The following is a 68895-nucleotide window of genomic DNA, read 5'->3' as shown; positions in this document are numbered from 1 at the left end:
GACAAAATACTTGTTTTCTGGTCTCTCCGGAATTTTGTTTTATCTACCGAAGCTGCTCTGTCCTTGATTACACCCAGAGCAGTGTTGTTTGTAACAACAGGCACTAAATCTTTTAATTGCTCTGTGGATGAGTTTCTTTGACACTGACAGGGAGCAACTAAATTGAATTTGATTTCAGGGCCTGTGGGAGGCCCCCGAGGGCCTTGCTTGTCCCTTGATCTGCACTCACTGGTCCAATACTGTGTTTTTGTTGTTGTTGCTTTGCCACACCTTCTGCATACCCCAGAGGGTTGGGATCTTCTTTTTGAATCATTTCTAGAAAAAAAAAAAAAAAAAAACAAAACATTGTTCCTGGTGACATCTTGCCTACAATCCCTTTTCAAATGACATGGTTTACCACAAATTAAAACATCTGCCATTTTGATTTTTCTTAAAACTTTTAGAAATTACTGCTTCTATCAGATGTGAGACCCATTATCAGCTGTATCTCTAATCTGAAAGATCCCCGGAGGGTATCTTCCGTCAGAGAGACCCCCTCCCAAAGAACAACGAGTCCATTCGGATGCAAACAGCAAGAGGCTTTTATTTTGATACACGAGTACTCGGGGCAGCAAGGTCACTCAGGAGGACCCTGCGCGCCTCCTTGGGGAAAAACTGGGGTTTTTATAGGGTTTTAGAGCAGAAGCACTGGTACAGAAGCGACAGGCATGGTTACGGGGGGCTGATTGGTACGTTTACACGAGACCACAATTTGCGTCAAAGTTTGGCAGGGGCACCAAGATTCCAGGAACTGGGTGGTCAAGGGGGCTATAATGACCCCTTGACGTGGCCCGCCACCTGTTATTTTGTTTTTCTCTATCTTAACTGAAACAGTCTCACAGATATCTATGAGGGTGATTAACACAAACTGTTTTTAGTATGACTGGGGCAGCCTGACCACAGATATCCCAAGTGGGTGACACAGCTAGGATTTCTCAGTAATTTTCCAGTTTCTCATCTGGCCTTCAGAGTTTTACAAAACAGTGGTGGTGTCTCACAAAATGGTGTTAGCTATGTTTAACTTAGGGTGAGGCTGGGGTCTTTCAAATCCAGTCATCTGTTGGTGCTAACCTAGCCTTGAAAGGTCTAATCACCCCTTTGCATTCTGAGTTAGTGTTTCAAAAGCAAAAGGTTCAAATTATATTTGTGTGACTTTTGTATCTGATACTATTCTATTTACAGCTGAAGTTGATCTTTGTTAAAAAATCAGTGAAGGCTTCTTTTGGACCTTATATAACTTTAGTAAGTGACTCAGACCTCTTTCCTGATTCTTCAACCTTATCCCCAGCATTTAAAGCTGCTAAATGACATAGTGCCAGGGTATGGTCACCAAATTCAAGCTGGCTTTGCAACTCAGCATATTGACCTTCACCTAGCAACTGATCCTGAAAAATATTAATACCTCTAGCCCTATTCCATTGCTCTATGGCCCTAGCTTCCTCTTTCCACCATTATTTGCCACTGTTAACAGAACACCAACTTTCAGTATTGCTGTTGCCAAATCTTTCCAGTCTTGTGGGATAATTCTATTCTGAGTTGCTCGTGAATTTAATGTCTGCTTCACATAGGGTAAATGCATACCATCTAAAATGACCTTTCCCTTAAATCTCTTCAAAACTAGTATGTCTATAGAGTTTCTCTTAACTTCATAACCTCGAGGGTATAGTCTGTAGTCTCCTGCTATATCTTGTATAGTAACTGGATAAACTAAGGCTGACTTTCTAACAACCTTGGGCCACTTCCCTTTCAATTTCATTATGCGGTGGGATAGTAGGTTCTTGTCTAAATTCCTTGTCTATGTCTGAGTATTTTTCTCACTTTTATTTATAAGTTTCTCTAATTTTTTTTTTCTTTTAAGGTTTGTATCTTATCAATCTACTTTTCATACCTTTCTTTTTCTTGTATATCTAAAGCTTTTTTCTTTGAGAGGGTACAGAAAGCCACTGTGGCTATTAAGAATAAAGTATTAATTACTACACTGACAGTAATTATAATCGGTATTATGTCAATCTCAGTTAAGTCATTTATCTTTTCATTTTCTGCTTCTATTTTCAAGCCATCTAAAGTAGCACTGTACAGGGTCTTAATGCCTTGTATTATGGTATTTTTCATCCTAAATGCTTTCCTTGAGGACTTCCCAGGTGAAGTTCCCAAATGTCATGGCTTATCAGTTTTTCCACAGCTAAAATGAGTTCTCTGTTTGTCATAGGAGGAGTTGGAGTGCCAAATGTTGTTTTTCACAAAATCTTATCATTTGATTGTTGAGGTTTGTGAATAGCCAAACACCAACCACTTTGACACCAGACTCAGATAGATGGAAGTTTACTGAACATTTAGCAAAGTTTGACTGGTCAGGGACACAGAGTCTGAATTTGGGAACCATGACTGTGATGCTAAGCCATTCTCAGAGTGAGTTTTTAAAGGGAAAAATAAACAAGCAGGAAGAATCAATTCTATTCCAAGTACATCATATCTAGGTAGCTGTACTGGCTGGTTGGGATTTAGGTTAGGGGAACTTTTGGGGACTTTCCAGTTTTCTGGAAGAAAGGAACATAGCAGGGTATTTAGGTTTAACTCCAACAGAACATACATCTACTTTTAACTCAAGCAGAATGTGCATTTATCATCTACTGTTTTATTCTAACCAGCAAGTACTGAATTACTGAATTGTAAGTAAATGCTGTTCTTGTGTCAGACAGGCAGAGCCTGCGAACTTGAACTCAGTTTCGCCTTTTGATCAAAATGGAGACTAAAGATAAAATGGCTTCAGTTATGGTAAAGATGAAAGCAGGTGTTAAAGGGAGTTACTGGTATGCTAAAAACAGAAGGTCTCAACAGAGGGGCTATAGTTATGCAAACAGTTAAAGCAGGCCTCAACACAAGGTTCACAGCGTGATCAAATATCCTGCAACAAGGAGGGTTCTCGGGCACCTAATGTGTGTACCTGGTGTTTGCTACTTTATGGGTTCTTCTTTCTTCTACCCTTTCAACTTCCTAACACTACATAGGAGAGAAAAAAAAAATGATAGAGAGGAAAGGAAAGAGATCCCTCAATAAAGTCAGGGGTCTGAAAGGGGGCATCATTATCTTTAGGTTACTTCTGGCTGATTAGGGTCATAGAGAGCCAGTTTGATCTTCAGCACCAGAATATATAATTTCTTCTCTTGTTGTTTCTTCTTGAAAGACTACTCAGCAAACTGTGACTAACAACCCACCCACTGGAGCTCTAGCATTTATGTACCCTCTGAGAAGTCCCCAGAATTCCAAATGTTACACTGTCGCAGAAACTATTTGCAGCTGGCAAAACCATGGCTCTGCTATGAGCACGAGGCAAACCATAGTCAGCTGCTGTGGACGGTCTGAAGCAGTGCCACGTCCCACACCTGGGATTAAACCAAAAACACATTCTGTAGTATTTCTGCATTTTTAAAGGAAACCAAAATTCCAAAATCCTCCGCACACCCAGCCACACCAAGCCCTGCCCCAGGCTTCTCACACAGGCGTCATGAAATGTCATCCCCTTGACATTATTCTCACATTCCTCTGCAAAAGGCACCGCAGGTTCAAGGCTCCTCTCCGGTCAGTGGGCAGAAGACCGCTGCGGGCACAGGGCTGGCCATGCGAACGGGCCATTCGAACGTGAACCAACACAAAAATCCCAGCATGTGGGATGTGGCAACTCACGCCTTTTATCCTAGCCCTAGAGAGGCAGACACAGGCAGGTAGATATCTGTAAATCCAAGAATTCCTGCTTTACACAGGAAGTCGCAGGCTAGCCAGGACCACAGGGTGAGACCTTGTGGTGTGGACATGGGGACTGCAGAGCTAGCTCAATAGGTTTTTGTTTGGTTTTTGTTGTTGTTTGTTTGGTTGGTTTGGTTTCTCTGCTAGCCTTGGCTGTCCTGGACTCTTTGTAGGCCAGGCTAGCTTCAAACTCACAGAGATCCACCTGCCTCTGCCTCTGCCGCTGCCGCTGCCGCTGCCGCTGCCGCTGCCGCTGCCTCTGCCTCTGCCTCTGCCTCTGCGTGCTATGGTGCCCAGCTGAGATAACAGCTGATAGCACTCATCCATATAGAGGTCCTGGGTCTGACTCCCAGCTCCCATGCATTGTCTCACAAACATCCATAACTTTAGTTCCAGGGGATCTGATGGCCCCTTCTCATCTCTGTGGGCACCAGGCATTCGTGTAGTGCACAGACATGCATTCATGCACATAAAATAAAACACGCGGATCTAACATGAAGGCAAATAATACATTCTGCCATGCCCCTCACAGTGGACTCCGTCATGAAGGCTCTACAGCCCCAGGGAGCAAACATGGTCATTGTGCAGAGTCTAGTGAGGCAGGTGGGCCACCAGCTGAGCGTCTCCTCGAGACTCCAGTCCTGACCGGTCCCTCATTAGAGCCACTACAGAGTCCAGCTGTGCACACCTATTCTGGACGCCTAACCCAGGAGCACAGTCATACCGTGAGGACGCGATGTTCAAGGCAACTTGTTACACAGCTGTAGCTAACTGATACACGTTGGCTAACACAGCCAGCCCAGGCCATTCTTACAGCCATCTACTGTGTATGTCCTGAATATGATATGTTATTTATCCGTTTATTTGTTTTGCTTTATTTAATTAAGACTATGTAGCCCTGGCTGCTCTGGAATGCACTATGTAGACCAGGCTAGCCTAGAACTTACAGAGTCATGCCTGCTTCTGCCTCCTAAACACTTGTGCCACAAAGATGTACCACCATGTCCACTTATCAACATTTATTTTGTTCTGATTTTGAAGATTTCTGTGACCCAGGCCTGTACCTTCATGCCCAATTCCGCATGTGTTTAACTGTGTTGCTTGTGTATAACTCAGGGTCTCACATGTGCTAGCCAAGTCAGTTACTCTGCCACTGAGCTACCCCCCCCCCCCACGTAGCTGGCCTCAGACCTGATCTTCTGTCTCAGCCTCCTGACAGGCCCCTGAATCATCTCCCCGTTTCTGGATTGCACTGTTCGAGGCATTTCCCATCATGGAGCCCCACACCGTGCAGCCTTTTGTGTCCTCGCCCTCCCTCCGTGTTCAGCCTGTGTCACAGTCTCTCTTCAGGGCTGAGTAGTGCTCCAGTGTGTATGGACCACCGTGGTGTGTGAACCTGGGGCTCCCCCACCCCTGGCCGTTGTGACTCACTCTCCACTTTACTTATTTTTTTACTGTGAAGTCATCACTGTAAGGTTGAATATGTAGCTCCATGGCAAAACTCTTGCCCAACACACTTGAGGACCCAGGTTCTATCCCCAGCACCAAAACTACAACACCATCTTCTCATATACAAACACGACACTTCGTGGTGTTTATGTAAACTCCTTTAAAACTCTTCTGAGAGTTACTGAGGGGACATTTTTTTTTTATTTTGTTTTCTGAGATACGGTTTCTCTGTGTAGCCTTTCTGGGTAGACCACTGTAATGGAAGTTTTGGTTTCTTTGTATGTTATGTAAATATGCTTTTGTTTTAATCCCAAGTGTGAGATTTTAGTTGGGCTATAGTTTGTCCACAGCTGATAATTGTCTTGTGCGGGGTGTGGCTTTTGCCAGCTGGTAATAACCTTCCCCATGCCACAAAGAGAGGAGCGTGGTCTAGGACTCCGAGAGTATAAATATGAGAGCCCAGAAAAGGAGGGGGGCATTTGCTGTTGCCGTGTGGCCTGGAGCAGCGGTTGATGGGGATTGGTGTAGAGCCCTAAAGAACCCCTTGACCCTAACTAGTCAGGAGAAGTAAAGGGTCTGCGCCATCTCTCCCTGCTAACCTTTTCTCTCTCCTACTTAAAGCTGAGGGGTTGATGGAAGGGAAGTAGAGGCCTAAACACCCCAAATAAAGGAGAGATTTTTTTTTTTTAAAGACCGCTACAGGTGGCTTTCGCTACAGGTTAGGCTGGCCTCGAACTCACAGAGATCTGCTTGCCTCTGCCTCCGGAGTGCTGGGATTGAAAGTCTGGGCCACCTTACCCAGTGAGATGATGTTCGTTTTAAAGATGATCAATGCAGCCAGGGCATGGTGGCTCACACCTTTAATCCCAGTACTCCGGAGGCAGAGGCTGGTGGATCTCTGTGAGTTTGAGGCCAGCCTGGTTTACAAAGTGAGTCCAGGACAGCCAAGGCTACACAGAGAAACCCTGTCTAGAAAAACAAATAAACAAACAAACACACACACACACAAATATGGTCAATGCAGTGAGCAGGTTCCGAGCCTTCCTGGGGCCAGACAGCACTGAATGGAAGAGCTGCAATATAAACCCTGGAGGTCACAACCCCTGTGGGTGTTAGCCTGTCCTCCATCCTTGCCGGAGCTGGGTGTGAGGTGGTCCGTAGTGGCCAGTACACACCCGTGACCAGTCCCAAGCCCCCCCAGACCTGCTGGATGTACAGTCTCTGTGTCCCAGGCAGGGGTAGCTGAGCTGGCCCAGGCTGGATTCCATGCCCTTCTCCAAAGGTCGTCTGGTCCTGCTAGGATGGGGAGTGAGTCACCCCCTTCCTGGAATCTCCCTTGGGCTGGGTGGTGACTCCCAGGTGAAGGTCCTGGAATCCCCGGAGCAGGTGAAGTCACTGCTCAGGGCTCGCTTTGTGTCACTGCTTAGGACCAAGTGAGTGTGCTGTGGCCTTGGCCTCTCCAGGAACCTATGGCCAGTGTCCAGAGAGTCTGCAGTTCCCTCCTCTTGCCTGCTGAGGGTCTCAGTGCGGTCCCAGGGGCCTGGCCTCAGGTGGTCCACCGCCCTGGTTATCCTCCAGGGTAACCCTCTGTGACTCCCAACCGCTCAGGAGTGGACCAGAGCTCTACACCCAGAGGCCCTCAGAGCCGTCATGGTTTTGCACTGGACTGGGAGCTCAGTGTGGAGTAAGGGGACCCCCAGGGGCCCCGCTGCCCCAGTGTGTTACACATAGCTGCCTACGGGTGCTGGGTGACAGAGCATCTGAAACTGGACTCCTTTCTCCTGTCTAGGTCCGTCACTAGCCGAGGCTTTGGGTTTTCCTGTGCGTGGGTTTGTTAGTGTCTGTACATGCATGTGGGCACCCACGCATGTATGTGTACGTGTCTGTGTGCACGTACATAGATGTGCATATGTATGTGTATGTGTGTTTGTATGTGTGCACATGTGTGTGTGTCTTTGTGGCCCCGGGCTTTCAGCCCCTTACTGGGGAACTCCAAGCATTAGCCCCACATGCAAGCCAGGTTTCAGAGCCTCTTTTTTTTTTTTAAAGATTTATTTATTATTTATACAGGATTCTGCCTAAACACCAGAAGAGGGCACCAGATCTCACTATAGATGGTTGTGAGCTTCTGCGTGGTGGCTGGGAATTGAACTCAGGACCTTTCGAAGAGCAGCGAGTGCTTCTAATCTCTGAGCCATCTCTCCAGCTCCAGAGCTCCTCTTTTTACTTAAAACTTTTATGTATATGAGTATTTTGCCTGCGTGTCTGTCTGTACACCGTGCAGTGCCTAATCACACCAGAAGAGGGCTGGATTCCTTGGGACTGGAGTTCCAGGCCGCTGTGAGCCACCATGTGGTCACTGGGAACTGAACCTGGGTCCTCTGCAAGAGCAGCCAGTGCTCTTAACCGCCAGGTCATCTCTTTCCCCCTCTTTTTACTTTTTGAAACCAGATCTCGTTAAACTGTTTAGGCTGGCTTTGAACTCACAATGTCTCTGCGTCATCTCTGGTGTCCCAGGATAACACACTACTACATCACCATGCCTAGCTCCAACTGTCTGTTTTGGCCCTGGCTGTACATACCCCTGCTCTATAACCCTTCGAGGCTCCTTGTTGCCTCCAGGCTGTGTTAAGCTGTTGTGCCAGTTCCCCAAAGACCGCCATGATCTAGCCCTGGACCTTCCCCTGGTCCACAGGCTCTTGTTTCACTCCTCTTGATACTATTTTCACTGCTCGTCCAGCACCGTCCAGCCTTTAGCTCCCCAACCTCAGGACCCACTTGGGACAAAGTGGAGGTGTGCGGATGAACAAAGTCGCAGTGGGTGTCCCAGGCGTCCCGGCCTCACCCTGTAGAGGAGGAAGGCCTGGCCTGGGTGGATCTCAGACCTGTCAAGCAGGTTTCTTCTTCCCTGAAGCCTTGCCACAGACTGTGGCCCTAACAGGGGCCTGGCAGGATCTGGCTGTGCGCCCCGGGGCTGAGATAGAGAAGCCCAGGTCCTGGGACAGTGGCTTGCAGACACCTGGGGACACCGAGAAGCCAGGTGGCAGGTGGGTAGAGCACAGCAGGAGGGCTGGTGTCTGTGCTGGGCAGAGCTGGCTCTTGGGAGGGGTGGCTGTGTGGGGAGAGAAGGGGGAGGGAAGATGAAGCGGAGGGGCAAAGAGAGCCTTCTGTAACTGCTCCTGCCTCAGTGTCCTCTTTTGCATTAAGCTAGACCAGCTAGAGCTTGAGAGAGGGAGATAGAAGGGTGTCGGAGGTGGAGAGGGGGAAGACATGCTGCCAGACTGGGGGCCCACCAGGGGAAGTGGGTATAGAAAACAGAAGTGGCCAGGGGGCCACGAGGGAGGAGAGGCTTCGGTGGCAGCCTGGGAACACCGGGACTTTCCAGACTGTGGGGAAACAGGAAGTGGATCCCTGTCTCCCTGCCCCCTGGGCCAGGCGGGCTCACCTGCTCCTGAGTACCTGCCCAGGGCTGGGAATCTGCTGGGGAGTTAGCTGGCTGCTGGGTCAGAGAGGAGCAAATCTCAGCAGGGAAGCTGGGGCTGGGGCTGTGCTCTGACATGAGAAGCTGAGGGCTCAAGTTTGCCCTAAGCAACAACTGTAGGGCTTTCTGTCCTTTGAAGTAATGAAATGGGCTGAGCACAGCTCCTCACACTGCTTAGTCCTGGGCTTCTTCGTCCCTACAATTCTGGCCACCACCACCCCAACCCCCAAACCATGCCCCCCAACACACAAATTCTAAACATAAAACAGGGCGCTGGCTGTTAGAATACACAGTATGCACAAAGCTCTGAGCACCACCCCCAGCACCACATAAACCAGACATGGCAGCACATGCCTGTCACCCCCAGCCCTTGGAAGGCGGAGGCAGGAGGATCAGGAGTTCAAGTTCACCTTTGGCCACATTTTGAATTTGGGGCTGGCCTGAGTGCGTGAGACCTTTCTCAAAAGGAAAGAATCAACACTTTCGTCGATGTAGTCATTTGGGCTGTTATCTGCTCCTTAGTTTAAAGGTTAGGAGAGAAAGGCTCAGAGGAGTCGGCTCACGTTCCTAGGGTCACACAGCAGTTCATGGTCCTGCCTCCAAAACTGGGCCATGAACTTCGAGCCAGGTCCCTGTCGCTCTCCGATGCTGACTCCTGTGATTCCTTGGAAATCCCCAAATCTGACTAATTCCCTAGCCATCCCCAGTTTGGCGGATTCCTTCAGGCTGACAGGGCTGGATACACCCTGGCCTGGGCGAACTGCCCCCATTCGAGACAGGATTATCTATAGTGACCTCCTGGCTTCCTGTGGTGGACGTGCAGAGGTCACTTCCATGCTGTTTCTTAGGTGACCTGGACAGTCCTCTGCCTCCATTTCTTCCCCTGGGGAAGGCAGGTGACACTCATCCCGGAGGACTAAGGTGAGAGGGGGCTGTGGGACTCAGGCCTCCTGTGGCTCCCACACTTGTGTGACTGAAACTCTTTATTCTGTGTGTGTGTGTGTGTGTGTGTGTAGGTCGAGTGTGTGTAGGAACCACCTGGACTGTATTCTGAGACATGGTCCCTCACTGGCTTGGAGTGTGTCCACTGGGCTAGGCTTCTGGCCAGAGGGCTCTTGGGGCCGTCCTGTCTCTACCTCCCCAGCGCTGGGATTTTATTATAAGCATGTGCCAGCACACCCGGGATTTTACACGAGTGCTGGGGATTGAGCTCAAGTCCCCATGCTTACAAAGCATCCCAACATGCTCTACCAGGATGCTGTTGTTGTTTAGTTTTCGAGACAGGGTCTCTCTGTATAGCCCTGACTGTCCTGGAACTCACTCTGTAGACCAGGCTGGCCTCAAACTCACAAAGGTCCACTTGCCCTGCCTCCAGAGTGCTGGGATTAAAGGCCTGTGCCACCACTGCCCAGCTTCTTTTACCTAGGCTATCCTTCCTTTTGGTCTATGTGACAAACTCCTACTTAAAATTAACCCCCCCCCCAAAAAAAAGCCCCAACAAACCAACAACAAACAAACAAAATTAAAGCCCAAATTTCTATAGCCTTAGGCACCATGAGATCCCCAGGACAGCCTTACCCCTGCCTGGGTCTCCTTCTCTGAGGGCCTGTTGTAAGGATGTGGAGTCCTGGTTTTCTGCCTCCCAGGCAGGCCTTTCCTAGGGCCGAAATAAAGAGCCACTGTCTCATTCTGGGATGGTGCTACACGCCCTTAATCCCAGCACTCAGGGAGGCAGAGGCAGGAGGATCTCCAAGTTCAATGCCAGTCTGGTTTACAGAGCCAGTTCCTAGATGGCCAGGCTATTTGGAGATAAAGCAGCAGCCTAGAGTTCGTTGAATTATTTATTCCAGGCAAATCTAATCTCAGGGTTGCAGGACACAGGAGGCTTCTGGATGGTGGTAGCTCTGGGTGTGAATTCATGATACCCAGCTGTGAAAAGGGATGGTGGCTGAACTGGCTTTACCCCAAAGGAGACACATGGATGAAATCTGTGGTGGGGTTGAGCAAGGACTGAACCAGGCATGATGGTTTATGCTTTTAACATCAGCACTTGTGCTTGGGGTTGCACGCCGGTAATCCCGGTAATCCCAGCACTCAGGAGGCAGAGGCAGGTGGCTCTCTGAGTTCCAGGCCAGTCTGGTCTACAGAGTGAGTCCGGGACAGCCAAGGCTACACAGAGAAACCAAACCAAACCAAACCAAAAAATCATCACTTGTGTCATAGGGACTGGAGGATCTTTCTGAGTTCTAGGCCAGGCAAGGTTACAATAGTGAGACTTTATCTAAAAAAGATAAAGGAAAGGACTTCTAGATGGTTCTAAGGGAGCTGGAGATTGCAAGGGTGCAAGAGGTTGCCGGGGTCTGAGGTCTCAAGGGTGCCAGGCCAGAGCTCCTGGGCATGTGCAAAGCCCTGAAGGAGAAGCTGATGATCATACAGCCCAGAGCAGGGTCAAGTTCATTTGCTGAGGCAGAAGAGACAGTGAAGGGGTTCGGTTCCCTGCAGTGTTCAGGTCCCGCCCCAGCCCCAAGAAGCCCCGCCCCCTCGCAAGAGCGGAAGTGCGCGCCGCCGCCAAGATGGCGCCCAGAACCCGGAAGTGAGCGGCGGCCACTGTGAGGCTCCGGGAAACTGAGGCGCCGTGGGCTCCGCGACCAGGTCTAAGGTGAGGCGCCGGCCCGAGACTCCGCCGTGACCCATCCACGAGCCCCACGAGACACATGCGGTCAGGCCCGGGTTCTGGAGTTCTCGCGGTCGTTCTGGGGCTGCAGGGCGGGAGCGAGCGCGGAGGAGAGGGCGGCACCGCGACCTCTGACCCCCCACGACCCCCTGACCCCGCCCCCAGTCGCGACCCTGTTCGCCCCCTTTCTCTCTCTGAACTTTGACCCAGCCCACCGCGTCAACCTCAGACTGTGTTGTTCCACGAGTTCTGACCCAGGTCCAGCTGCGACCCCTGACCCCGCCCTCTGCCACGACCCCTGACCCCGCCCCCGCCGTCGAGCACCTTGGCAGTTCTCTGTGCGATCCTTAACTCTGCCATCCCTGTGGATCTCTTACTCCCTCATTGACCCTTCTCCCTGGGAATCCTAAACTCCTGTTGCGACCCCCCATTGTCCTTTGACATTGACCCTAATTTCCTGTGATCCACGTCCTTTGGGCGGACGTGGATTCCCGCCTCTGGTGATGAGAACACTTCCTGCTCTGGGAATCTTGACCACAGCCTGTCACTGCTGGCCTTAACCCTGGTCTTGGGTCCTGGGAGGTGCCCCTTACTCCTTCCTGCACCTCGGACCCCTGACAGTCTGCTTTGAACCTTGATCCCAGCCTCCTGCTACCTTCTGTCTACAATTGAACCTTAACCTCACACGGGGGACCCCATTCTAGTGAATCCAGGTCCTGCCCTCCACTGAGACTCTGGTTGTTCCCTAGGAACCTGGACCATTGCCTTCCCCATGCCTCCTGTCCTTGACCCTGTCCTGGGAGGGAACCCCAACCCCCACCCTATGCCATGATCTCTTGACCCCAGCCTCAGTCATGACCTCCAACCTTTCTTTTCAGTTGTTTTCTATCAGGCCCTGTCCTGTGTGTTTTTTGTTTTCTTTTGACCCCTTTCTTTTTCTGGTGACCTTTGACCCCAGAGCCCCCTGGGGTATCTTTGCCACTTCCTACCCCACTTGTTGGCCTTAGCCCTGGGTTTCCCAAGACCCCTGGCCTCCTCACTGGGTTCCCTGGGTGAATGGCAATCACCACCGACCCCAGCCACATCGCTCATGCCCTGCTCTTCTTGTTTGGGTTGGGGGAAGTGTGCTGAAAGTGATGTTGAAACCGAGAATCCAGGGAGCTAAGGGAGGCAAGAGGGTGCCACCACCTCAAGTACTAGAAATGGCACCAGAGGGAGACAGCTGGACTAGCCTGGTGCGCACTCTACCAGGCAGGGATCTCAAGGTGTCTCCCTAGATGTCGTGATTAACACTTTGAAAAGTTAAAAAAAAAAAAAAAAAAAAAAAGGCATGAGTGTGTCAAGTGGCTGGGACATCCCCCGGCTCCGCTTCCCGGAATGCCTGTGAGTCCCGCCTGCTGGGGAGCGGCCTTCCTGCCCTGGCTGTCTGGTGCCAGCTACTGTACCCTGTGAGCGCTGAGCAAGTGGGGTGCCTGGCCTTGAGGGTGCTGGCTGTTTGGCGAGTGGTGAGTTTTCCAATATGGTGAGGGATCCTGAGGGGCTGAGCTGAGCCTGGATCCCAGTGAACGGCTGTTGGATGAAGCATTGCCAGGAGCCTGGCATGATTGCAACTGGCTCAGCCTAGAGCTCTGCTGTGTGGGATTGGGGATGTTTGAAGGGACAGGGCCATAACCTGGAGGCTGCAAAGATGTCCCTAACGCAGATCCAAGCCAGGTAGCAGGGCCTGCTTCAGTTTCCCTTCTTCCCTGTGATTGGCCCTGCTGGGGACCTGCTTGAAGAGCAAGTGGCTGGAATCTATACCTGGGGGGGCCTCACTAGGCCCCTCCTCCACTGTCCATTCTCTAGTACCTTTAGGCCCAGCTCTGGATTTTCCCAGGGGCTGGCTCCTGAAGGTGGGTGTGAGGCTCCTTCCAGTTGGGAGTGATGAAGTCAGGGAACTTGCCAGCCCAGGCCTGGGTGTGATGGTGGTAGGCAGGCACTCTGTGACCCTCAGCTGATCCTGGCAGACTTCTGCCCTTGCCCCACCTTCAGGGAGAACCTAGGTCATACATTGAAGTGAGTGGCCTGGCCCTGCCAGAGGCAGCCTTTCTGGGCTCTGCACTGTGGGCAGCCCTGGGTAGAAGTAGGTGCAGGTGTCTAAGGGAGAAACTGAGGCAGTGAGAGCTTGCATCTGGCCCGTGTAACATTACAGCTCACATGCTTGCCTGTACAGCCTTGGCCTCACATGCCAGGGCCCCAAAAGCAGGAAACACTGACCCAGAGACAGAATAAAGAGGCGACTGTGCCTGCTGCCCCCCCCCCAGGCCCCTGCAGGGTGAGGTTGGCTGTTTCTCTGCTAGAGAGGTGTGTGACATAATCTAAAATTATGAAAGTGGGGGGTTTGAGTGGTGGTGAAGGAAGGTCCTCATCTCGCATGACCAACATGGCCCCAGGCCTATGTCTGTATGTGTGCTACACACTGGATTTCCTATGAGCACAGTCAAGTCTGTGCTGAGTGCCTGTGTGTGTGTGTTTGCCTGCCCAGTATCCTTCTCACTCACCCGTGTGGGGTTTGTGAGGTTTGCATGTGTGTGCTGTTCACTGTGCACAGCCTACAGCTCTGTTCACTTCTTCCATGTCTAAGAGTCCTGCGGTAACAACATGTTGGGAGGAGCAGCGTGGGGTACAGCCTGAGACAAGGTCACCCAGGTCGTCCAGGCCTGTCCCGGACTGGAATGCCAAGTCTCCAGCCTGCAAGGGCTTGGGGTGAGGGGCTGACTTCCTCCGGAACTGTTGCTGACAGTGCTGCCACCTCTCTGGTTACCTTGTCTCTCCCTGGGAGACGTGGACACCTCCTTTGGCTGTGGCTCAGGGGTAGCAGAGCCAGGGCTGTGGCTGAGACTTTGGCCTGTGTGCAGTGGGCGCTGTGTGCGCAGGACAGTGAGCAGGGACCTGGGGACATCGTGTTCAGAGGCGCAGATGCAGAAGGCCACACACTCCCTGTGGTGGGATGTATCCAGAGACAGGAGAGGCTGGGGCAGGGAGGTGGGGAAGAAGTGACTGCTGTGGGGACAGGCCTTCCTTTGGGTTGACCGAGCATTCTGGAGCTCTTCTATGACTTAGGATATACTAAACCCCAGTGCGTCGGAAGCTGCAGATGAACTTGATCCATGGGCATTGTTTCCCAATGCAAGGTGGCTTGTATGCCTCAGAAGCCCATGGCTGCGGCTGCCCTAGTCAGCTCACATCAGGGACACTGGAGATTGGCTTGGAACCTTGTCCTGGGCCCCTTGGAGGAAGGCAGGCACAGTGACCCATATAGCCACAGCTCAGCTCTGTCTCCAGCAGGCAGTTTCCAGGAGCCAGGCCAGATGCTATGGTGGGGTCCTGGGCATTTGTGAAGATGCTGTGTGCTGATGGAGGTGGCCTTACTATCAGCTGTTGTCCTGGCCTCTTGCTCTCAGTAGTGGCCACATTCATTCACACCTGTGTTGTCAAAGGGACAGGAAGGGTGTCCCTGATCTGTGAAGAGCAGCCCACCGGGCCCAGGTCATGTGCTGAGGGTCTGAGGACAACAGAGATATCCTATGTGCTAGGGAAGACATTGACTTGGCCCCATGCTGCCACCTGGCCAGAGAGGAGGTGGACAGTGGGTCAGATACAGCGCTCCTAGGTGGCTTCAGATCTGCCCTTTTCCTCAAGTAGATGCTCACCCCTCACCCCATCTCCTGTCCTCAGACCCTGCCGCCTAGGTCCCCAGGGTGCATGGGTGGGCTGCTCCCTCCAGACTTGTACCGCCCACAACTATGTCTGAGATAAACAGACATACAGGGTTTCAAGGCTGGCCTGGTCCTGTCCCCAGTTGCAATCCAGCACAGAGTGAAACTGAAAGGGGCAGTGGCTGGGATGGGGCAAGGTCCTGCCAGGTTTTGAAAGTGACAGCATAGATCCTGGAGGAAAGCTTGTCATGTCATTTGCCTTTTCTGGAAGTCCCCTGACTCATGGAGGGGATCAAAGGCTGCAGATACAGGACAGGTTGAAGGTCCCATGAGGGTAGCAGATCTAGGTCTTTATGGGGGTGACTCATCATGGCCAGGGTGGGCTTCTGAACATGAGGTAAAACAAGGCCAGTCTTGCCTCTCTGGGCAGTGTGGTGCCCTCTCCCCTACCCCCCAGTCCTCTCCGTGCCCCTGTCTCTGTTGCATGTGGAGAGGGGCAGGGTTCAGTGTTGGCTCTGGGTCCTGGGAAGTGGGTGCTGAGGGAGTCTGCCATGCCTGGCAGGGACCAGTGGGGCCAGGTGGCCAGGTGGCCAGGTGGCGCATGTCTTTATTTCCAGCACTCTAGGAGACAGAGGCAGGTGGATTAATGTGAGTTCAAGGCTAGTCTGGACTACAAAGGAAGTCCAGGACAGCAGGGACACATAGAGAAACCCTGTCTCAGAGAAAAAAATAAAAATAAATAAATAAAAAGCTGGGCTCATTGGCAAATGCCAGTAATCCCAGCACTCAGGAGGCAGAGGCAGGCAGATCTCTGAGTTTGTAGACCAGCCTGGTCTACAAAGCAAGTACCAGGACAGCCAAGGCTACACAGAGAAACTCTGTCTTAAAAAAAGAGAGCGAGAGAAACCAGAATGTTCTGGGTTGAGCCAGTGAGGGCTCTGTGTGTATCCCAAGTGCTGTGAAGTGGGGTATCTCAGCCCATGTATACTGGCCAAGGAGGGATCATGCCGGAGCCTGGCTAGAGGCCAGCTGAGAAAACCCATTGGTGTTACCTGGGCACAGATGGCCTGGAATCCTGGGAGACAGCCTCTTAGATTCTGAAGCTTGGCCTTTTGAGCCCCAGGTGGAGGTTGGGGACTCAGGATGGTAGCAGAAGTGTCCCAGAGTTGTCATTTCTGTTCTGTCTTTGTGGGAACCTGGCAGCACCCAGAGCATTGGGGGCTGGGCGTGTCATCCTGTGTCGCCCACTTTAGATAGTCAAGGGGCTGCCACCCCCAAACTCCTGTCCAGGGCTTCTCCTGAAAAACCAGCCTGTCTAGATACCCAGGGCCACATTCTTTTCTCCTGCCCCCTCCTTCCATGGCAGGGCCTCCCCAGTATGCCCCGCCTACCTGTTCCCTCCCCCCCTAGAGGGCGGGGCTGGGAAAAGAGCCCCAGAGAAGCTGTGGAACTCCAGACACCCCAGCATCTGGCACTGTGCCCTTGGAGCCCTGCTGGGCACTCAAGAGTCTCAATTTTGGGGCATGAAGCTGACCTTGGGTGGTGGTGGGATGCTGGTGTGGCCCAGAGAGAGCATCAGAATAGCCAGTCCTGTGGGTGCGCTCTCCCATGGTCAGGACTACAGCTCCCAGGTTTTGGTAGGAGTCCTGGGTGAGGAGCTGTAGCTCCATGCACAGAGTGCCCGCCACGCACGCACACACAAGCCCTGGGTTCTCTTTCCTCCACATATAAACCTGGTGAGGTGCCACACACCTGTCATCCCGGCACTCTGGCGTTCTGCTGCAGAGTGAGTTTAGGGCCAAAACCACCATGGGTGTGTCTAAGTGGCCATGGTGTCCCTGGGGTTCTCGTAGGCAGAGGCCTCTCTCTTCTACCTGCAGGGAGGGGAGTTGCCTGTGGGTATGTCTGAGAACCCAAGTTGGGACACACTGGCTGCCCTGCTGGTTATGGAAATGGGGACAGCAGGGGTCCTCTTGAGTCCAGTTCTATCCACTAACTGCATTGCAGAGGTGGGGCTTCCCCTCCCCAACAGCCTAGAGCCTACCCTTGGGCCCTTGGGAACCTGCCAAAGTCTGGGTCCCCATCTGGGGGACCCTGTGCGTATGCTGCTGGACATGAATTCTCACTGTTTTAGAGGGAAAAAATGGTGGGCCTTGGGCAGCCGTGTCAATCAGGCCTACCAGTCACTAGCGTGGAGCATGGGCTCTCACTCACGTAGACACACTGTGCTCCTATGCCCACAGCCCAGGCCCAAGGACGAGCTGTCCTCCACTCTCCTCTGAATGTTGGATAACTCTCATGATGAAGGTCTCCTGTGTTGTTTTGTCACTGAGGCTAGACGAAAGGACCCCAAGAAGAGTAGTGGCTACTAGACTCGCTGTGGCCCAGCGATGGCCAGCCCCAGACCCCACTTGAGTTCTCTGAGCGACACTGAACTGCGGGGGGTTGGCAGCAAGTGTGGGATGATAGGATGCCCATCTATCTATCTATAGAGATGCCGACCATAGACCTTCAAGGCCATATCGGTTCCAAACTAGCTTAACATCTGCTGGGGAGAAGATGATCTGGGGTCAGGAGACCGTAGCTCAGACTTTCAGCACTGAAAGTCTCTCAGAGACCACCATTAAGCACGAGATCCAAACAGGCACTTCCCAGGGCTGGGGCTGGGGTCCTGGAGATGCAGCCTGAGGCTCTGTCATGCTTCCAGGACAGGCAGCTCTAGAACTAGGTGAGATGGAGGACTGTGAACCTTAAAGCCGTGCACTGGGGCAGGTCCTGAGGCTGTGACCTCTGACCTGTCCACATGCCTGTGTGGAGCACCACCTCCCTCTGCAGAGCTCAGGGACCCTGGAAGGCCAGCTGACACCTGCAGTGGGAGCTGTGAGTCCTCCACATGGCCACTGCCCGGCGAGCCCGGGAGCCTGGCTGTTACCCCAGCCCCAGTTGCACCCGTGGGCCCTGGTGTCTAGAGCTTACTCCTCAGATGGGCTTTTCCTCCTGATGGTTGCAGCATCCACAGGACACTGGCTGAGGTGTATACCTGCCATCCCAGGGCTTGGAGGCTAAGGCAGGAGGATGAGTTCAAGGCCAGCTTGCGGTAGGTGAGACTGTGGCCCTAACAACAGAAAGCACAGCACCTTAGTGTGTATCCTGTCCTTGCTGTGGGAGGGTGAGGTCCCAGGCAACTGCCTGTCCCCATCCCTCTCTATGCCTCCCTTGCCTCAGCCCCTACTGGCCTCAACTCCTGCTCGAATTCCCTGGGTCAGGGCAGAGCCACAGCAGCCTGTCCCCTTCTGGGCCTTCCTCCAGGCTCATGGTGACCTCCTTAGTTGCCCCCAGCCTGGTTGCTGTCTATATCTCTCAGCAGTCGGGTCAGACTAGGTTCCTAGAATCTCCTACCCTGTGCCCTCTCTTAAGGGGCAGGGTCATAGCCAAGTGAGGGAATGACAGGCAGTGCCTGCCAGGCCCGGGACACCTTAGACTGCTTCCAGCATGGCCATTCTTGTTGCCAGCTCTGCCAAGGGCTATAGAGTCTCCAGCCTGAGTGCCCCACTCCCACCCCTAAAGCATACAGCTGTCATCTCATCCCAGCACTCGTCTCATGGACAAGGCCTCTGTCTGGCGAGACAGGGAAATTTTGCAAGAGAGGGTGGGCAGTTTAGACTTCACTCCAGGCTCCTCCTGCTCCTGACAGTCTTGTCCTCTCGTGTTCCCTCCTGCCTATTCCTGTCCCTCAAAAGCTCCTGGAAGGCAAAAATGGGGCATTCCATTGGAAATGAGGGTACTGTGTTGAGCCCCTACATTTGTGACCTCTTGATTAACTATGGGGCGAAGGCTGTGGTGGACCTGTGACCGCTGTCCCCAGTCAGGACCTGAGTGTAGTTAGTAGTGAGGCCTTGCCAAGGGACTCTAGGGCCAAGTGCAGCCTACACACTTTTTTTTCCCCTTTTGTTTTTCAAGACAGGGTTTCTCTGGGTAGCTGTGGCTGTCCTGAAACTCTTTCTGTAAACTAGGCTGGTCTCAAACTCCAAGATCCTTCTGAATGCTGGGACTAGAGGCATACACCACCTCCTGGCACCCCCACATTTTTTCCTGAGGGGATCACATGAGATTGGTGGAGGGGTGTCCTGGGCTGAAGGTCCTGCCGGCCAGCCAGTGGCAGAAGTGTTGGCTGAGGCCTCAGAACTGGAACTTGAGCTACAGTGCACATCCAGACCCCCACCCTCTGGCTGCTCCCCAGGCACCGTGTCCTCATCACACACATGTGTCTCCTCCCCCCAGCATGCTTCTAATAGCCTGTGCCCATGTCTGGAAGGCTGGCTGTGGCCTCTGGCAGTCATTGGCGTCCCCAGTGTGTTCTAGGGGCCTCTGGGGGACTCTGGAAGCCCAAGGTCATGGCCAGGGCCAGGCTGCTTCCAGTGCACAGAGGCCCTCAATTTCAGCCGCAGAGAGTAAGCACAGGTCTTGGCTGCTTCCGTCGCCCCAGTGTGGAGGCCCTGTGGGTTTCCCAGGGCGCGGAGCCTTCCAGCCTGCGTAGTTTGAAGCCCTTGGAATGAAGAATCCTAGAACCCAAGCCCCAGACCCCGGGGCCCTGATGCCTCAGTCTCACAGGCCACCATGTCCAAGGCCAGGATGCTGAACGTGAGAACGTCACCTGAAGTGCACAGGTCACTGGGCTTGGGGGTCAGCACCTCTAGCCCCATCTCAGCCATTGTGTGTTCAAAGACTGCAAATGAGATGCTCGGCTGGCGCCTGCCTAAGCCAGCTCCCACAGGCACTGTAGCGGCTCTGATTGCTTCCGACCCAGCCATGCACATCTGGGCACACAGCAGTGGAGGGCCCTAGGGCTGGCCCTGTGTCCACCCCACCCCGTGTGGTCAGGACAGATAAGCCCGAGTTTCCTGTGTGTCAGGTGGTAGGATCTAGTCTGGGGGCCCATGCCAGTCAAGGTGAAGGTCTGGTCCGCTCCATTTCTGACCACCGGAACTACTTACTTACTTGTTACATTCATTTATTTTTAGAGTTGGGGGCCGTGTGTGCCACAGCATGCACATAGAGGTCAGAGGACTTGTGGGAGTTGGGACTCTCCTTCAACCATGTGGGTCCTGAGATTGTAACTCAGGTCACCAGGCTTGGCGTCAAGCACCTTTACTGGCTGAGCTGTCACACTAGCATACCTTACTTGTTGGCTTGGGTCAGCCTCTTGAGGCTGGGGAGTAGCTCTAGGGGTCTATTCAGGCCCCTGTCCCAAGCTTCCACAGAAGCCTCAGGCTTCCTGGCTGTGTAAGATGGGCAGAGGAGACCGAGTGTGTGGGACCCTGGGCCACATGCCTGATCCTGCAAGTCACAGGCACCAGCCCTGCCTTCTCTGGCCCTACCAATGATGGAGGCCTCCACAGGCTCTCCCTGTGTGGAGACAAGGCTCAGCACCCCACCCCTGGTGCATCCAGCAGCCACAGTGGGGGAGGCCCCAGGACCTAGGAAAGGAAAACTGTGCTGTCTTACCCTGGCTCTCCAGAGTCACTGCGGTCCAAGGTCAAGTCTGTTTATAGAAACTCCCAGGCCTGGGGGACGCCCGGGTTAACTGGCCCTGAGAGTGTGGGTAGCCCAGGTTAGGAAGTGGTCCCAGCTGGACCTTGGGGAGGGAGCAGGCACACTAGAATGCTCGGAGTGGGTATTGAACACGTCTTCTGGTGTGTGCCTGAGTGCCCTGGGGGAGGAGGATATTCTCTGGGGCTTGGTGTCTTCCACAGTCAGACTGCCCTCTACAGAGGCCAAGAAGGTGATGTGGTGCTGGGGCTCTTGGGAGCCCAGGCTCACCTGGTTATTGGGAAAGGAGTCAGGGTGGCCTGGCTGGACTCTGCCAGACTGCTGTTCTTGGCCAACATGAAGAGTTTTAGCTATGAGGAGACAGTACTGCGACTATTTGCTCATGGTTACCCTCATTCACCAGCCCAAGGTGGCAGCATGGTGCATTAGCTGTGGAGCGGGGCTACTGTGGGCAAGGACCCATGCCATGGTCTTATTCTGTGGACCCTTGTAGAGTGGTGTGGAGGAATACCCAGCCTTCCGCCCCCAGCCATGGGCACATAAAATGTGTGTGTCTGTCCTTGAAGCCACCCTTCTGCCAACTCCTATCTTTCTAGGATCTCTGTGGTGGCTCTGTGCTGTGTAGGGCTGCTGGTGGGGCTGAGGCTCAGTATAGCGCTCATCCAGCAAGTACAGAGCCCGGCTTCCACGACGCCCTGGGCATTAGAGAGCAACACCAAGAGTCACCCAGTCTCAGTGCCTGCCATTTATTCTACAACGTTCTGTTTAGAGATCTGGTGCCCTGGTCCCCAGGCTCACTGATGTGACTAGGGTTTTGTGTGCTGCTTGGGAATAAGCCCTGGCTTTGTACATGCCACACAAGCTTTTGTTTTGTTTTTGTTTTTATTTTTCGAGACAGGGTTTCTCTGTGTAGCCCTGGCTATCTTAGACTGGCTTTTGTAGACCAGGCTGGCCTCAAACTCACAGAGATCCACGTGACTCTGTCTCCTGAGTGCTGGGATTAAAGGTGTGGGCCAATATGCCTGGCTGGTATCATTATTTTTAACTGTGCCTCCTGTTTTTATTACAGTTTGTTTGTTAGATTTGTTTATTTTTAACTTGTAATATGTGTTGGTACTTGTGTGTATGTGTGCCTGCTACCCACAGATGTCAGAAGAAGGTTTCAGGTCCCCTTCAACTGGAACTCAGGATGGTTGTGAACTGCCATGTGGGTTATGGGAACTGAACTCGTGTCCTCTGCAGGAGCAGCTGGTGCACTAACCACTGAGCAGTCTCCAGCCCCATCGTGGTATTTTAAAGAAGGGAAGAGAGAGCAGAGAGAGTGGCATAGGTCTTTGTTTTCAACATCATGAGAGGCTGAGACAGGAGGATTGCACGTTTAAGGCCAGCCTGGGCAAGTTAGTGAGACCTTGTCTCATTTTCAAAACAGGTACTGCTTTCATTTATTTAGTTACTCTTACTTAGTGTGTGTGTGTGGGGGGGTGGTTGGTGGGCACAGGTATGTGGGAGACAGAGGACAGCATGTAGGAGTCATTCCATCATGTGGGTCTCAGGTGTTGACCTCAGGTTGTCAGGCTTGGCGCTCAGTGCGTGTACCCACTAAGACATGTCACACGGCCCTCAAAAGCGTTTAAAAGCCAGGTCAGGGCTGTGTTACACAGCAGAGCCCCTGCCTAGAACCCCCAGGAAAGATCTAGAGCCCCACCTAGAACCCTCCAGTTCCTCTTGCCAGTGACTCATTCTCAGTGGGACTTACTCATTCTCTTGAAGACTTACGCACACTCCTGCCTGCCATCTCAGCTAGGCCCTGTCCTGTGGATGGACACACCTCTAATTATAGCTGCACTTGGCATCTTTTCTAGTCAGCCCCCAGCTGTTCACAGACTTATCCCCATGAGACTCATCCCAAAGGTTCCCAGGAGGCCAGGTTCGTACAAAGGAAGGGGCTACCTGGACCTTGAACTCCAGGACCAGAGGCTGCATGCATCTCTAGGATCTGAGAGACTGCAATGGTCTCCTCACTAGACAGCTCTAGCTGGACAAGTCAGGGCCTAGCCAGGCATCTGAGTTGCCCAGTTCTCTGCCTCCTGCTGCCTGGACAAGATCCCAGGGCCATGCACTCACTGGATTTGGGGACATGAGGCCAGCCACCCTGACCCTGTGGGGGCCTGTATGTCCTGGAAGGTGAAGGGTAAGTGTCAGGGCTCTGCACTGTCTGCTGTGCCCTGCATGTTGCAGCTCAGGACATTCTGGCTGGTTCCCTGTGGGCAGCAGACATCCACTTTGTGGCTGACTTCAGAGAAGGTAGCTCACAGCTAAGGTACCACCATAGGTGCTGAGGCTCCCGGAGGGCCAGCAGCAGCTGCACAGTGCCACAGGCACTTTTAGCAGCTTGAGGTCCTTTGCCCTTTAGGCTGCCCCTTTGTTCATTTTACGTTTTGTTTGCTTATTCTCATACAACCCAGACTGGCCTGCCGACACTCATAGAGGGCCACTAGCCCCTGACTCCCAGGTTTAGTGATTAGAAGGGTGTGCCACCATACCTGCCCAGCTGGCCTGAATTCGTCATCCCAGGTGCTGGAATGACAGGCACGCACTGAGGGCGGGTGTGACGGTGCACGCCTTTAATCCCAGCAGGCAGAGGCAGGGGGATCTCTGAGGCCATCTTGGTTTACAGAGAATTGCAGGACAGCCAGGACTATGTGGAGAAATGCAGTCTGGAAAGGCAAACAAACAGAACAAGACAGGTATGCAGCACCACTGTGGTCAAACCAGAACTTCATGCATGCCAGGCAGGGCTCTTCACGCAGAGCCCTGTCCCAGCCTTATTATTTATTTATTTGTGTGTTTATTTGTTTTTTTGATGTAGAATCTTTATCTGAAGCTCAGGTTGTCTTAAGAACTTGGGGAAATCCTCCTGCCTCGGTTTCCTGCAGGCACGTATTACTGTGCGCTGGTTAGGCTTCTGAGTATAGCATTGGGGTCTGGTCTGGCCTCCTTGAAGCCCTTGTGTTCTAGGCAGGAACCTTAGCCGGCCAGGTCTGAGCAGCTGGAGAGGCTGCACGCAGGAGAGACCCCCACATTCTCCATGTGCAGAGGGACCTGAGGCAGGCTGAGACGAGGAACAAGGCTGGTTTGAGCTGCCCAGTGTTTGCTGGGCCAGTTTCTCCTGGCTCCTGCCTTGCCATCCTCAGTTCTTCTAGAACATACAGTGGTTCGCCGAAGTCTCTCTTGTTATAAGTCCGTGAAACCCGGTCGCAGAAGAAAGCCGCACGCCCCCGCACACTAACCAACATCACTGTGTGGGGTCCCCTTTTCGGAGACCAGTATCCGACCTGTACTACTCGTGGCCCAAGACACACACCTGAAAGTAAATGCAGCAGGCCGCCAGCCAGGGGTGGGCGCCTCTGTGCCCTCGGGCTCACAGGTGCGGTGTTGTGCCCCACCTGATTCAGGAATTTGCGTTTTTAAATGTGTTCAGTGTGTGTGTGCGTGCATGTTTGCACACTTGGAAGTTAAGGGACAACTTGGAAGAGACCGGCCCCTCCTTCCACCTTGTGAGTCTAGGTGATCCAGCAGGCATGATGGCACAGCCTTCATTCCCAGACAGAGGCAGGCTTAGCGGAGCTCTGAGTTCACGGCCAGCCTGTTCTGGCCACTTTGCCATCTTGGCAGCCTCCATCGGAGCTTATTCTGCTCATGTGTGTGGCTGACTGGATGCCCTGGAGTGTGAAATAGCATAGCGGGAGACAGCTGTAGAGAGCAGAGTTGAGAGGTAGGCCGTCATGTCCCAACATGGACACCTTGGGAGACCTTGGGAGGGAGGACGACCACAGGGCATGCTGGAAGGATGGAGGAGGTGGTGCCGTGTCATGGCTGCTAGCAAGGAGGGTGCAGGTTCAGGTTGGGCACTGTCCTGTGAGGGTGGCCACAGGGGACCGGGAGTGTGGGCAGCAGGAACAGCTGTCTCCTCCACAACCCAGCACTCCGCCATCTAGTTCTGGGGCTGGATTTGCCTATTCTAGACACTTAAATTTTTTACTTATTATTACTGCTGCGTGTGCGTGTGCACGCCATGTGTGTGGAGTCAGAGGACAGCTTGCAGGAGTCAGCTCTTTGCTCTTGTCACTCATGTCATCAGCCTGTGTTCTAGACATTCTTATCACGGAGTCCCACACTATGGTCCCTTGTGTCTGGTTCTCTTACTGAACACAGTGTCCCCAGTGTCCCTCTACCCCGTGGAGTGTGCCTGAGCATCACTCCTGTTCCTGGCTATGTAATACTCTGGTGCGTTTGTGGTACACACCATGTGTCCATCGTCTGTCAGTGGCCCGTGAGCTAGGTGTATGGAGGATAGGCTATTCTGGATGTTCACGTGGGGCTTGTGTGGACCTTTGCTTTGGGCACGAGGCTGAAAGCAGAGTTGCTGGGTCTTGTGACAGCTCTGTTTAACTCTTAGGAACTACTGAACTGTTTCCAGGGCTTTGCCATGCTGCTGGATTGCCTGTGCCATGAGGGCCTGGCTTCTTCTCTAAACTCAGGGTGCCCAGCATACCTTAGCAAGTGCCCCTTGTCTCCACCCCTACCCCAGGTCCAGGTCTGAACTCTCTGCCTGGCCAGAGGGGCCAGTGAGGATCACCAGAGCTCAAACCACAGCTCACCTGTGGGTGTCTCCTACCACACAGGCTCCTGAAGCAGGTCCTGTCCCTGACTGATCAGGCATGACCCACGCCTTCTGGAGCTGCCACTCAGAACAAGAGGGAGCAGCAGTGCTCCGAGGGGGCAGGAGGAGATGACACAGCAGAGTGGGGCCGAGCCTGCAGCCGTGGGGTTCCTGGGACAAGTCGTCAGCACCTCTCTCTCTCAGCCGGCTGCCTCCAGCCCAGCGTGCACCAGCTGAGTGAGGGTCTCCTGGGAGCCTGTGAGCACAGGCACAAGCCAGCACCACGGGGCTGGCCTCTCAGGATGAAGGAGGGTCTGCCCACTCACCCTCAGGGTACTTGGTTGGGAGGCAGAGGCTGTGGCTGAGAATGTTTGAGCCTTCCAGCCCCTTCAGACCGTCAGCTAGTGGCTGCCCCCACCCCCAGTCTCTGTATGTGTGTACATGCTGTGTGGATACATACACAAAGGATTCTATTACTCTTGCTCATTCCTTTGCTTAAAGAAACAAAACAAGGCTGGAAAAACAAAAAACAAAACAAGGCTGTCCTGGACTCACTTTGCAGACCAGGCTTACCTTGAACAGGTGGTTCACATCTTTAATCCTAGCACTCTGGAGATAGAGGCAGGCAGGTCTCTGAGTTCAAGGCCAGCCTGGTCTATAGAGTGAGTTTGAGGCCAGCCTGGTCTGCACAGGGAAACCCTGTCTCAAAAAACAAAACAAAACAAAAACTAAAACAGATTGAAATAAAACAGCCTCTTGGGCTTGAGAGATGGCCTAGCTGTTAGGAGCACTACCTGCTTTTGCAGAGGACCAAGTTCAACTCCCAGCATCCGCACAACAGCTCACAACCATCTGTAACCTTAGTTCCAGGGGATCCAATGCCCTCTCTAGGTTCTGCAGGCAGCAGGAACACACAGGTGCACAGATACACATGCTGGCAACGCTCACATTAATTAAAGCACATACAATTGAGGCAAACCTTCAAAACCCAGCAAGGCTGATCCCGAACCCGCTGTTGTTGACAACCTCAGACTCCTCACCATCCTGGGTTGGGCCTAGTGCTGGGATGGCAGGTGTGCACAGCACACTTGTGTACGCCGGACCAGCGCTCCACCCTCACAGTCCCAGCCTGAGTTACTCCCTTGGGGCAGCCTCTCACCAAGCCTGGAGGTCGCCATTGTTTGGTTGTGTCCGTCAATGCTGGCAAGAGTGGCCATGCCCGGCTTGTTGTGTTGGTGCTGGCATCCAGAGTCTGCACAGTGGGCGCTCTTACCTGGTAGACCATCCTCCAGGTCCTTTTTTTTGTCTCTCACAGATGGTGAGAGACATGTAGCCCAGGCTGGACTCTAACTTCTCATGTAGCCCAGGCTGGACTCTAACTTCCTGTGTAGCCCTGGATGACCTTGACCTCTTAATTCCCCTGCCTCTACCTCCCTAGTGCTGGGACCAGGGGTGTGTGATACCACAGCTTGTTTATGGGGTGCTGGGGATGGAACGCAAGGCTTCACCTATGCTTGCAAACAGCCATGGGTCTGCCCCGTAGCTTGTGTTTATTTTTTGAGGCAGTCACGCTCTATCCCAGGCCCCTCTTGAGCATGTTTCCTTGCTGCCTCAGCTTCTCAAGTGCTGTGGTGATAGCCTCCTGCAGAATGCTGGGCCACGCCTGGCTAGGCAAAGGCTCATCACTGAGCCACATCCCCAGTTCACCACAAAATATGAGGACAGCCAGTCCCCCAGATCACACACTCCATCAGTGGTCTCTCTGAATGCCTCCCAGTTGTGACCAGCTCTTAGAGGTCTGGGCTTGCTGGGCAGATAGCCTTGGAGCTGGGACTAGTGGGGAGCAGGGCTTCTGGCCTTGCTGGCAGTCTCACGTCTGCCCGCTGGGCCCCTTCCCTCCCTCCTGCCACCATCCCCAGGCAGGCCCTTCCCCTGGCTGGATTACACAAGCCACTGCCTGCTGCTTGCGGCCTGGGCTGTGGGCAATTACTGGAAGGCCCAGCTCTGCTCCAGGGCTTGGCTGGGCGGTGGCCATCTCTTCTTCCTGCCTATTTGGTGATTAACCTTGTGTGCTGCCTGCCTGAATTCTACCCCCACTCCTGGCTGGTCTAGGGGCTCTGATCTTGGCTGGTGGGGAGCCTGGGGAGCTCAGTGTGCTCTGGTCTGTGCCACAGGCCTGCGGCAGGACACAGTTGTTCTGTGTCTGACCCTGTAGGGGCTTAGTGTTCACCACCCGCCCGCCAGGAACACCCTGAGCAGGACTTTCCTGGATCAGACCTGGGCCAACTTCTGGAAATCTTCTGAGGTACTTGGGGCTCCTGATAGGCTCTGGGTATCTGTAATGTCCTCTGAGGGCCCGTCTGACCCTCCCCTGGGCTCACAGCCTCAGGCTGTGCTGCTCATTAGTGGCTGGGCCTGGTGGGCATTAGCCATGCTATGACCAGCTGATGGCCTCAATGGGGCAGGAGCCACCCCTGTGCCTTATGCCCTGACACCTTCCCAAATGGGAGGGACAGGAGTCAGGGGCCTTCACAGTCCTTTCAGGATGATCTCTCCACCACAGGACATGAAGTTGCACCTGCTGCTGCCAGCACAGAGTGGGAAGCCCAGATAGTCGCCACCTGAGGGTTTCGGAGCCCCCCCCCCCCCCCGCCACCTGCCTGATGCTGGCAGTGGAGCCTACCATGGATGGGGACTTCCCTCCGCATGAACTCCCACCCCCTGGAGGTGGCATCCAGCTACAGGTGAGCCTTGTCCTTGAACTGAAAACCATCTCAGGGGACATAGTGGGTGCCCTGATGGCCAGTGTGGCCAGGACAGTCTTTGGAGCACTTCCTGCTCCCCAGCTCCCTGATACCCTGACATGGTCCTGCCCCCGAGTGCAGAAAAGGGTTGACTTTGATCTTGGCCGGCAGCAGCCTCCCTCAAGTCTCCTGGTGCACAGTTAGCTGTGGAGGGGCTGTTGTTGTTGTCGTTTTGTTTTTGAGGCTGGGTTTCCCATAGCTTAGGCTAGCCTCAAGTGTGCATATAGAAGAGGGTGATCTTGAACCAGCTCCGCCTGCTGAAAGCCAGATGACAGGCACGTGCCACCACACCCCATGTGTGTAGGGCTAGCAATGAAGCCCAGGGCTTACGTGCTGCAAGCTGAGACTAGCTCCAGCTTTTGGGTCGTTTGAGACAGGATGTCACTCTGTAACCCAAACTGGCCTGAACTCTTAGCAGTCCTCCTGCCTCCGCTTCCTGAGTGCTAGGACTCCTGGCAGGGGCTTCTCCTTATTGAAGGGGCACCCTCCGACCCTCTGTCTTCTCCTCGTGCTGTCCCAGGCCCTGGGGATGCAGGACACCACCCTGTTCCAGGACACAGGAAGGGTGGGTGGTCAGACAGGGTGAGGGTTAGCCAGAGCTGGGCCATAGTGCAATCTCCGGGAGCACAGGTGGGACAGGGGGCTCTCTGAGGCGATGGAAGGGCCAGGTGGGGTGGTACTGACCCCGTGCCCACACCCATGCCCAGCTGTGGCACCGTGCACTCCTGTGGTGGAGCACGAAAGAGGAAGTGTCATTAATGGAGCTTCCAGACCTTTTGGGGTGGCGGAAGCAACAGCTACTGATACCCAGAATGTCACTTGCAGCTCAGAAACCCTGGCTGGCTTCCAGTGCCTGCGGCCAGTGGCAACTAGGCCATACCGACCTCCTATCTTCTGCTTGGCTTTCTGTGTTTCCCGCCCACTGTTCCTTCATCCACAGCCCATAATTTACTTAATTATTTCCCTATTGTCGGGCCTTTGGAGAGAGTCCAATTTCCTGTGCTATAAATATCGCTGCCTCCTCCTCCCTCCTTCCATCCCTGTGGTGTGATTCTGAAACAGGATTTCAGGGAGAGACCTGGGATGGTGGGCTCTCAGTGGGTTGAACTGGGACTACCAGGCTATATGTACTTCATGGTGACATTCCATGATGCCCATTTAAGGCAGAGCCAAAGCCCCATTAGGGATAGGAATGTTGATCTCCTGTTGAAGAGGTTGTGGGTGAACCTCAACTTTTCCCAGGGTATGCTTTGGGCCTCAGTGCCTGGAGCCACATCCCCAGCCTAATCCACTCCCAAACCCCTCCCTTACTGGGGGATTCTAGACAGGGGCTCTGTCACCAAGCCATGTTCCAACCCCTCCATGCACAGCCTCCAGGGCTCTTGTTGGCAGGGGATGTTTTCAGCTTTCCGGGGCCATACCCCCACACTCAGTGCATCATTACCCCCTGCTGTCTGCTTTGCAACCCTCCATGGCTTCCCTCATGCACATGGGCAGGCTGAGACCCTGGCTGGCTTACTGGCTCTCTGAGCCCTGCCTTTGCACACCGGGGCCCTGCTTTCCTCTTGCCACCCAGTGCCCTCTGTTTCAGAATCCGCTCCTGCACTGTCCATGGTGGAGCAGCTTCTCACCGGTGTATCCCAACTTCTCCAGTGAAAACCAGTAAGTGTGGCAGTGGGGCCTCACCTCACCTCTGCATGGCCAGAGCCCACCGAGGGCCCCAGGGTCTGGAGAGAGAGCGCCGGCTGAGCCCTGCGTCTCATCAGCCGGCTTTGAGATGGAGGAGTTACTCGGGGAGGACTCCAGGACACCCAGAGAGTCCTGGGTTTTGAAGGCTTAGAAGGAGTCTGCCTGGGGAGTGTGCAGACATCTCAAAGCAGATGCTGTTACAGCTTCTGAGTGTTTTGTGATGCTTGAGGGGCCGTTTAAGGATGCTGTGTGCCTGCGTGTACCTGTGCATGTGGAGCCAGAGGTCAACACTGACTGTCTGTAACCCTGACCAGAGCTCACTCTGTAGACCAGGCTGGTGTGGAACTCACAAAGCTCCATCTGCCTCTGCCTCCCAGCTGCTGGGATTAAAGGGTGGCTATCACACCCAGCTCATATATGGGCATTTTGACTGCATGTATGTCTGTACATGACATGTATGGAGACCGGAAGAAGGTGTTGGGTCTCCTAGAATTGGAATTACAAATAGTTGTGAGCTGGCATTTGGGTGCCAGGAGCCAGTGCTCTAACCACTGAGCCATCTCTCCAGTCCCATCTGCCTTGGTTTGGGGGTAGGAGACATTGTTTTAATCTTTTGGGGTTTTTGGTTGTTTGTTTGTTTTGATTTTTGAGACAGGGTTTCTCTGTGTAACAGAGCCCTGGCTGTCCTGGAACTTGCTCTGTAGACCAGGCTGGCCTCAAATTCAGAGATCTGCCTGCCTGTCTCTTGAGTGCTGGGATTACAGGCATGCACCACTGCCCGGCCCACCTTGGTTTTTGAGACTGGATCTCCCACTGGACCTAGAGTGCACCACTGTGGCTGCCTCCACTTCTCCCAGTGCTGAGGTCAGAGGTGTGTGCGGCCACGCCCTGCTCTGTGGGGTACAGGTTCTCACCTGCACAGCAAATGCTCTTCTGCACAGAGCTGTCTCCCCAGTGCAGGCTCTGGAATTTATTATGTAAACTCAGCCCTTACCAGGTGCAGGCAGCCGTCATGTTTGTCTTAGGATACTCTCCAGATAAGAGGTAGAAGCCTAAGATGGCCACTGCCTCTCTGCTCTGGGAACCAAAGAGGACAAGGAGTTGGAGCCCTGAGAGGAGAGGCTCTGGGGCCTCCTCCTTCTCTGCCCTTCTGAGTTCCCTTGAGCCTACCCCCAGGGTCAACACAGCTCACTGAGTCTGGCCCTCCTCACCTAGAGAGTGTCATTACTCAGGTGGGAAAGAGGCAGCCATGACAAGACTGGCCTCTGTTCTGGTCACAGGCTTCTCCTCACTCTTCTTGGCCACTGAGGAGCAGAACAGGGAGATGGACAGGGAGGGACTTGGAGTCTTAGGGTATGATTGTCCATCCTGTCTTGGTGCAGAGCCTGAGGGGCAGGTTGGTGGACTGTTTCAAGCCTGGTCCAGGATGTTCTAAGCTGTGTGTCTGAAGTGCCTGGGCCAGACCGTGGCTGCCCAGCGTGGCTGGTAGAGCCTTATAAGCCACGTGGTTGAGCTCCCATGAGTTGTGAGGAGTACTAGGATCCTCTGTCTCCCTCACCTCACCCAGCCCCATGGTGACGATCCTGACTTCTTCTTGCAGACAGTTCGTGGGCTCCACCCCATTCCTTGGTGGCCAGTCCTGCCCTGAAACCAGCTATCCCACCCCAGCCAGCGTCCCCAGCTTCTTCTCCAAAAGCAGCGACTTTCCTCAGGTAACAGTCCTCCTTGCACCCACTGCACAGGGCTCTTAGCTGTTGCTGTGGCCACCGGTTTTCAACAGGGCTGACTGGCACAGGGATTCGAGGCCACTCTGGGAAGGGAGGATCAAGGCCAGGCTGGCCTTGGCATCATGGGATTGAGATCTGCTGTCACTGGCCTTTGGCACTTCTCCTCGGGGTTGTGTCTAGAGGTGACTTTTTCACAGCCTGGGAGCTTTACGAGGAAGGCTAAAGGCTGCCAGGGACTGGGGCCCGCTGGTAGATCATCCTCACTGGCTGCCATGGTGTCCCATGCCTGCACTGTGGCAGGATCTCCCTGCAGGCCCTTCACAAAGTGCCCATGCCATGTGTGGCAGCAAAGCTCACCCGCAGATCCCAGGAAAGAGTTTGAATCCCATTCCCTGTGGAACACCAAAGCAGCTGCTCCACCAGCCCCCTCACTGCCACTTCAGGGACTTATGCCAGCAAACTGTCCCAGAGGTGTCTGCTCAGTAACAGGCAGTGGCACACGCTTCTGTGTGAAGAGGCTCCTCAGACCACAACAAGGAAACCAGCCAAGCCTATCAGCCCCTTTCTGGCTGCCTCATCTGTCTCTCTGTCTTTGCCTCTGTGTCTCTGTCTGTGTGTCAGTCAGGATTCTAAAGGGATAGAACTGATGAACGAATATACAAGATATAGTATATATCATACACAGGGGTAGATACACAGCCACATGTGGCCGTTCAGCAGAGTGGCTTGTGGTAGGCTGTGGTCTGGAGTCTGTCTGTGGCTCTTTCCCATAGTCTCTCAGTCCAGGAAGCTGGGGGTCTCAGCAGTCCTGATCCAGAGCTGGAGTCCTGGAGGATTCCTAGGGAGCGCTGCTCTTCGGTCTGCACCGGAATCCTGAAGAAGTAGGTTCTAACACGAGCGAAGGAATGCCTCCGCAGCAGGGTGATGAACCCACCAGCAAGAGTGGTGGCGAGCAGGCAGAAAGCAAAAGCTTCCTCCTCCACGCCCTTTTGTGTGGACTGCTACCAGACGGTGTGGCCCAGGTTTAGGGTGGTCCAGTTGAGACTCCCCCACAAGTGTTCCCAGCTGCTTGGGCTGGTTGATTCCAGATGTAAAGCTGGCAACCAAGATCAGCTATCACACTGTGTCTCTATGTCTCCCTGTCTCTACCCTCTGTCTTTGTGTCTATTTGTCTCTATCTCTCTTCTGATGCCAGAGGCCCACTCCTGCCTCCCTATGGTCAAAACTCCATGAGGTGAGCCACCCCCTTGCTCTGCCAGCTGTGCTCGTGTGGGCTGCTTATATGAACCCCATTTGTCCCCACACATCTGTTAACACGGCGGCTAGCTGTTACCTCTCATCAGTGGCTGGCCGTTTCCATCCAGGGGGTGAGCATTTACTGAGCACTTGCTGATTGTGTGTCCTGCACACACGGACCCCAGAATGCTCTGGAGGTGCCCACCCTCATGCCTGTGCCCTGTCCACAAAAGGTTGGACCCAGGGGACTCTATTAAAACTGGCAGTGGGGCCCAAGCTCATCACCTGCTTCCACGTTCCCCATCTCCCCAGGCCACAGATGGCCTCTAATTCCAAGAAGGAGCCAGACCTAAGCCAAGCCTCACAGCAGGGCAGAAGGGACATAAGGAATGGCTTCAGTAAGGACCCCGAGCTAGGGGCCTCTCCCTGGGGCAGACAGCGAGAGTCAGAGCTCACGAGCTGCCACGCTGCCAGTCCTGAGCAGGGAGGAGGGCTGCAAGCCTGCTGGAGACGCTGCCGGCCCCACCCGCCTGCGTGTAGTCTCTGCCTTGCAGGTGGCAGGGTTCACACTGGCTTCAGGACACAGTTTCCCACAGTTTGTTCCTGTGGCAAGAAAAGCAGACACCTCAACCCTCACGTGGCCTCTGTGCTCTGTGGACATGTCCCCTACCACAGTGTGAACCAGGAGTCAGAACGGAACACCCACCTCTGCTTGGACAGAAGCTGGGAACTAAACATGAGCCCCTGAGCTTCCTGGCAGAAGAAGCTAAACGAGAAAAGAGATGAGCCACTTGCCTTATGCCTACAAGGAGAAAGCCTGTGAAAATCTTCCCATCCTCACACTCTGGGAGCCAGGCAGGAGGATGGAGAGTTTGAGGTGTTCCTGGGCTATTCCTTGAGAGTCTCTCTCATAGCAACAAGAAAACTATAACAGAAAGAGAAATAGAAGAGACCAAATGTTATCTGAGACTCTGTCCCTTCCCCATGGGTAGGAGCCTCCTGTGCTCAAGGCAGCTTGGAAGATGCCTCTGATGTCTGCTGCCTTCTGCTCAGGCCCTGTGCTCAGCCTCCTCATCCCTCTGCTATGAGCTGTGGGGTCCCCTCCCCTGACAGCATTTCCCATGATGCTACTTATCTCTGAGACCTGGGCCCCCAGCAGCTGCTGACTGGACCCGCCACGTCACACACTGGTCACGTCGGGCTCCCACCGAGTATCTTGAGTGCCTGACAGTCCCCCTGGAGCCCTGCCTTCCTTTTCAGCCAGTCCCAGTCCTCGACCATCTGCTTCTCCAAGGAAAGGGCTTGGTGCATCCCTGCTCGGCCTTCCTTCTCTAGGTGGCACGGAGCCCCTACCCCATGGGCTCCCATATCCCCGCTCGGTGACCGGAACAGCTCCACGGGCCCCTGTGGGAATAGCACACCCTGGGCTGTACAGGTGCGTGGCTACTCGACACCTGGTTTTGTCTCCATTCTTGAGTTTTTTTTAGTTGAGACATCATGTGACTCCCAAGCTCCCATGTCACCCATCCCATGAACTACCATCTCTCCCCTCCTCAGTCCCCAGCACCCAAGAATCCTTTTCCTGTTTCTGGAGTCTCCTGCTCTGGACATTTCCTGTATGGAGTCCCACACTGTGTGGCCTCTTGCGTCTGGGTCTCTCACGATGTCTTCAAGCCCCTCCACAATGTGGCCTGTCATTACCTCTCATGGCTGAGCAATACTCCATGTGTGTGTTGTCCGCTCATCTGCAGGAACTTGATTATCCATTTGACCATCGTGGATGACAAGCGTTTCCGTGGGGACTTGATCCTGTGGTTCAGGGGTGCATCCTGAGGAGTGTGGGTGTGGCTGGAGACTACAGCCAGAGCTGTTAGCTTTTGAGTACTGGGAGTTTACACATAGTTGGCTCTTAACTTGGGAGGGCAGGTGCAGCATGCTGGGGCAGAGCCTGGGTCAGATGGGAGTGAGGGGTGCCGGAGGCCTGGGGGAGGACCTGCCATCTAGAACCACCTGCCCCTCTTCTGCGTTCTCCTCAGGCCTCTTCTGGGCTGTACCCCTCCTGGACCGCTTGGCTGTCCTCAGCATTCCCAGTCCCCATCAAGCTGTGCATCTTCCCTGAAGCCCCCTGGGTAGATGCAAAGCCATACAGACCCCACATTCTTGGCCGTGGTCCCACCACTCATTACCCCTAGCCCCTGTACAGGGAGGGTAGCCTCCAGGAGCCCTGTGTGCACAGGTTGGCCGCACCCCAGGCCCCCCACTTCCCTCAAGGCTGTGTGTCCCGTAAAGCGCTCACTTGGCCAGCTGCTGGGAAGCTAGATGAGCTCACGCTCAGGAAGGAGCACTGCTGCCTCCCGCCCTGCAGCGCATCGACTGCTCTGCAAATGCTAGCGGGGATCAGAGGTCTGGCCACTGCCTGCGCAACGGCTTACCGGCATCAGGGAGAGGAGAGCCAGAGAGGGGCGCTAGATTACAGGAAGCCACACCGGCGGCTGCTGCTGCTGCTCTCGGCTTGTAGAGATGTGGGCTGTGGGTTGTGGGGACCCTGCATGTCGAGATCCACTTGCACTGTGGCCTGGGCTGCCTGTGCACAGGACTGTGAGCCACAGGCCGCGGCTAGTGGAGAGGCAGGAGTGGGCAGGGCAGCGGGGACTGCAGCCCAAACCATTAAGAACCTGTCTCTCCCAGCTGGGAAGCCTTCTGGCCCAGGTGGTCTTCACAGTGCCTCCCTGGGCACTCCCACTGTCCCAGCCACCCCGTTACCTCTGAGCCTGTCTCCAGCCTGTTGTGTCAGGGCTCCTCCTGTGTCTGTCCCTCCATGTCATAGGGACAGCTGTGGTGGGGAAAAATTTACCATGACCCTGCAGAACCTCACAGTAGCCCAGTATTTCTGTAAGGACTGTTGCTAGGAGCCAGGGCCAGACACGGCCTGTTCTAACAGGAGTGTTGTGTTGTTTTTCTTGAGATAGGGTCTCTGTAGTGCAGGCTAGCCCTGAACTTATGTAGCTGAGGATGATCTTGAACTCCTGGTCTTCTCAGCTCCACCCCCATGTCTAGTTTCCGCGGTGCCTGTGATGAAGCCCAGGGCTCTGCACTGTGAGCACGCGCTCTGCCCACCAAGCCTGCACCAGCTCCTGCGTTCTCCCTTTCTCTTTCTCTTTGGTTGGTTGGTTTTGCTTTGTTTTGGTTTTTTGAGATAGGACTCTACATGTCCCTGACTGTCCTAGAACTTATTGTGTAGATCAGGCTGGCCTTGAACTCTCATAAGTGTTGAGACTAAAGGTGTGTGCCACCAGGCCTGGCTTATCTCATTATGAAGCCCAGGCTGTTTTGACCTTGTGACAGGGCTCCTGCCTCAGCCTCCTGAGTGTTGGGATCATATGAGCCACCATGTCACTGTAGCAGCTGGGATGAGCTGCTGGCTGCCTTCTGCCATCCAGGCCAGCCCTGCTTCTCTGCCCTGGGGTCCCGTATGTTAGGCTAGCAGTCCTCCCTGTCCTGTTCTGTCCCCTGTGTGGTACAGGAAACTCCACTGTTCCCAGCCTGGCCATACAGTCCTTCACCAGGTGGACAGGAGGATGGGCAACCAAGTCAAAAGGAGACACAGTGGGGAGTTGAACCTAAGGTCAGATGGTTCAGGCTCTCCTTCCCACCCCACTGCCTCTACCAGATCCAAAGACAAAGTACTGGTGGTCCCATAACCTGTCCATGCCCTCGGGCTAGCTCTGTCACTCCTGGCCACCACTAGGCTTTGTGCCCTAGCCTGCCCTGTCCATCAGGGTGACATAATGCCCTCTGCTGCTGAAGTCCTCCGGTCCTTCTTTCCCATGTTCCCAGCTCTCCCTCCTCCCAGGCTGACTCTCTTAGAGCTCCCAGCCAGTCTTCCTGGCTCCTAGAGTTCCCTTCCCATCCCATGCCTGGCCTCCAGGGGCTGTGAGGGGCAGAATCACCCCACAGCTATGGTCAGAGACCCCTCCCCACCACACCCTGAGTGCTTTCTCCTTATACCCACCTGACTCTGACCCCTGGGAGCACCCCAGGTCCGGTACCCTCACTGTTGGGGAGTTTTGAGGCTTCGGCTTTTCATATTAGTTCCTCCAGTCTTTGTCTACCTCCACCCCCAAGACAGGGTTTCTCTGTGTAGCCCCAGCTGTCCTGGAGCTCACTCTGTGGACCAGGCTGGCCTGCGGTCCACAGAGGGCTGAGACGAGATGTGTTCCACCAGCACTGGGCCCTTGGATCTTGGGATTCCCATAGCTGTAAAGATTGTTCTTTCAAAGTCCACTCAGCACCTACGGGAGGATCAGGAGCTGGAGGTTAGCCTTGGCTGCATAGACTATATTTATGGATGCAGGCATCCCTCACCTCTATGTAGTTCTAGAACATCTGTCTCTCAAAGGAAGGTGTACCCATCCCATCCCCAGCCCTTGTAGCCCACGCCGTGAGTGCGCCTGTGGCTGGCTGCTTCTGAGCACTGTGACCTTGGGATTCCTCTACACTGCCCTGCTGGAGCCTCTCTTCTGTTCGTGGCTGTGTGATACTCCTGTCTGAGGACAAGGCATGCTTCGTGCATCGGTGGACACCACTGTTTCCTTCTTTGGTGCTGTGATTCACAGCTGTGGGTGCTCCTAGTTTTCCCACAAGTATTTGGAAATGTGTTTGTGAGGTTAGATCTGAGCCAGCACTCTGCTGTCTGAGAAACTGCTTCCCCAGAGGCCTCGGGCTTCAGCTCCCCACACCCTCACCAGCAGTTGGCATTGTTGGCTTTGACTTAGCTGTTCTTGGAGGTGGCATCCTGCTCTGATTTCTGCTGTGAGTTTGTTGATATAAGGTCTTGCAGTGTAGCCCAGGCTATACTCACAATCCCCCTGCCTCGGCCTCTGAAGGGCTGTTTCGGCAAGGGTGTGCCATAATGCCTGGCTTCACTGTGCTGATTGGAATTGACAAGTTGCTCAGTGCTGTGCCTGTCTGCAGTACAAGGGCTCTTGCGAGGATGAGGGGCTGGGAGATGGGTTTGCTCTGGCTGCTGATTCTGGGGCCTTTGTCCTGGCTGGGATCCTGTTGGCCTGGGCTCCTCAGCCTCTGGCACTGTGTGGCCTTCCTCCTGGTGTACCTCACCCTACAACAGGAGAAGCCGCAGTTCTCAGGGGCAGCCATGGCTGTAGCCCTGTGGGGGACCACACCACTGTGCTGCATTCCTGCCTGCCCACAGTGGAAGTGGCTCCTGCTTTGTGGCCCTGGGGTCTATCCTCAGCATCCCAGCCCCTTTGGGGACACCAGGAATGAACACTTGTGGCCCTGGGATGAGGAAACTGGAGGATGTGGTTTGGTGAAGGGTTAGGGAGCCCCAGTTCATCTTAAGGGAAGAACAGAAGGGTACACAGGCTTTACTTCCCCTAGCCCAGCTTCTCACGATTGTGCCTGCAGCCCCTGTTCCTTGTGATCCCCTGGGGGAGGGGCTGGCACACAGCACGAAGCCCTGTGCTTCAGCAGTCCCAGGGAAACTGAGGCTTTGTCTTTTGCCCCCATGGGATGCCCCAGAGAAGTGGGGTCAGACCAGGCGCTGGGCCCCGGCAGGGTGCGCCGCCTGCCTGCCGTTGTTGACAGCCCTTCTGGGCCGATCCGCCCCCTACAGTAATTCTCCGAGCTCTGCCAGTAACTGCCCTGACTTACCAGGCAGGCATCATTTCCTGAAACCCAGCCCAGCCTTAGGGGAAGTCGGGAGCCGGTGACTAACCCTCATGCAAATGGGGTCGGCAAGATCGGTAGGCGATGCGGACTCTGAGCCGCTGAGCCTTCGGCCACCGTGGTCATGAGGCTGGCGCTCCCCGGCTGTGCTTCCAGGGGGACACGGAGGCCACTGCTCAGCGCCCCGCACCCCGACAATGTCGCAGCTGCGCTTCTGGCTGCAGTTCGCCGCGCTCAACAAGGTAACCAGCCTGGGACCAGCAGGGCCACCCAGAGCCACCTGTGGCGCCCCTGAGCTCCCACAGGTGGCAGAGCGGTGTCGAGGGACGCCCCCAGCTCTGGCCACTCTGTACTTTTCTTGGCAAGTTACAGTGAACATGCCAGATTTTTTTAAGCCAGAGAGTTGGGACTCGGGGTAGTGGCTGCATGAGGTTGACTGTGGGGAGGAGCCACAGGTGCAGGCGGCCCAGCTACCCTCTGTGCTAGGGGAGGGCTGAGGTGAGGGTGTCCTCAGCCCAGGAGGGACTATAGTGAACTCTAAAGGGCAAGACTCAGTCTCAGCCAGGTCTGGTTTGATGGGTAGAGCAGGGAACCCACCTTGCCTCTGGTCTTCCAGTCCAGGAGTTGGGGTATTTGTGTTTCTGTGGGTACTTTCTGGGTTTGTCTTCCTGGGCTGGGGAGGTGTCTGCTGTGTGCCCTCAGAGGCCTGGGAAGATTTAGGGCTAGTTCCTGCCGATTCCCCCACCCCCACTCCCAGCAGGGCTGCTTCAGATACTGCAGCCTTAACCACAGTAGGGACCCTCCCAACCTCCTCATTATGTGCCACCCAACAAAGTATAGATCTTAGAAGGGCCTCACTGGGACCCCATCTTTAGAGTATCCTGCAGGGGAGGCCCAGAGCACCCAAGGGACCAGGTATCTAGCTGTGGCCTTTCCCATGAAGGGCACCTCACCAGTGTGGCTCAGTTTAAATTAGCTGAGTCCCGAAGTGTCTTGTGTATTGGCACTCAGGTGAGCAGGGTCAGGCTCACCTGGGTATTCCGGAAGCCCTGTGTCCAGATGAAGTACCCTACCCCACCCCCGTGCCCATGGGTGGGGGTGGTGTCAAGACATTTATTCCTCACTGGCTTTGTTGATAGAAGTTTTAGACTGGTGTGGAAGGCACTTTCCTGCCACCCTGGCACTGGAGGTGGAGGTAGGATGGGGGTTCAAGGCCATCCTGGGCAATATAGCAAGTTTGAGGTCAGCCTGAGCAATGTGAGAGTTCCTCAGAAAATTAGAGTTCCAGAGTGGCCCCATGTAGCCCTCAGGGCCTCACTTCCCATCCCTGCTTCATACCCATCACATTGATGAGGAGCTTTCCACAACCTCACAATCAGAGTGGTCTGCCTCAGTTTCCCCACACTTTCTTTCTCCATCTGTGACCCCTTAGGAAATGGGTCATCCTGTCCCCCCAGGTAGCCTCCTTGGGCCAGCCTTAACTGGCATTGTTTCCATCTGGGCTGAGGCCACTGTAAGAGCCACAGCTCCTGAGCGTCCTGGGGAAAGTGGTGACCGAACAGGATTGGAGCTGCTCTTGCCAGTGGCTTTGCCAAGCCTTGGTCTCCTCAGTGTGGGCCTTGTGATCCACTGACTAGCTAGGGCCATTGTGGGAATGTGCTGGGCACCTTGCTGGGTCCTCAGGAGCCCTGAGACATGCAGACCCAATGCCCCAGGGCTACGTTCTCCCAGGGGATTTTCTCACCGTGCTGGGGAGCAAGGATCTCAAGGCTGTCCTAAGAAGGGTCGAGACTGGGCGCTATGCTGGGGACAGGGCGCGGGCTGTGGCTGTCCAAGCCTGCACCCAGCACATGATGGGGACACAGGCTCTCAAGAGCCCATGGTGCCCTTTCCTGCCCTGAATATAGGCTGCCACCTCCACAGTGTTGTCGTAGGGCCCTGGGAGGTGAGGGTTGTAAAACCCAGCCCCACGGCATCCCGTGTCAGTCAGGGTTCCCCAGGAAGCCACTAGGTGCCCAGCAAATTGACTCCCCTTTCCTGAGTAAAAGCAGATGACCCTGACTGGCCTCAGCCAAGGGGCCAGCACCTGCAGCTGTCCCCATGCCAGAACTGAGCCAGGACCAGGACTCTTGAGTCTATGGAGCCAAGCCCTGAAGAGCAGCTGCAAAGCAGGCTGGGGCGGCTCAGAGCCACACTCAGGCCTTCTGTCCCTCCCGACCTCTGAAGCCTTGAGCCTAGCCTTCCTGTGCCCTGGGGCAGAGAGAGAGAGCACTAACCTGGGCTGAGCAGGTTCAGGGACAGCCCCTCCCCCAGGGCAGTCCATCCTCCAAGGGTTCCTCCCGGGTAGAGCACCCTCGGAGTGCTCTGTCATGGCCAGGGACAGAAAGCGTAAATGGGGCTCTGCAGCAGGTCACCCCCTGGCCCCAAGGGCAGGTGTCAGCAGGGCCCTCCAGTTTTCTGCCACTGGACTGAGGGCGGCCATGCTGGGGCTGGTGGCTCATCTGGACCGCAGGGCACAGGGAGGCAGTGGTTCTGCCCAGGCCCTGGCCTTCAGGGTCGTCACTGAGCCTCGATCCCTTGTCTGGTAGGGTGGGGCATGGGACCCCCACCTGCAGGGCGCGCTCGGGAGAGGCAGGATTCCTGGCTGGCTGGCATGGTGGCTCACACCTTGGGAGGCTGAGGGAGTAGGAATTTGAGTCTAGCCTGGGCTACTGAGTAGACAGGTGTATGTTTATTGAGTTTTATTCATATTCCATCTGGTTCACTCATTTAAACTGTACATTTCTGTGGTTTTGATGTATTCACAGCTGGTATTTATGACTTTTAGAACATTCCATCCCATCCCCACTATCATCACCCAGCCCTCCCCACCCCTGGAACCCCTACATCCCCTTGCCATCACTGAGGTCCTGTTTCTGGCCCAGAGTCCACACTGTGTGGCCTCATGTGTCTTGCTGTCACTGAGCACCATGTCCTCGGTCACTGCATGCTGTGCTGTGTGTGGGACATCACTCTTCTTGGCTGTGTAATACTCCACTCACTGTGTAGCACAACACATTGTTGCTTGCCTGGACGCGCACACATGGCCAACCACTGCCTCACCTGTGTCTGTCTCCTAGGACCCCTCATTCCTGGAGGACCTCTCCAATGCCTCCATCTTCTCTTCGTCTGTGGATTCCCTGTCCGACATCCCAGATACACCTGACTTCCCGCAGGCCGACAGCCTCAACGAGGTGCCTACCATCTGGGACGTCAGTACCACCTCAACCTCGCACGACAAGGTCAGCACCCGTGTGTGGCACCTCCAGGGCCGCCCTGGATACGGGGTAGAGCAGGGGCCTGGCCAGAACTTAGGAATGATGCCTGCAGCATGCTCAGGCCTGGGTTATAAGGGGTCCTGGACCCCAGAGGCTGGCCGGCCAGCCTCACAGCCCTAGAGGCCTGCCGCACAACCTAGGTTTCCTCGGGCCCCCTGCTGGGAACACAGGTGAAACCTAGAGAGAAATGAAAAGCAGCTTGAATTTATTTTGTTTGGTTTCTTTTTTTAGTGTCCAAGCCAAGGTCTCACAGAGCCCAGGCTAGTCTCAACTTTGTTCTGTAGTCAAGGTTAACCTTGAACTCCTGATCCCAACCATCTTAGCCTACCGAGCGCTGGGTGAAGGTGTGTGCCAGCATGTCCAACATCAAAGGCAATTTGGCTTATCAATTCTTGCCCCAGGAACTCTGTCCTCAGTGGACCCCAGGCAGTGTCGGGAGGCAGACACTGCGACCAGTGCAGGGAGGGGCAGCTCCTGGCCTGGGGTGGGCGATAGTGACCCCTGCTGAGCACCCTGCTGAGCTCCCTGCAGGCCCCACGACGCCTCCCGGGGAGGACCGGGCCTCGAGTTCAGGCTGAGAGAACATGTGGCTGATGGTTTAATGCCGGGTCTGTTCCCTGACCCCGTGAGACCACAGGAAGCACCACAGTGAGGCAAGCAGAGTCTCTGGGAACCCTGGCTCCCAGGACCGACCTGTGCCCCTGCACACAGAGCCGATGAATGTGCAGACGAATGTGCAGCACAGGCTTTGGGGTGTGTAGGACTCTAGCCTAGAGGGATCTTAACCAGCAGTTTTGCCCCCAAGAGGACACTAATAACGTATGGGAGCCATGGATGGTCCTCCTGACCTAGGGGGTTCCTGGCGTGCTCATGGAGCCTGACCTGGTCCCTGATCGCAGCAATGCAAGGCACCCCAGTCCAGGCCTCCCCAAAGGTCTTCCAGATGAAGCTCCTAGACCTTGAGAGTGTAAGTTAGGAATGCGTCCAGGAGCCTCCAGGGGGAGACCTTGATGCCCTACACTCTAAGCTCAGGCCCAGTTGGCACAGAGCCAGCAGGACAGGGGCCCCTGTGTGCCCCACCCCACCCCCTGCTGTGTGGAGCCTCAAGGCCTGTTCCTCCTGAGATCAAGGCCACAGGGTCCTGCCCACCCCGTCCAGGGCCCCAGGCTGCCGGGACCAAGCTCCATATCTGAAACCCAACACCCTTTGCTGCCCCGGCCCGGAACATGACTCAGCCTTCCAGGAACCTCCACAGGCTGTTTGGGTTTTTGTTAATTTAAGAAAGAAAAAAAAGAGAGAGCAAGAAGGCAGGAGGGCTGAGTGTGGACTTGTAACCTTCCCAAGCTTCCGCTGGCTTTCAACATCCCTGGCCCTGTTCCCAGCAGAACAAGGGCCTTGTGACAGTGACGGTCCCGGAGTGCCCTAAAGACTCGTGTCCTCCCTTAGGGTGCTGCGTCTCAAGTGAGCTAAGCAGAGGCCTGGGCTCCGTGAGTAGAGCCTTCTCCTGGCCTGCACGGAGCCCTGGCTTCCATTCCCTGGGCCACGTGGGCTAGGTGAGCTGTGTATGTCACCGGGGGCCCAGGAGGCAGAGGCAGGAGGATTGGGAGTTCAGGGTCATCCTTGGCTACAAAGGGAGTTTGAGGCCAGCCTGGGCTACCTAAGCCCATCTGAAGAAAAAGGGGGTACGCAGGCTCTGTTCACAGCATCTACGTGGTAGATACCAACCATGTATGACTCTAGTTTAGGGGTCCAGCACCTTCTTCTGGCCTCCACAGGCCCTGCGTTCACACAGTGCGCTTTACACTCATGGAAGGAAAACAGCCATGCACTTAAAATAAGTAAATCTTTAAAATATATCCATATAGCTTTAGGTGGAGGAGTTGATAATCAGTTTGCGCAGGAGAGCCCTGTACCCTACTGTGGCCTCAGACTCTGCCCACTGGCCAGGCCACACCATTTGTCCAGACCAGGGTCAGCACCTGTGGCTGGTATTACGTCTCTGCTGTGGGACGTTTGGAGTCCAGTCACAGTGAGGGGGACATTCTCACCTGACCACCCACAAAGGAACCTTTGCCCTGGGGAGATCTTGAGATCCCACCACAGGTGTCGGGCCGCCCTCAGCTACTGGGCACTTAGTCACTCCTGAGGACATTTGCCCAGCCCTCAGGGCCCAGGTCTGCATGCCAGGGCTGGCTGGCTGGCTCTTGTCCACTTTTCCCTGGACCAGGGGCTACCATCTTAGAGTCTCTCATGTGCCAGAGGGACACAGCTGTTCTCAGCCTACCCTGCCAGGGTCTGCCGAGTCCAGGTTGAGTGGGGGTAGGGCTTTCACCCCTGAAAATGAGCAGTCCTTGCCTAGGGATACAGACGCCGGCATGAAAGGCTGTGGCTCACACCCTGCCCTGCTGTCCCCTAGCTGTTCCTGCCTAGTGGGCCATTTTCAGCTCTCGAAGACCCGGTGACCTCAGTCTCCAGCACCCCACTTCTCGTCAGCTACCAGGTAACCTGGAAAGCTGGGGTATTTCCTGGGGATCTAGAGAGAGGCTCCAAAGGCATGTCCAGTGTGCTGGGCCCTGGGAAGCCTGGGTGCCGGGCTGCCCTGCCCATTATACAGCTGGAAAAGTTGAGGCCCCACTTAGAGGTAAGGGTGGAGTCTCCATCCCATAGCACGGTGCTAGGCCCACTGCGTACAGCATGCCTACCACCCTGGGGGTGCTGGGGCCCTGCAGTGTGGACTGTCACTCCCTACAGTCACACAGCCAGCCTGAGGAGGAGGAGGCAGAGGAAGAGGAGGAGGCTGAAGAACTGGGCCACACCGAGACCTATGCCGACTATGTCCCATCCAAGTGTAAGTGTCTGGGCCAGGGCAGGATGGAGATGCCCGGGAAGACAAGATTCTCCCACCCACAGCATGGAGGCACCGGGAGCGGGGTGGTCTGTGCACGGTGGCTGGCTGGCACCTACCAGTCACTTCCAGTAGCCTGCCGCTTCCCTTGTCCTGGGCCAACTCTGCCCTCTGTCCCCTCACCAGCCAAGATTGGGAAGCAGCACCCAGACCGCGTGGTGGAGACCAGCACACTGTCCAGCGTTCCCCCCCCAGACATCACCTACACCCTGGCCCTACCCGTCTCAGACAAGGGCACCCTGTCTGCCTTACAGCTGGAAGCCATCACCTATGCCTGCCAGGTAGCTGGCCCTGCCCCACCCCGCCCACCATGCTCATAAGGAGGGCACCAGGCATCCCAGGCCTGACCTGACGAATCTCTGCTCACCCACAGCAACACGAGGTTCTGTTGCCCAGTGGGCAGCGTGCTGGTTTCCTAATTGGGGATGGGGCCGGCGTGGGCAAGGGCCGCACAGTGGCTGGCATCATAGTGGAGAACTACCTGCGAGGCCGGAAGAAGGCTCTGTGGTGAGCTCCTCCTGGCCTAATGGAGCGGGTAGGTGGGATAGGGCAGGGAGTGGGGCTCCTGACCAGGCCTTTCCCCAGGTTCAGTGCCTCCAATGACCTCAAGTATGACGCAGAACGGGACCTGAGAGACATCGAGGCCCCGGGCATTTTGGTGCACGCCCTCAGCAAGGTAGGCAGGCACAGACAGCGGCTGAATACAGAGGCAGGGGAGTGTCCCTGAACACATACCCATGGCTGAATCTGTCCACAGATCAAGTACGGCGACAACACTACCTCAGAGGGTGTCCTTTTTGCCACCTACTCTGCCCTTATTGGAGAAAGCCAGGCGGGCGGGCAGCACCGCACGCGCCTGCGCCAGATCCTGCAGTGGTGTGGAGAGGCCTTCGATGGCGTGGTATCCTGTGGCCGTGGTGGCGGGGTGGACCGCGTGGAGAAGGCCAGAGCCCAAGGGCTAAGCCTGTACTGGGTGGCTGCTGAGTGTATGGGAGGGGTCCAAGACTGAGGCCTTGGCGCTCCCAGACCAGCCAGGAGCCTCCTCATCACCTCACAGCACCTCTGAGAGCCGTGCTGATACTGGGCTGAGCACAGTGCAGGACCTGCAAGCCTTCCTTATTGCCTGCACCTCCTGGTCGCGCCCGAGCAAGCCTGTGGGTGACCAGATACCCTCGAGTGTGAGAAGTGACTGGAAGGCAGTGGCTACCACACACGCTGAAGGCTGACAGTGCGGGACAAGCTGGTCTCTGCTGGAGCTCCTCAGTGTGGGCAGCCTAAAGACCCAGGGCATCCACTGCTGGCCCTACAGGGATGTGCCTGGGGCCCACAGGGTCTGCCCTGCTTCGGGGAGAGACTCTAGCCAGTGTTTTCTTGCTGTCTTTCTCCTGTTGGTCTTGAGATAGTCTTACCATGTAGTCTAAGTTGACGCCTCCACTTAGTGCCTTTTTTGTTGTGTTTTTTTTCGAGACAGGGTTTCTCAGTTTAGTCTTGGCTATCCTAGATTCACTTTGTACACCAGGCTGGCCTTGAACTCACAGATCCTCCTGCCTCTGCCTCCCTAAGTCCTGGGATTACAGACATGCACCACCGCACCCAGCTCCTTACTTTTTTTTTTTTTTTTTTTTTTTAATTTAGACAGGGTCTCTCAGCTATAGCAGGCAGGCACTAGGCCTGAGGATGGAGCCCAGAGCTTCACGCCTGCTAAGCAAGCACACCTCCCACTGAGCTCCCATGCCCCACCGCCAGCACATTTTTAACACCTACCAGCTATTGAGGGTCCCAGATCCCAAGCTCCCATATCCTCCCAGTTGACAGATACAGCCCCTATCCCCACGTTCTACAGTCCCTTCTGTGGAGGAGTGGGATATTTGACTAGGGACAGCTTCCGTCCTTCTGGAACATTCCTTAACCCAGCGTACCCCAGATTGTGTTTGACGAGTGCCACAAGGCCAAGAATGCCAGCTCCACCAAGATGGGCAAGGCCGTGCTGGACCTACAGAGCAAGCTGCCCCAGGCCAGGGTAGTGTACGCCAGCGCCACAGGTGGGACATGGGACAGCAGCCGACCAGGGTGGGCGACCCTGTCACCTATGTGGCACTGTTAGTGCTGTCACCTACACAGGAGGGACAGCAGTGGGGCCTGAGCTACCAGCCGTGCACGGAGTTTGGACCTGTGCCTTGTTTCTGCTTGGCCCCTGGGGCAAACGTGGAGCTTGCTGTCTCTAAGCCAGCCTCTCCTCTGCTGACAGCCTCCGGCTGAGCTTGCGGGTGCCCTGGACATGTTCCCCAGAGCCTCAGTTCCCCTCCCTTGGCCCCCAGGCCTCCCTGGGCCTACAACCCTGTACCCCACTCAGCCTCCATATGACCCGTGCCACTTCCCAGCTGTGTCTTGAGTTGCCGGCCTCAGGTCCCTGCTTCCAACCACCAGGTGCCTCTGAACCTCGAAACATGATCTACATGAGCCGCCTGGGCATCTGGGGTGAGGGCACACCCTTCCGGACCTTCGAGGAGTTCCTGCATGCCATTGAGAAGAGGTGAGCCCCTCGCTGCCTGTGGGGGGGCTCCCCACCAGACATCCAGAGGGCCGGTCTCTCCCAGCACCACCTGTCTCCTCAGACGGATGAGCCCCTCCCCTCTCATGGTCGCTCTGCTGTACTCCTCTCTAGCCACACAGATCTCCCCCCAGCCAGGCGCAGCCCTCATCCTCACAGCCCAGGCCTGTGCAGAAGTTCCCCTCCTGCTCTTTGCAGCCTGTACCCTAGTGGGACGCAGTGCTCAAAGACCCTGTCTGTCTGCAGGGGAGTGGGCGCCATGGAGCTTGTGGCCATGGACATGAAGGTCAGCGGCATGTACATCGCACGCCAGCTCAGTTTCTCGGGGGTGACGTTCCGCATTGAGGAGATCCCACTGTCCCCCGCCTTCGAGCAGGTCTACAATCGGGCTGCCCGGCTGGTAGGTTGGGGTGACTGTCTGCAGGAACCCTGATTTTCCTCCTCATCTGTGCCACACTGTGTGGGCTCTATGGCAGGGAGCAGATGATTCCTGGGCTCAGGCAGGGGCATCCGTCCGCCTGAGGCAATTCTTCGTGTTTTTTTCCACTTTTACTTTGTGTGTGTGTGTGTGTGTGTGTGTTTTCTTTTCTATTCTTTTTGGTTTTTTTAAGGCAGGATTTCTCTGTTTCTGTGTCTGTTCTGGAACTCACTCTGTAGACCAGGCTGGCCTTGAACTTATAGAGATGTCTGCTGGGACTAAAGGTGTGTGTCATTACCTCCTGGCTATTTAAAAAAAAAAAAAATTTACTTACTCTTATTTTTGGGCATTGGTGGGGTTTTTGCCTGTATGTATGCCTGTATGTATGTGTGCCTGTGAGAGTGTCAGATCTCCTGGAACTAGAGTTGCACACATTTGTGAGCTGCTGTGTGGGTGCTGGGAATTGAACCTGGGTCCTCTGGAAGAGCAGCTCTTCATCCTCCATCACTTTTATTTTTGAGATTTTTTTTTTTTTTTTGAGGGTTTCTCTGTGTAGCCCTGTCTGTCTTGGACTTACTCTCTAGCTCAGGCTGGCCTTCCAACTCACCGCAGTCCACCTGCCTCTGCCTCCCCGAGCACTGCGATTAAAGGTATGCGCCAGCACTTCTGGCCGAGATTATCTTAACTCACTGTAACTCACCTGGTTTCTGCATGGAGGATTCACACCTGTGACACTAGCAGGCCCATCCCCACTTGCTAGGACTCCCAGGCATGTTGCCCTAGATGGTGACCTGGAGCCAGTGACCATGTCCAGCCTCCAGGCGGCTATGAGTTCCGCTGCCCTGTGGAAACGTTGAAACTGGGAGTGGGGTGCGTGCTTGTCATCCCAGCACTTGGGAGGTGGAGGCAGGAGGATCAGAAATTGAAGGGCATTGTTGGTTATGTGTCCAGCCTGGGATAGATGACACCCTCTCTCTCAGGGAGCCCCTCCCCAGAAGAGGGAGGTGCTTTGTCAGACATCCAGCATCCACCTATCAGTGCCCAGGAGGCTGAAGCAAAGGGTTCAGGAGTTCAAGGCCAGCCTAGGCTCCGTGAGACTCTTAATCAAATAACAAGCAAACCAGCCCTACTCCCCCCCCCCCCCCCCAGCGGTTCTTTGGCGGCTTTGCATGTGCAGCGTGTTTCGACCGTGTTCGCCATGCCCTGTGCTCCCTCCCCACACCGCCTCTGCTGCTGCCAAACACAGGCTGGCCGGCTCAGCACAGGCCTTGCTCTTGCAGTGGGCCGAGGCGCTGAGCGTCTTCCAGCAGGCAGCCGACTGGATCGGCCTGGAGTCTCGCAAGTCCCTATGGGGTCAGTTCTGGTCGGCACACCAGCGCTTCTTCAAGTACCTGTGCATTGCAGCCAAGGTGCACCGGCTCGTGGAGCTGGCCCAGCTGGAGCTGAGCCGTGACAAGGTGAGGGGGCTGCTGACCCCTGCCGCCTCCCCTCAGAGTCGGGGGGTGGCCGCCGCCGCTGCCCGGGGACCGAGCAGGGTCTCTGGGCTACATGGGCGGGGTGGGACAGTCACCCAGGAGCCTGGTTCAGACACCGCTTCCCTGCAGTGCGTGGTCATCGGGCTGCAGTCCACGGGTGAGGCTCGGACCCGTGAGGTGCTGGCCGAGAATGAGGGGCACCTGCACTGCTTCGTCTCCGCAGCAGAGTGAGTGCTAGGGAAGCGGGGGGTGCGGCACTGGGACAGGGCGATGAGGGACGGGGCACAGAACACGCTGGGGCAGCTCCTGCCGTGCAGCTCCCTGGGGCCTCACCTTGCCGTGGCCTATTGCTGCCCCTTGCCCTCGGCATGTGGGGAAAAGCCGCCAGGGCAGGACCAGACAGGAATCCTGTGGGCAACCCCTGGGTCTGGAGGGCGCATTCTGGGGTCTCAAAAGGAGACTTTCGTACCATTGCCTGTACATGGGTGGTGCTATTTCAACACAGCTCCATGGGGCCCCCAGGCCTGACATTGTGGCCCCACAGGCCTACAAGTCCCTCTCAAGAGCCACCTCAGTGCACCCAGTGAGGCTCCTTCCTGCCTGGTCCTGCCTGAGTCCCCAGCCTGGGAGCCATTGTGTCCTGCCCACCACCCCCTCCTTGAGCTTCATGGCCATGGGCTGACCCTTTTGCTGAGCCCTCTTCCTTCTCCCTTACAGAGGCGTCTTCCTGTCCCTGATTCAGAAGCACTTCCCTTCCACCAGGAGGAGGCGTGACCGTGACCGGGCAGGAAGGAAGAGGAGACGTAAGCCCCCAGCTCCTCCCCTGCTCTGTGCTCTCTACTCCCCACCCCTGCCCAGAGCTAGCTGGAGCTGGTCCCACTCTAGTGGCCTGCATGTGAGCACCACGGACAGCGAAAGTGTGTGGTGCTGGCACAGCCCTGCAGGGCGTTCAGACAAGCACAGGCCTGCGCCAAGATCCCAGCAGGCTCCAACCTCAGGCCCCCCGGCTGGCTCAACCAGCCCCCACTAGCCGAGGCCCTGGGGACCCGTGACACGACAGATCCCAGCTCCAGCCCCACTCTTGGCAGGTGCTGTACAGCCCCTGCTTCTCAGCCGCGTATGCTGACTTAAAGACTGTCCCGTGCCTGAGGGCTCTGGGTAGGGCGTATAGCCTCCTGCCTTCCAAAGCCAGGCCCAGAGAACCCAAAGATTCACCTACAGACACAGCCAGGCTCGAAGGACAGCACAGGGCACCTGCACTCCATAGTCCCCAAACACACACAGGACCTCTCACCTCCCCACTCCAGGCTTTCTGGCATCTGTCAGACTGTTACATGAGCACCCTGGACCTGTCCCTCGAGGCTCTGACTTCCTCTGCCCTACCGCTGGGGTCCAGGCATGAAGCCTATCATGGCTGAGGGTGGAGACATGGTACTCCAGTTCCCCTCACCCTCAGAAGTAGGGCTGGCGGGAGTACAGAACACATCAGAACAGCAAGAAGCTGGCCTGGTCTCACACAGTCCCCGGGTCCCTCCCCTCCCAAGGCTAACCCCCTCCCAGCCTCAGTGCCTCTCACCCTCAGCCCTAACCCCAGCCTCACCTTCTGCAGCTGCCCCCACAAGCTGACCTGTGACTTCCCTGCAGGGCGGCCTCGGGGTCGCAGCGCCAAGGCTCCCAGACTGGCACTGGAGCCAGCAGGAGTTATCCGCATCAGCGATGGCAGCAGCACCGACTCGGATGCTGGCCTGGATAGCGACTTCAATTCATCCCCAGAGTCCCTGGTAGATGATGATGTCGTCATCGTGGATGCCCCGACACTCCCCATAGATGACCGAGGTGAGCGCCTGTCATCCAGCCAGACTCCAGGTAGCACACACAGCCACGTGAGGCCCTCTCCCCACCAGGTACCCGTGTTACGGATGGGGAAACTGAGTCTCACACCCAAGGTCAAGACCCTGCTATTAAACTCAGCAGACTGAGGCCTGTTGTACCCAGGGGCCTCCATTCCTCTGCTGTGACTCTCTTCATCCTGGCGAGGCCACTTCACTGACCCTTTTCCTCACTCCCAGGTCCCGTGTACCCCCTTCAGAGAGAGCTGCAGGGCCCTGGTGTCCTGGACCGGGTGGAACGGCTGAAGCAGGGCCTGCTGGCTAAGGTGCGCGCACTCGGCCGAGAGCTGCCGGTGAACACTCTGGACCAGCTCATCCACCAGCTTGGGGGCCCTGAGTGTGTGGCCGAGGTGAGCCTGGGGCCCTAGACAGCTCCGAGGGCCCTGTGGGTCAGCCCCTAGGGACAGGGGTCAGCCTGGCTGCAGAGGGTCCTTAGCACCTGTCCCCTACCCACCCCCACTGGCCAGCCTGGGCTACATGAGCGCCAGTCTCAAAAAGGGGAAGGGCTGGAAACAAGGCTCAGCAGATAAGCACACTTCTTGCTCTTCCAGGTGGACCTGAGGCACCAGCACTGTGCCACACGCTCAGACACACTTACACAGAAAATAAAAAGTATTCTCTAAACAGAAAGGAAGGAAATACTTTGGTAGTGTCAGGAGTCCTCATGGCTGCGGAGGCCACATTGGAAACCAGCTCCCTGCACAGGGTCCCAGCAGAGCCACCTTGTACCTCAGACAGGGCCATGGTGCACTGGGCCCCCGGGGCCACCACACTGACCCTGTCGGGACCTCCTTTCTCCCCGTTCAACCACAGATGACTGGCAGGAAAGGCCGTGTGGTATCCAGGCCAGACGGGTCAGTGGTCTTTGAGTCCAGAGCAGAACAGGGCCTGTCCATCGACCACGTGAACCTCAAGGAGAAGCAGCGCTTCATGAGTGGCGAGAAGGTGGGGCCAGGGCCAGGGCCAGGGCTGTGCGAGTGAATGGCTGCCAGGTGGGGGTCCGTGCGTGCACCTGGAGCTGAGCAGCGAGGAGGGCGGCCCCACTACCCTGACCTATCTCCCCCCACCTCCAGCTCGTGGCCATCATCTCTGAGGCTTCCAGCTCCGGTGTCTCCCTCCAAGCCGATCGGCGTGTCCAGAACCAGCGGCGCCGCGTACACATGACACTGGAGCTGCCTTGGAGCGCAGACCGGGCCATTCAGCAGTTTGGTGAGGCCCTGGCCCCGCCCCGGCTGCCCTTCCCCGGAACCTGCCCCAGTCTCTTAGAGCCTTTTTGTCCCTAGGCCGAACCCACAGGTCCAACCAAGTCTCAGCACCCGAGTACGTCTTCCTCATCTCCGAGCTGGCAGGGGAGCGCAGGTTTGCCTCCATTGTGGCCAAGCGGCTGGAGAGCCTGGTGAGCAGGCCGGGGGTGGCAAGGTCTGGGGAGGGGGGGAGCCTTGCTGGGCGGGACTGGGGCAGGCTGAGGGGATGCTGGAATCTGAATCACAGATTGTCCTGGGCCACCCTAACAGGGTGCCCTGACCCACGGAGATCGCCGAGCCACTGAGTCCCGAGACCTGAGCAAGTACAACTTCGAGAACAAGGTAGGTAGAGGGTGAGCAGCCTCGGGGAGGCCGCCCCCTGCCCCGGCCTCACTCACCCCATCTGCCCCACAGTACGGCGCCCGTGCGCTCAGCCGTGTCCTTGCCACGATCCTGGGCCAGACAGACAGCCGGGTGCCCCTGCCCCAGGGCTACCCTGGAGGGGATGCCGCCTTCTTCCGTGGTGAGCCTGGGCTCCTGAGTCAGGGAGGCGTGGGGAGTACAGTGGGGGCTGGTTCTGTCAGAATTTGGGGACTGGGTGTGGGTGGGATTCTAGGGAGAGGGCGCCCTGGGATCCGAGGTCAGCGTTAGGTCTTCCCCCGCAGACATGAAGCAGGGGCTGCTGTCTGTGGGCATCGGCGTCCGAGAGTCACGCACCGGCTGCCTGGATGTGGAAAAGGGTGAGTCCCCCAATTACGAGGAAGATAGCGACTGGGAGGGTGAGGACGCTGGCCTGAGACCCAACTCCATCCACCTGCAGACTGCTCCATCACCAAGTTCCTGAATCGCATCCTTGGGCTGGAGGTCCACAAGCAGAATGCTCTGTTCCAGTATTTCTCTGACACCTTTGACCACCTCATCGAGATAGACAAGAAGGAGGGCAGATACGACATGGGCATCCTGGGTGAGTTCCAGAGGTGGGGCCCAGGGACCAGTGCAGCCTCTGTGGGAAGTGACCGTTGAGTGGCTGCCGATGAGGCCCAGAGAGGCTAACCTGCTGACGCTGGGCAGCCCGCAGAAGGGCTCAAACTGCGGCTACAAAACCAGCCAGCCGACCAAGAGAAGCAACATAACCTCAGTGCTTCCAGGAGGCTACCTGTGGGCTTGTTTTTGGGTTTTGCTGTTTTTATTTTTTAACTTCTGATTTTCTGAGACAGGGTTTCTCTGTGTAGCCCTGGCTGGCCTGGAGCTGACAGAGATCGGACTGCTTCTGTTGGATTACAGGGTGTGGTACCCCGCCCTGAGGGAAGCTAATGTTTTTGTGTTGGGCTGCTCTGAGAGCCAGCTCCATGCTGGCGCTCACTGAACGTAGTGTCTGCTCGGCCTGGGCTAACGTTGTGGACCCTGAAGAGAAATGGTCGTTTCTAAGTGTGCTGGCGCCCGCCTGTCAACCTAGCGCTCACAGAGGCAGAAGGATGAGTTTGGGCTCACCCCCTCGACTAAAAGTAGCTACTTGAGATCCTGCCTCAAAGCAGACCAAACAGAGGCCAGAGGGAGAGCAGCAGTGAGGTCGCTGCTCTTCCAGAGGGCGGGGTCAAGTCTCCCAGGACGCAAGCCTGCAGTGGGACGCTCCAGTGGGTCCCACGGTGTCTTCTGGCCACCTCAGCACAGCACACACTGGGCACACAGGCAGGGACACAAAAAGACAGATCCGTCCTTACCAACAGACAGTTCTCTGGTTAGCTGGGCACAGGATGCCGAGTACCCAGCCTGGAGGTTACCAGACGCCTACCCACAGGACATCTGGCCTCCAGGCTTTTGGGGCCTGCTGATGGGAAATATAAGAGAATCAGCTCCATCGGCCTGACCCCTGACCTCCTACCCTCTCCTCAGACCTGGCCCCCGGCATCAATGAGATCCATGAAGAAAGCCAGCAGGTGTTCCTGGCACCAGGACACCCACAGGATGGGCAGGTGGTCTTCTACAAGGTGAGCAGAGGACCACCCAGCCCAAGCCCTGGCTCCAGCACCCAAACCTGCTAATACCCCACTTCCCACGGCAGATCAGTGTAGACCGCGGTATGAAGTGGGAAGACGCATTGGACAGGTCGCTGGAGCTCAAGGGTCCGTATGACGGCTTCTACCTCTCCTACAAGGTGAGTGGACCACTCCTGATGGGTGCTCTGCCAGCCACCTCCCCAGCGACCCTGCTGGCCATAGGCCTCACCACTCTGGATCCTAGGTACGAGGGAGCAAGACGAGCTGCCTCCTGGCAGAACAGAATCGCGGCGAGTATTTCACTGTGTACAAGCCGAACATCGGCCGCCAGAGCCAGCTGGAGACCCTGGACAGTCTGTGCCGGAAGTTCCACCGGGTAGGGAAGGACCTACCCCCTTTATGGCGGCTGGGAACTCGAGGGGAGCTCCTGAGCCTGTTTCCCCTGTTGACTCCTGGGCCTGCGTCCCCAGGTCACCGCGGAAGAGGCCAGGGAGCCCTGGGAGAGCAGCTATGCCCTCTCTCTGGAGCATTGCAGCCACAGCACCTGGTGAGGCCCTGGGCGGGAAGCTACAGGAGAGGGTGGGGCCGGGCGCCCAGTGTCCCAGGGCCCTGTGGGCTGGGAAAGCGAGCGCGCGCTGCCGCTGCTGCGAGCTGACCAGCGCTCGGCGCCCTCCTCCCCCTCCCCCCCCCTCCGGTACAGGAACCAGCGCTGCCGACTGGCACAGGAGGGCAAGGCCTGCTCCCAGGGCCTGCGCCTCCGCCACCACTACATGCTGTGCGGGGCGCTGCTGCGCGTGTGGGGCCGCATCGCCGCCGTCATGGCGGACGTCAGCAGCAGCAGCTACCTGCAGATCGTGCGTCTCAAGACCAAGGACAAGAAGAAGCAAGTGGGTGAGTGGGGCGGTGGGTGCGTGGTCCCCGGAGAAGGGGGTCCCAGGTAGGCCCTGACCGCGTGCCCGCGCCGCCACAGGCATCAAGATCCCCGAGGGCTGCGTCCCCCGCGTCCTGCAGGAGCTGCAGCTGATGGAGGCCGAGGTGAAGCGCCGCAGCACACACGGTCTGTCCGCACGTCCACCCACTCCGCGCGTTCTCGCGCTCCCCTGCGGTCCTGGTGAGGTGCTGGACTTGACCTACAGCCCCCCGGCCGAGGCTTTCCCGCCGCCTCCACGCTTCACCTTTCCTTCGCTGCCGCCCCCAGACCCCAGCTCTCTGATGCTGGGCGTGAGGGATCCTGCCACCAACCCCGCGGAGCTGGCACACCAGGGCTGCGACATCAACTTCAGGGAGGTGTTGGAGGACATGCTCCGCTCTCTGCGCGCCGTGCCCCCTCAGAACCCTGCCCCCCTGGTGGGCGTGAGTGGTGGGGCCACCGAGCGGCAGAGCGTCATCCAGTTCAGTCCGCCCTTCCCAAACTCATAGGCCGCCACTCTGGACCACTGTCCCGGGCAGGGAGGCCCACCGGCTCCTCTGCAAGCAGACGGTTCCCACGACTACTGAGGGTGCCAGGCCGCAGTGCCTTCCAAGCCAGCGCGGTGTGGGGCCTCTGGGCCTCCCCCGCTCCAGCAGCTCCCAGCCTGGACGCTGTGGGGCTTGGTGGTCCCAGAGAGCTGGTAACTCAGGAAACCCGGTGCTCAGGCTCCGCCGTCTACGGGGGCTCCACGGGGCAGACCCCGTTAATATATGCAATCCCCTGCTCCCTAAATTATTGTCAACCGCCCCTCCCCAGCCCCAGAATGTGGGCAGCCGGCGGGCCCTGGTTTCTATGTATTTATAATGAACTGATGTATATATGTAAAGATCTTTTTTTAAATATACCGCCTTTTGCCTACTTCCCAGTGTGTTAAGGCCAGTGGAAGAGGGGACCTGAGGCTCACAGAACAGTGGCTGCCACCCACTTAACAGACACAGGTGACAGGGCCACACAGCAAACCTGCCTCAGGTGGGCTGGTTGGGACATGCTGGGGGGTGGAATTAATCCCAGACCAGTGGCAGCTGCGGTCAGTTGGGGTGAGGATCCCGGGTCCCCGGCTTTGCAGACGGGAAGAGGGAGACCTCCAGGGCAGTCTGGAAGGGCTGGCAGGGACCACTGGAGGCAGGGGGCCATCTGCTGGTACTTATGCACAGTCCTAGAGTCACTTCAGCCTGGGAGTCCAAAGGCCATAGCCCCACAGGGAGTGAAGAGGCCATGGGCCAGTAGTTCAGGGGCAGCCGCAATCGGACCCACTGGCCCCTCCTGGCCTGCCCCAGCTCAGCCACACCCACTGCAGGCAGTGGGCCTGTGAGCCTCGGGGTCAGTAGGGGCTTTTGATCAGCTGACTCCAATCTGCACCCACAGAGTCCCAGGGACAGGCACTGCTCAATCCTCAGTGCGCTCAATTCCTGACCCACGGACACACACGCACATTTCTACATTTTATTCCCACAAGGCAGCCAAGCTGAAGCTCGAGCCAGTGCCACAGGCCTCTGGACCTTCCTCCGGCGGGGATGCACGCCAGGTCCTCGGGGTTGCCCCACCAGCAGGCTGGTTTGCAGGCAGCCCGTCATGAGTGCCGGGGTGGAAGGCTCCAGGGGTCACAGGGCAGGGGGCTCGGCCGGGGCACACACTTGTAGGGCTAGAGATAGCACGGCAGGTCCTTCTCTATTACCTGTGGGGAGATGACACGGGTCAGGCAGCCCTGGCCTGGCTCGTTCACCCAGCCCTCCTCCGCAAAGGTGCTTACCTGGGGCTCTTCCATGGGGCCATAGCGCTTCACCACGCAGCCATTCTTATCAATGAGAAACTGGGGCAGAGAGGACATGTTGACAGGGTGCAGGGGAGCGGGCCACACCCACACGCTCACACACGGTAACCCCAGCCACACGCTCACACAAGGAAACCCCAGACACACACACACACGGAAACCCCAGCCACTCTTACCTTGGTAAAGTTCCATTTGATGGCGCTGTAAGAGAGGAGGAAAGAGGGCTTAGAAGTGGCACCAGGGCATGGTGCTGCCCAGCTTTAATCCCAGCACCCAGGAGGCAGAGGCAGGTGGATCTGAATTCCAAGGCCAGCCAGGGCTACAGAGGGAACCCTGCTTCAGAAGAACGGGGGTGGTGGGCTGCCTCACTCAGCGGTTAAGAGAACGCACTGGTCTTCCGGAGAACAGGGTGGGGTGGGGTGGGGTGGCTGGCACTGCCAGCACCCACAGAGCGTGCTGGCCTACCCAAGTCTCTAACTCCAATTCCAGGGACTCAGAGACCTTCTTCTCACCTCTGAGGGTGCCAGGCATGCATGTACGGCACGGACAGACATTCAGACACAACACCCATACACAAAAGGAAAGTTTTCAGGGGGGAGGGGAGGACGGTGATCAATGATTAAGAGCACTGATTAAAAGCACTGGCTGTTCTTACAGAGAACACAAAAGTTCAGTGCCTTGCACCCTCTAACTCCAGCTCCGGGAGAGTCAACCCCCTCTTCTGGCCTCTGCTGACAATGCACCCAGGTGGTTCTCTATTTCAACCAACACATGAAATAGAAACAAATCTTTGAGGCAGGGTCAGGAGGTTCACACCTTCAATCCCTTGCCTTGGAGGCAAGGCAGGAAGACCTGTGAGTTCCAGGCCATCCAGAGCTGCACAGTGAGAGCGCCCCCCCCCCCCCCAAACACACCCAAAACTAAGAAGCTGTCACCTACTCCCACCCTGGCCCAGAGCCATCTGGCCATCTGCCCACGCCGCCAGGGCCACTCACTTTCCCAGCATGCCCCTGCCCTTGGGCTGGACTTTCATCCATTTCCACAATGGGTGGGCATCGTCCCCATTCACACAGATCTTGCTGTACATGTCAAACTTGACGTTGTAGCCGGCCGCAAACTCCTTGATTTCCTGATTATTCCCTGGCTCCTGTGGAAAGCAACAGTCACTTGGAAGGTGCGCGACCCTGCACACAAAGACCCTGCACACAAACACTGACCCAGGCCCTAGAGGGGGGGGGGCGCCGACTGGGGACAGCCACGCACCTGCCTCCCGAACTGGTTGCAAGGGAAGGCCAGGATTCGTAAACCACACTCGGCGTATCGGGCATGCAGATCGACTAGCTGAGTGTAGTTTACGTCGGTTTTGCCTCATTGCGAGGCTACGTTGGTGACGATGCACACGAAACCCCTGGGGGAGAAAAAAAAGAGTGGAAATGAGGCGGCCGTCAGGAAAGGCCCGTCTTCAGACTGGCCCTGCACCACCCTCCTGTCCAGGCACCCACCTGTACTTATCCAGGCAAATCATGTGCCCGTCGATGTCCTTGGCTGAGAATTCGTGCATGGAGCGCGCACAGCGCCAATCATCGCGGGATGCGCACTGTGAAAGAGGAAAACTGAGTGTCCTACCTCCATTCCCCCAGGCGGTCAAAAAAATAAAATAAAATAAAAACAAGGGCAAGCCCTGGGGCACCGGGCGGGGAGGGCAGGCTCCTCGGTCCGCACACGCGCCCCTCTCAGGTAGTCCTGAGAGGCTGCGGCCCCCTGAAGACGCTCCCGGGGGAGGGGGCAGGGTGTCCCCGGACGCACACCGAGCCCAGGAGCTCGGCGCAGCTGCTGCAGTCGGGGCCCTGCCGCAGCGCGGCCGGAGGAGGGCCCGACGACTCGGGCCCCGACTTCATCCGGCGGGCGCGCGCCCTGCGGCGGCGGCGCGAGCGAGCTCTCCTCCGCCGAGGGCCCCGGCGCCTCCGAGGACTCCGGCGCCGGCATCGACGCCGTCGGCGGCCTCCCCGGGATCGGCTACGCTGCCTGCAGCGTCCCGGGGTGCCGGCGGCCGCGCGGCCCATGGCCGCCCCTCTGCGGGTCCCGAGCGCGGCGCGGGGACAAAGAGCCGGTAGCCAAGGCGCCGCCGACTATGACGCACCGCGGCGGACGGGGCGCGTGACCAGGTCAGAGCCCGCCATGGTGACCCCGACACCGGTTCACGCCCCCGGGGACCTTCCCCCGCCGAGGCCTGGCTCTGTGCGGCCTCGGGGATGCCACCCGGGCGCCCCCCACTCCAGCCAACCGACCCCACGGCCCCCGATCTCCATCCTGAACGCGGGGATCCGGCCCCCGCCCCCGGCCGCGGCCGCAGTCCCCCGCGTCCCCAGGGCGCCCACCATGGTGACTGCCAGCCCAGGCGCAGCTAGAGCCCCGCACAGCAGTGCCGGCTTCAGTAAGCGGCTCAGACGGCCCCAGCTCATCTCGGCGGCCGGAGCCAGCGGCTCCTCCCCTCACGCAGCCGACCAATGGACGCACGAGGCCGAGTGTGGCTTGCCCGCCCTTGGCCACGCCCACTGACGTCTCTTACTGGTCGGGTGCGCCTGCGCTGAAGACGCGAGGCCCCTGCAGCCAATGGGAAGACGGAATGAGGGGGTGGCGTGGGCGGGGCTGGGCTTGCGGGTTTGTTGTTGTCAGCAACTGCGCATGCTCAGTGATGGGGCGGTCGGAGAAACGGGAGCCGCGTCCGCGCGGAGTGCGCGTTGGAGTATTGCGGACAGTTAGTTACCCGCGAGGTTGCTTGCAGCTGGGCAGGGGGCCAGGGCGCCTAGGGGAACCCCTGGGAATAGAAAACGAGGCAGAGTCATCCCCCTAATCACCCCCTTTGAGCACAGGAGCTTCCTTTTTCTCCTGGAGACAGAATCTCATGTAGCCCAGGCTAGCCTTGACCGATGTAGCAGAGGATGACCTTGAACCCCTGTTCTTCCAGCCTCAGGCTACTGAGTGCTGGGATGGCAGGTGTATGTTATTCTCTCCAGCCCACACACACGTCCATTTCACTATTTTTCTCTTCTTTAGAGCTGGTTTTAGGTACCCCAGGCCTGCCTCAACTCACTTTGTAAACCCAGGATAATCTTGAGCTCCTAATCCTCCTGCCTTCACCTCCTAAAAGCTGGAGAGGCAGATGTGCAGTGCCTGGCAGTGTAAGGATGGAACCCAGGGCCTGGAGCCTGCTAAGTGCGGGCTGTCAGCCCAAGCCCCAGATTTCCCTCATTCCTGCCGGCTAGAGGCTCACAGCAATCCCCCTGCCTTAGACTCCGGGGTACTAAGATGCCAGGTCTATGACAGCAGGCCAGATCCTGACCCCTGAGGAGGCTGTACAGACTGGGTCGTGGGAAGGAGGTGGCACTGGGGACAAAGTGATCGCACACACAAAGGGCTGCGTTCAGACCTCAGCACGCAGGTGACAGGCACACATGGGTACTTGTGTAATCCCAGCACCTGAGACAGGAGGATCCCTGGGGCTGAATTGGGACAGCCAAATGCTTGGGGTCAGTGAGGGATTCCCTGCCTCAAAATAAGGCAGAGAGAAGTGTGCCGGCCACACCCTTACCCAGCCCTTGAAGGCAGAGAGGCCAGCCTGGTCTAGGAAGGAGTTCCAAAGGTCAGCCAGGGCTACACAGTGAACTCTGTCTTAGAAAACAAGGCGGCAAGAGATTAAGGAGGACAGTCCAGCATGGCTTCCACACAGCAGTTATCATGTGACCTCAGAGGTCCCTGCACAAGTAAAAGAAGCCCCAGGGCCTGAGGGCCTACGTGAGAATAAAGGCCACACAAGGAGTCGCTTGTCCAGGTCCCACAGGTCTGTGCACAGGTGCCTCCACACAGGGAGGACAAAGGGCCCACAGGGCTGCACACAGAGGGTGACTCACGAAATTCCTCAGTCAGCTGCCCGTCCCACCCCCTCCCTGGGCTCAGCCAGCCCTTAAATCGGCTCTGTTTTTTGACCGCTCGAGGAGGCCATCTGTCAGGAGCCCTCTGGAGGCGCTGGGTCCCTCTGGGGGAGCCCAGGAGCCTAAGAGGACCGGTGGGTTGTCACCAACCATTCTTTCACAATCTTGTTCTCAGTGACCCCGAGGACCCCTCCCACCTCAGGAAGTCAGCTGTTTCCTCCCAACCCAGAGTAGGACAAGCTCTGTAAGGATTTGCCTCTGAGCCTTAGCCTGAAGTTGTAAATAAATACCAGCACTCAGAGGCTTAGGGTGGCCACACCCGCTTCCTGCCCTGCTTAGTGTCTGCTAAAATAAAGGCAGGATTGAGAAAGAGAGCCACGGGGCGGGGCCGAAGGTGGCCAGTCTCAGGAGCCCAGCCCCAGGCTCTGGGAGAGCTTTGTGTGTTGAGAGCCCCATTCTCCCAAGTGACCAAAACTTGAGTCCTGGGGCGACCTGCTTATTTTGAAGACAGGGCCTCTTTGTAGCCCAGGCTGGAACTCACTCTGTAGCCAAGGATGACCTGGAACTCCTGATCTCCCACCCCCCAAGTGCTGGGATGGCAGGTGTCTTTATGCCTGTTTACAGGTGCTGGGTGTGGACCCCCGGTTTTGCACATACTCTGAGCCCCTGAGCCCCAACCTTCATCTCTAATTTTATTTGTTTTCTCAGACCAGGTTTCCCCCCTTTTCCCACCACCAAAATAACAGAAGTGCAGCCACCCGCAGTGAGGACCCCAGACACCCTGGAGGACCTGGTGAGCCGGAGTGTAACTGAGGGGGCGCTTGCTTGCTCAGGGCTGAGCAGCCTTGCTGGGGACGGTCAGAAGAGTTCCTGCCTCTAACAGGACCCAGAGCAAGCTTCAGATGGCTGTTAGTCCTGTGGCCATATCAAAGCCCTAGAGTTCAGAGCCGGGCCACTGAGTCCTGTGGCCAGTCAGTCCTGCTCTTTCCGTAAGTCCCAGTGTCTCAGAGGACCCTGGTCTGTGTCTGGACAACTGAAACTATAGTTAAAGATTTAATGTGTAGGGCTGGAGAGATGGCTCAGAGGTTAAGAGCACCTGCTGCGCTTCCAGAGGTCCTGAGTTCAATTCCCAGAAACCACACGGTGGCTCACAACCACCTGTAATGAGAGCTGGTGCCCCCTTCTGGCGTGCAGGTGTACATGCAGACACAGCATTGTATACATGATAAATGAATAAATCTTGAAAAAAAAAAAGATTTAAAGTGTAAAATCTCCCCCTTTGTCCAAAGAGCCTTGGAGTTTCTGTCTCTGTTATGTTTACCTGACCAGTAAAGTTAACTGATTAGTAGGTTCTGCTAAGGCAGCGGTCCCCAACCTGCCCAACCTGTGGGTCACAACCCCTTAGGGGACCCATGAATCCTTTCACAGGGGTCTCCTAAACACCAATATTTACATTATGATTCCTAACAGTAACAAACTTACGAAGAGAATAATTTCATGGTTGTGGGTCACTTTCCCTTCACTGATCTCTAAGTGATGGACCCCAATGGAAGGACAAAGGGAACACTAGTTCTTTGTCCCTGTCCAGGGGCACATGTGGCAAGGTCCAGCCTAGGGTTGGGCCTGAGCCTCCAGAGTTAAGAGTTGGGAGGCTGGCTTTCTCCCCTACAGGGCAGTGATTATCACTCTTGGGGCAGCTGTGCCTGAGACCTGTGCTCTTTGTCTCTGCTAACCTTGACCACTTTCCCCTGCAAATAGCATATAGGATGCTGGGTTTCTTTTATTAGTGAGTGAGTTAGTTGTTTGTTTGAGACAGGGTCTCTCTGTGTAGCCCTGGCTGTCTTGGAACTCACTCCATAGCTCAGGCCGGCCTCAAACCCACAGAGATCCGCCTGTCTCTGCCTTGGAGCACTGAGATCAAAGGTGTGCGCCACCACTGCCCGGCAGATGCTGTTAGTTCCCAGTAAACTTGCTCAGCTTAAGTCATCAGCTTACGCAAGGCCTCCCAGGCCAGCTATGGCTTTTGCCTTCATTCTTCAGTCCCCAGGCCTCCCACTCCGCACCTCCCCACTGCCTTTGAGACCCTTATTCCTTCGGGCTTGGGTCTGGAAGGCTGGACCAGCACACACCCAGGGTTACACCTTTCTTTTTAAACCTGTGTTATTGATACACATTTTTGTGTGTATGAGTGTTTGGTCTGCATAAGTGTCTATGTACTGTGTGTGTCTGGTGTCTAAACAGGCCAGAAGACAACAGGGTCATCTGGAACTGGAGTTAGGGACGGTTGTGAGCTGCCATGTGGGTGCTGGGAACTAAAGCTGGGTTCTGTGCAAGAACAAAAAGTGCTCTTAACCAGTGAGTCACCCCCTCCCCTTCTTCCTTCCTTCCTCCTTTCTTCTTCTTTCTTCTTTCTCTTTCTCTTTCCCTCTCTCTCTTTCTCTCTTCCTCTTTCTTTCTCTTTCTCTCTTTCTTTCTCTTTCTTTCTTTCTCTTTCTCTCTCTCTTTCTCTCTTCCTCTTTCTTTCTCTCTTTCTTTTTCTTTCTCTCTCTCTTCTTCTTTCTCTCTTTCTTTCTTTCTTTCTTTCTTTCTTTCTTTCTTTCTCTTTCTTTCTTCCCTCCCTCCCTTCCTTCCTTTCTCTCTTTCTCTATGTAGACCAGGCTGGCCTCTTTCCCCCCAGGGCTGGGATCAAAGGCTGCACGGCCAGCACACTTGGTAATGCGATCCTTTTTGAAGAACTGCTGAGGCTGGGCTCTGAGCTCACCACCCCTGAATGCCCAGCATGGTGGGTGCGGTGTGTGCGCCAGCTCTCATCCCAACACTGCATTGCTGGCGGCAGGAGGATCAGGAGTTAGACCAGACAGACTGGTGTGACCTCAGACCTCCCTCCACAGTGTGTGCTGCCCGGATCCCGCGGGGGCTCCCAGACAGTGGGGGAACAGCCCAAGAAGGCCCTTGCCTAGAAGAAAGCCACGTGCTCCACTTCTTTCTCTGAAGGTGTTTGCACCAGGAATTCCAGTCAGCTAGATGAGGTCATCTCTGTTTATACCACAAAAAAACAAAGGCAGGTTGCTTTTCCCCCTTTTTTCATTCTTTCATCTATTACATCTGTCTGCAGTTTCTCCTCCCTCCACTTCCCCAGCTTCTCCCCATATCTTCCCTCCCCCACCCTCAGTTCCACCCCAGCTCTGCCTCTCCTCAGAAGAGAGCAAGCCCGGCCCGTCAGGGACATCAACCAAACACCAGGCACATAGCGTCACATCAAGGCTGGACTAGGCAAAAGACCAGGAAAAGGGTCCCACAAGCAGGCAGAAGTTTCAATTTCATTTGCATTTAGTGTGTTTTGCCTGCATGCATGTTTTTATGAGGGCAACAAATCCCCTGGAATCAGAGTTACAGACAATTGTGAGCTGCCATGTTGGTGCTGGGAGCAGCTGGTGCTCTAACCACTAAGCCAACTCTCCAGGCTTTTTTTTTTTTAGAGAGAGAGAGGGTCCCACTCTGTAGACCAAGATGACCTTGAAACCCCCCCCCCCAGCTCTGGGATGAAAGGTGACAGCATGACCACAGCTTATTTTCAGCCTTTTTACCTTGCCATGCAGAACAAGTTTTTGTGTGGACCCAAGTTTTCATTCTTCTTGGGCTGTTCCCACAACGGAATTACTAGATCCTGCAGTGACTGCTTCACTTTTCATTCTCAGCTCTCTGGGTATGCACATGTGCACCCCAGGAGAGTGTCCGATCCCTGGAGCTGGAGTTACAGGTGGCTGCGAGCCGCTTGGGTTCCCACTTGCGATAGCTGGGAACTCGGCTTCCCCACGGCAGCGTGCAGTGCTTGCCAGCTCTGAAGCACCCCTTCGCTCGCACCAGCCCTTTGGTGTTGGAGTTTCTGCTCCCCTGGTTGGAGCTGGGCTGTGAGGCCAGGTGCAGAGGCCACAGGTCATCGAGGACTCTTGTCACTCAGGATCCTGGGGCCCAAATGCTCCAGGCAGCACCGCTCTCCTCCCAGGCTGCCTTCCCTGCCGCTCACTGCTCTGAGGAACAGCAGGACAGTCCCAGCTGCCACACCAGGGCCACACCAGGGGACCATGTCAGCCTGGTGCCACACCAGGGCCCTTCCATTGTTTCCATTTAGTCCACCCCCTTACCAGGCCCAGGACTCTCCTCAGGCCTCCTCCTGTCTCTTCTTTCCTCAGCCAAGACCCTCCTGTGCCTCTTCCCTCCCCAGGGCCTCCTGCCCCACCTTCCTACCTCCTCTCATCTGCCATTCTTTCTTGCTCTGATAGTCTGCCTGGGCCCAGCTCTGGCCACAGGCCCCAAGTGGCCTCTCTTTCTTGGTCATAGGTCGTGGCAACCCTGTCCAACTTGGCGGTTGCTGGCTTTCTTGCCTCCAGACACATTCTTCTCCTAGTTGCCAAGACACCTGGCTCCTCTTATCCTTTGTCCTATTTCAGAAACTCTGTGGCAACAGCGTGGCCTGGGGAGGGGTGCTTCCCTGAGCAGCTTCGAGGGTGCCAAGGGAGAAAAAGAACAGGTTAAGTCAGGAGCCAGAGGTTGCAGCCAGGACCAGCGTCCAGGGATCTACAAACCCATCCACCAGTCCACCAGCTGGAACAGCCCCTTCCTGATGTGGATCCCACAGAGTCTGAGCCCCCTCAGCCCCTCCCTGACCCTTGCTGCGATGTCCCAGGCAGGCACCCCAATTACAATGGCCACAAAGAAAAACCCAGGCAGAGTTTGCTTTGTTGTGTTTATTTTGTTTTGAGACACATTGTTAGCTCTGTAGCCCAAGTAGGCATAGAACTCATTATGTATCCTAGACTGACCTAAAACTTAACAGCAATCCTCCTGCCTCAGCTTCTCAATTCTGGGATGATAGGTGTGCCTCATATCTCGTTCGTGTGGAGCTGGGGAGGGAACCAAGGGCTTCAGGAATGTGCTGCCTGGCTTCTCCCACTGAGCCCTGACCATGACACTGTTTGCCGTGAGGTTTTTTTTTGTTTTGTTTTGAAACAGTTTCACTGTGTAGCCCTGGCTGGCTTGGAACTTGCTATGGAGACCAGACTGGTCTCAAACACTCACAGAGATCTGCCTCCTGAGTCTTTAGATTGCTTTTAATTGTGTGTCTGTGGGTTTCTGCGTGTCTGTGCAGGCACAGGTGAAGGCCAGAGGCACTGGAGTCCCCGAGGCTGGAGGTACAGGTGCTGGGTGTCACCTGACACAGGTCTTAACAACTAACCATGTCTCCTGCCGAGAGCGCTGGACAAGGTCTTGCTAACTTAGCCCAGGCTGGCCTGTGGCGATCCTCTCTGCCTCCACAGTGCAGGGATTTCTATGGCTCTCCTGTTCATGGCCCCTGTGTTCCCATTAGCACCACACAAGGGAATACGGCTTACCATAAGGAGGCAAAGCATGACAACAGAAGGGACAGCTGGCAGGGTTAGGGGTCCGAGGAGAGGGGGTGAGGCTATGGGATCAAACGCATTCTGTGCTCACATGAAAATGTCCCATCTGTGCGGGACCCTCTTTCCAAGACAAAGCTGAGACTTCAGAGAGAACGCCAGATGGGATTTATTCTTCAAGACCCGGCGTCAGCCTGGACAGAAGGCAGCCGCAGCTGGCACGCCCGTGTGGCAAGGGACCACGGCTCCCTGCTCTCCTTTCCCCGTAGGCCGGCCCTCCACACAGTCTTCTCAGAAGTCCCTCCCAAGTGCCCCCTCCTCCCACAGGTAACGTAGGCAGTCAGGGAAGAGGGCCAGAGCTTCCCGCTCACCTGCGATTCTCCAAGGAGCTTGAACGCACCTCATACCAGAAATGGACCATCATCACTTATGTCCTCCCAACTTTTCGAACTTACAGGTCTGATTTTTAGAATTTCCTTTTCAAGACAGGGTTTCTCCATATACCCTTGTCTGTCCTGGACTCACGTTGTAGACCAGGCTGGCCTCAAATTCACAGGGATCCGCCTGCCTCTGCCTCCCTGAGTGCTGGGATTACAGGCGTGCTCCACCGAGCCCGGCTCCTATTTTCAGATTTATTTTTACTTTGTAAATTGGCCTAAAGTTCTTCCATTCCATTTTGCTACAGGACTGATGTCTGACCAGTGGCCAACACCATTAGGTTTGTATTGCTGTGCATTTGTCTGTTGACTGCTCTTCAATGAGTTTTTCTTTCTCTTTATTTATTGTTTGTTTTTATTTTGGAGACAGTTTCTCTGTGTAGCTCTGGCTGTATGGAACTCCCTCTGTAGACCAGGTTGGCCTCAAACTCACAGAGATTCACTTTCCTCTGCCTCTGAGCGCTGGGATTAAAGGCATGCACTACCACCACTTGGCTTCAGGACTTTTTTAGTCAAACCTTCACATAAGGAATAAAGCGGCAGCCTGCACTCCTGCTTCAGGGTCTAGAAAGATGGCTCAGTGGCTGCTCTTGCAGAGAACAGGGGTTCAGTTCCCTCGCACAACCCTCTGTAAGTCCAGTCCCAGGAAACCCAGCGCCCTCTTCTGGCGTATGGGTACCAGCATACATTCAAGCAAACATACACACTAAGGTCTCAAAAAAAAAAGTCTAAAATATTTCCAATACAATTCCAAGTGAAGGTAGGACAGGGGACACCCTATCTCGACCACCATGAGTGAATATCACTCCCTGAGTCAGCTGCTCCCCTACCAGCCAGGGGCCTTGAGAATGTTCCCCTCTGGAGCTGTATTATTGGGACTAAAAATGCAACACCTTCTACCACTCAAAACACAAGCACCTCCAGTAAGAGGCCACCAGACCTTAGCACAACTGACTCCACGATGGCAGTGCCACTCGGGCTCTAAAACTCAGCACGACAGTACTGCTCGCCAAATACAAAAACAAGGCCTAATGCATCAAAGCCCACAGTTACCGGATGCGCTCTCCATGGACTAACCTTGGTCTTTGGCTTCTGTAGATCCACTTCTGGTTTACTGTTCTTGTTAACTGAAGTTAGTCAGTCTAGAACACGGGTTTCTTTTTTAAAAGCTCATCCTGAAGAAGGCTCGGGGCCACACCAGGATCCCAGACACCCAGGGTAGTCACTGCCCGGCTAACAAAGTCTATTGGCTTCTCTGGTGGACACCTCCCCCCCAACACCATCTCCTACTTCCCATCACGTGTAACCTTGTCTCCCAAGCCATTGGCCAGTGTCATCGGCTGGCTACACACGCTGCAGTCTGACAGTGAAGCTATCTTGATGATCATAGGTAGGTTAACTCACTCTAGATCCCTGATACAGCCCACTGCAGGCCTGCAGCAGTTCCGTTCCTAGACTTACATATCTTTTTAGAATTCCCACTAGGGTGTCTATGAATTCAACAGAGAGATCAGAGGACCCAAGGTTATGCCTCTCGGCCCCGAGACTGGCTTTGTGAAGAGGAGGAGCCTGGAGGCCAGGGTGTAGGGTTCATCTAGGTGAACCAGCGGGCAGCTTCTGTGTCCACCAGCTCGGGGACACAGACTGCAGAGAAACTCCTCCTTGCCCCTTTGTTGCTCGAGACATTTGGGACATTTGAATAGACTCCAGGAGCACTCAGTGGGTGACAGAATCCATCCCGTCACGTGAGACACGAAGATTAATCCACACTCCATGCTGAGAGAAAAAGAGGTTCGGATGTGCTTGAAAGATCCCCGGAGGGTATCTTCCGTCAGAGAGACCCCCTCCCAAGGAACAACGAGTCCATTCGGATGCAAACAGCAAGAGGCTTTTATTTTGATACACGGGTACCCGGGGCGAAAAGTCATTCGGGAGACTTCCGCGCCCCCCAGGTAGGAAGCTGGGGTTTTTATAGGGTTTTAGAGCAGAAGCACTGGTACAGAAGCAAGAAGCATGGTTACAGGGGGCTGATTGGTACATTTACATGAGACCACGATTTGCGTCAAAGTTTGGCAGGGGCACCAAGATTTCAGGAACTGGGTGGTCAAGGGGGTTATGATGACCCCTTGACGTGGCCCGCCACCTGTT

The 68895-nt window shown here is 55.8% G+C and overlaps 2 protein-coding genes across 7 annotated transcripts; one reads left to right on the top strand and one right to left on the bottom strand.

Moving 5' to 3' along the window:
* The first annotated feature begins 11282 nt into the window (after positions 1–11282).
* On the top strand, positions 11283–56066 carry Sbno2 (strawberry notch homolog 2). Of its 5 annotated transcripts, none has more exons than XM_055607795.1 (32): positions 11283–11372; positions 27862–28042; positions 29694–29764; positions 31392–31503; positions 41562–41723; positions 44176–44259; positions 44511–44607; positions 44791–44945; positions 45038–45171; positions 45256–45340; positions 45422–45565; positions 46589–46706; positions 47092–47197; positions 47462–47615; positions 48914–49090; positions 49238–49335; positions 49826–49911; positions 50753–50944; positions 51178–51347; positions 51811–51942; positions 52071–52206; positions 52281–52393; positions 52512–52583; positions 52656–52764; positions 52907–52981; positions 53062–53205; positions 54135–54229; positions 54304–54396; positions 54483–54614; positions 54709–54785; positions 54939–55129; positions 55209–56066. In XM_055607795.1, the coding sequence occupies exons 2-32, from the start codon at positions 27962–27964 to the stop codon at positions 55655–55657; spliced, it is 4044 nt and encodes a 1347-aa protein (XP_055463770.1). In that variant the 5' UTR covers positions 11283–11372; positions 27862–27961; the 3' UTR covers positions 55658–56066. The 5 variants fall into 5 exon arrangements, with proteins under 5 accessions (XP_055463770.1, XP_055463766.1, XP_055463769.1 ...); XM_055607791.1 differs by having other exon boundaries at positions 45250–45340; XM_055607794.1 differs by lacking the exon at positions 11283–11372 and adding an exon at positions 12833–12892 and having other exon boundaries at positions 45250–45340.
* A 571-nt stretch (positions 56067–56637) lies between these two features.
* Positions 56638–59482, bottom strand: Gpx4 (glutathione peroxidase 4). 2 transcript variants are annotated; one of them, XM_055607809.1, is made up of 7 exons: positions 59358–59482; positions 58482–58576; positions 58243–58387; positions 57975–58126; positions 57156–57180; positions 56959–57018; positions 56638–56883 (listed from the first exon to the last, which is right to left on the bottom strand). In XM_055607809.1, exons 1-7 carry the CDS (start codon positions 59439–59441, stop codon positions 56851–56853), a joined length of 594 nt encoding a protein of 197 aa, XP_055463784.1. In that variant the 5' UTR covers positions 59442–59482; the 3' UTR covers positions 56638–56850. The 2 variants fall into 2 exon arrangements, with proteins under 2 accessions (XP_055463784.1, XP_055463785.1); XM_055607810.1 differs by lacking the exon at positions 59358–59482 and adding an exon at positions 58788–59057.
* Positions 59483–68895: the final 9413 nt, after the last annotated feature.

The sequence above is a fragment of the Psammomys obesus genome, unplaced genomic scaffold (genome assembly GCF_907164565.1).
Source record: "Psammomys obesus unplaced genomic scaffold, mPsaObe1.curated_primary_1811, whole genome shotgun sequence".
NCBI lineage: Eukaryota > Metazoa > Chordata > Mammalia > Rodentia > Muridae > Psammomys > Psammomys obesus.
The sequence above is the reverse complement of the archived record's forward strand: the minus strand, read 5'-3'. Positions and strand labels throughout refer to the sequence as shown.

What these genes read in the sequence shown, in the direction of transcription:
- Sbno2 (XM_055607791.1), top strand. Translation starts at nt 27,962, where the DNA reads ATGCTGGCAGTGGAGCCTACCATGGATGGGGACTTCCCTCCGCATGAA. An exon ending in TGCTTCGTCTCCGCAGCAGA is followed by an intron (nt 49,336 to 49,825) that starts GTGAGTGCTAGG and finishes TCTCCCTTACAG; the next exon opens with AGGCGTCTTCCTGTCCCTGA. An exon ending in GCTTCTACCTCTCCTACAAG is followed by an intron (nt 54,397 to 54,482) that starts GTGAGTGGACCA and finishes TCTGGATCCTAG; the next exon opens with GTACGAGGGAGCAAGACGAG.